Source organism: Akebia trifoliata, chromosome 5 (genome assembly GCF_017979445.1).
Source record: "Akebia trifoliata isolate Shusen 1 chromosome 5, ASM1797944v1, whole genome shotgun sequence".
Lineage (NCBI taxonomy): Eukaryota > Viridiplantae > Streptophyta > Magnoliopsida > Ranunculales > Lardizabalaceae > Akebia > Akebia trifoliata.
Genome location: NC_141379.1, coordinates 21990780 through 22062868, shown reverse-complemented (window position 1 = coordinate 22062868; position 72089 = coordinate 21990780). Strand labels below are relative to the sequence as shown.

Genomic DNA, 72089 nt, shown 5'->3' with positions numbered 1-72089 from the left:
TCTTTGATAAGCTTGCACGTGGTACAATGCTCTTAGTCGTTTTTCTTCGATCAAATTTAACTTTTCATACCGTTGACGAACCCAATCTGCTTCTGACAACTGACTTTCTAACAAAATCCTGAGAGATGGAATCTCCATTTCAACTGGCAAGACTGCTTCCATGCCATATACTAAGGAGTAGGGAGTAGCTCCTGTGGAGGATCGAATTGAGGTTCGATATGCCCAAAATGCAAATGACAGTTTTTCTGACCAATCTCGATGTGATTGACACATTTTCCTGAGGATAGTCTTAATATTCTTATTAGCTGCTACGACTGCTCCGTTAGTCTGAGGTTGGTAAGGAGATGATTTATGGTGTGAGATTTTAAATTTTGAACACAATTTGATAACCTCAGCTTTGAAGTGCGACCCGTTATCGGAGATCAACTCCGAAGGTACCCCATATCGACTGATGATGTTCGTTTGAATAAACTTTGCAACTCAAGACGCAGTGAGGACAGCATAAGAAGCAGCTTCAACCCATTTAGTAAAATAATCGATGGCAACCAAGATGTATTCGTGCCCGTTTGATGCCTTAGGTGATACTTTACCAATAATGTCAATTCCCCAGACTGAGAAAGGCCATGGTGAGGTCAGACCCACTAATTGAGATGGTGGCACATGTATCAGGTTCGCATGTATTTGGCACTTATGACAAGTTTTGACCATGTGATGACAATCTGTTTCCATCGTGGGCCAGTAGTATCCTTGTCTCATAATCTTCTTGGCTAACATTTTCCCACTCATGTGAGGGCCACATTCTCCTGAATGTAGTTCAATCATTATCTGTTCAGCTTGATCTTCATCAACACACGACGAGTGAATCCCATCATAAGACCTTTTGTATAAGCTTCCCGCGTACAGGATAAATTGAGATGCTAATCTTAGTAGGGTCTGTCGTTCTTTCCTCGATGCTTCTTCCGGGAATTCTTGTTTTTCCAACACTTTCTTTATGTCTGTGTACCATGGCTTTCCATCGGGTAATCGAGTAACAATGTTGATCTGATGACAGTATGCGGGTTTGTCTTTGATTTCAACCGTGATCGGCCTTAATTCCATGCCCGGGGGCAAATGGATCATTGAAGATAAAGTTGCTAAGGAGTTAGCAAATCTGTTATCTTCCCTTGACAAGTGCTGGAACAGGATAACTTTAAACTTACTGACTAAGTTTAACAAATACTCATGGTAAGGTTTCAAATTTTCATCCCTAGTCTTCCATTCTTCCAATGATTGATGTATGACCAAGGCTGAATCCCCGAAAATCTCAATTTCTGTAATGCCCAGGTTCAAAGCAGCTTCGAGCCCTGCGATACATGCCTCATATTCAACCGTGTTATTAGTGTTCGAAAAGGCTAACTTAATAGCGATAGGAATATGACACCCTTCTGGAGATAACAAGACTGCCCATATTCCATACCCATTTTGATTGGCTGCTCCATCAAAGTATAACTGCCATGTTTGGTTCTGCGGTTCTTCTTTATCGTGTAAGATGTTCTCATCTGGGAATTGATCGACAGGCCTTATTCCTTCTACTACAGGGTGATCTGCCAAGTATTCTGCTACAGCTCTCCCCTTGATGGATTTCTACGTAACATGCGTGATGTCAAACTCTGATAGTAACAATAACCATCGTGCGGTTTTCCCTGTCAATGCTGGTTTCTCAAAAAGATACTTGAGAGGATCCATCCGAGATAATAGGATAATTGAATGAGACAGCATATAATGCCGGAGTCTCTGAGTAGTCCATACCAATGCTAAGCAGGTTTTCTCCAAGGATGAATATTTTCGTTCATACTCTAACATCTTCTTACTGATGTAGTAGATGGCTCTTTCTTTGCGCGTATCTTTGTCATACTGTGCAAGCATGCATCCCATAGCTTCTTCTGTGACTGATAGATAAAGAAGAAGTGGTTCGTCCGGTGTAGGTGGGACCAAAATAGGTGGGTTTGAAAGATACTCCTTGACTTGGTCGAAAGCCTTTTGACATTGCTCATTCCAAACTGTTGGTTCATTCTTCTTGAGAAGCTTGAAAATAGGTTCGCATACGTTTGTGAGTTGAGCGATGAACCTGCTAACATACTGGATTCTTCCCAGAAAACCTCGAATTTGCTTTTCAGTCTCGGGAGGCGGCATCTCTTGGATAGCTTTAATCTTTACAGGGTCTACTTCGATTCCTCTCTGACTGACTATAAATCCCATCAGCTTTCCAGAAGTTACTCCGAATACACATTTCTATGGGTTGAGGCGGAGTTGGTACTTTTGAATCCTTGTGAGAAATTTTTCTAACGCTGTAACATGCCCTAGTCGTTCTTTGGATTTGACTATCATATCATCTACATAGACTTCGACCTCTTTGTGTATCATGTCATGTAGTAAAGTCGTGGCTGCTCTTTGATAGGTAGCTCCAGCGTTCTTCAAACCAAAAGGCATGACCTTGTAGCAGAAGGTCCCCCACTGTGTGATGAACGACGTCTTTTGCATATCTCGAGGATCCATCTTTATCTGATTGTACCCTGAAAATCCATCCATGAAGGACAACAACGCGTGTCCTGCTGTACTGTCTACTAGAACATCTATGTGTGGTAAAGGGAAACTATATTTTGGGCTTGCTTTGTTTAAGTCTCTAAAATCCACACACATTCTAACTTTTCCATCCTTTTTTGGCACCGGGACGACATTGGCAATCCACTCAGGGTATTCTACTACTTCCAAAAATCCAGCGTTAATCTGCCTCGTAACTTCTTCTTTGATTTTCAAAGTCCATTCCGGCTTCATACGTCGAAGTTTCTGTTTGATTGGTCGAGCATCAGGATATAACGGAATCCGATGTTGGACAATGTCTGTGCTTACCCCCGGCATATCCTCGTAAGACCATGCGAACACGTCTTTGAACTTTCTGAGCATGTCTACTATCCCTTTGCGTTCATCAGGAGATAAAGTGACTCCTATACGAATTTCTTGAGGAATTTCTTTTGTTCCGAGGTTGATAACCTCTACTTCCTCTATTAGAGGTTGAGCCTGACGTTCCTCTTCTTGTTTAAGTAATTTGATTATTTCAGGGGGAGGTTCTTCGTCAGAAGACTCTCCCTCCGAAGTCAGATTATTAGTTGAATTATTATTGCGCTCGGGGTAATCAAAAATTTCTTTCATTTCATTAAAAAGAGATGGGGTAACAGGACTCATTGCAGACTTGACAGACTCACTCGACTCAGTAGGAAAAACAGACTCCCTAGCAGCAACAGACTCAGCAGAAACAACCAACTTACTTGACTCAACAGAAATAAATGACTCAACTGGCATGTCAGACTGAACAAGACTAATGGGACCGACAGACCCAGCCTTGACATGCAACACAGGACTGATTACATGATAATTTGATAGAACCCCAACAACGGGTTTGATTACGGACTGAGGATTCGGGATCCCTTTCTCAACTGACAATACTAAGATACTATGATCTTCAATGAATAGCTGTTCGATGTTGAGGGAGTCCAGATCGAGTTGCCAATCTTCAACCTTCTTTTCCTTAACTTTTATGCTTGCTTCCTTTTCAGGCCATTCCATGCCAAAGAAGATTTCAAACCCCGGCAGACGAGTACCTGTGATGTGATCAATGAACGGCTCTGGGAACCCACAGTAGCGGAAGTCTTCTCCTTCTTTCACAAAGTAACCATTGAGGGTCTTTCGATATGACTTCATTTTAATGAGATCTGTGGTGCGCCTTTGCCTTTTAGCAATGGCCTTATCCCGTTTTATTTTCCAGTATTGGGCCCAATCTTCCTTAGTAGGCTTATATCCTAGTCCGAATGTGCCGATGGCCTCTTTAATCAATGGTGCCTCTTTAATACCTTGCTGCTTGCGACCTAAGCCCATACCAGGAAAGAGTCTCATTTTCTTGAATATATTGGCCATGCAACAATTATAGGTATTTTCCATTGGAAAATACTCTTTCATGGCTTGATCCCATTGGACTGAGCATATCTTTTCAAATTCGAACCCATTGAGCTCTACTCCCTGTTGTTCTGGTTGAATCTCAAGCAACGGTTTATCCTTAGCCTCAGTATTATTTATGATCCCTACAATTTCAGCATCTCCATGAAGAGTAATTACCAGCCCATCCTTGATAAATTTGACCTTCTGGTGTAGTGTAGAAGGGATGGCTTTAATCTGGTGTAACCATGGTCTCTCTAACAGTAGATTGAAAGAGGACTGGATATCAATAACCTGAAATTCCACAAGAAATTCAACTATGCCTGTGGATAGTCGAAGGTGCAAAATTCCCAGTACATCTCTCTTGGTGTTATCATAAGCTCTAACACCTTGATTAGTAGGTTTGAGATCTTCAGCCTTAAATCCGAGACAAGTAGCCGTTTTCAGCGGGCAAACGTTCAGTGCACTCCCGTTATCAATCAAAACCAAAGGTACCCTCATTCCGTTACAGTCAACTGTAATGTGCAACGGCTTAGTATGGCTTGCCCCTTCTTTTAGGAGATCTGAGTCCGAGAAGGATAGGATATTCTCCACGTAAATTGCCCCCACTATACTGGTCAGCTGATCTGGAGAAGTTTCAAGGGAAACTTGGGCTGTGTTAAGTGCTTTGAGAACAGCCTCCCTATGAGCAGTGGAAGCCATGAGTAAACCCCATACTGAGATGTTGGCCCCTGATTTTTTCAACTGTTTGATCACGGAGTTATCCTCTTCGATGCTTTCCTTAGTGGGATCTTCTCCTTCTTTTCTTGCCAGGGTTGCAGGATTTTCAACACAGAGTTCTTGTGGCTGAAAAACTCTTCCCCCTTGAGTCATATGTCTAACTTCATCACAGGAAAGGGGGAAAGGCTCATCTTCCTCAGTTAACAAGCATGGATCTTCGGCTGTCAAAGGTTCATGATTTTTCAGATTCATTTGGGCCAACAGGTAACTAGTGGACACGGAACTATCGTAGCGAGGTGGGGATAAATAATAGGTATCATCCGAGGTTAAATCGAATGGTTCATAATTTGCGGTGAAAACCTCATCAGTGAAAGCTATCCCGACAAGGGGGTAACTGGGCGGTTTGACCTGGATTGGATGGATAAGAGAGATGGGATCGAATGGCAATGAGGTATGAGAAACCATATTTAGGGTTGGTGGAGGTTGATAGGTAGGTAGTGGATTAGTGGTGACATTTGGTGGGCTAGGGATCGTGATCTTCTTGTTATCAATGAGGTTTTGAATGGCATGGCGCAGGGTGATACATCGATCCGTGTAATGGCCAGGATTTTGATGAAATTCACAGAATAAGTTGGGGTTGTGTCCGGCTGGCAAGGGATTTGGTAAAGGTCGGGGTTGAATCGGGGTAAGCAACCCTTTTTTCAACAGTTTGTGCAAAGCTACGGTAAGGGTCATCCCTAAGTTGGTAAATTGACGCGAAGTTCGAGGTTGACTCGGGTGAATTTGGTTATTAACCCGGGCCGGGGGTTGAGCTGGGGTAACCGAGGTATTGGCGATGTAAGTATGGTTGATGTTGGGTTTGGGAACCTATGGTTTCTTAGGCTTGTTATCTGAGGGGTTAGAAAGGATCCTAGAGGCAAACGCATCCTCAAGTTGGCTCCCGGCTTGCAACAAGGACTCAAAGGTAGGGAGGTATTGGGCCACTATGTGTTGAGCATATCCTTGAGAGAGGTTCTTTAGGATAATTGCTACTTGTTCCTTCTCCGAAGGTCTATCCCACATTTGAGAAGCCTTGGCCCTCCAGCGATCAATGAAGTCAGTGAATGTCTCCCCATTTTTCTGTTTAGTTACTTCCAAATCCCTTCTTGAAGTCTCAATCTCGGTACTGTACTTATACTGATGCCAGAAGGCCTTTGACATGTTTTCCCATGTACCCACAGTAACTGGATCTTGAGACATTAACCAACGTAGTGCTGATCCCGATAGAGTTCTTTGGAACAACAATGTCATTTGTTCGTCGCTGAGCCCCATAGTGCGCATGTTGGTAACATACACCTTAAGATGTGTTTTCGCACACCCTGTCCCACTGAACTTGTCCATTTCAAGCATCACACACTTTTCAGGCAAATGGATTATAGGGATGCGATTCAAAGCTTCAATGCCCGCTGCAATTTCATCAATACCCTTTATACTCTTCATTGCTGACTCCAATTGAGACATTCTATTAGATAACGCCGGACTTTCATCAACATACTCTTCATCTCCGTCGAGCTCGAAGAGTTCACGTGGACGTTTCTCTTCAACCTTTTTCCCCTTTGGGTCATCTAGGGGAATTTCCGTTGATTCCGAGGTCTGATCTAACATTTCTACTTTGCCTTTTGTATTGCTGATATCATTGGCAAAGGCTGCCAAGATCTTACGGATCTCTGTGAGCTCAGATTCTGAAGCCATCTCTGCTTGTTGACTTGGTACTGTGGTTCTTTCTAACCGACTGGACTTATGACTCCAACTAGGAGGTGGACGCTTGAGTTTGGGCGCAATGATAATCCTATATGACCCCATCAAAGGTAGATTTAGTCAATTTCAGTATTACCCCCTTGATAACATTTTTAAGAATCATTTTATTGAGGTTTGTGCACCAATCCATTAATTAATCCATTCACACAATGAGTATTTGAAAATGAGATATTTTAAAAAAGAAAGATAATTTTATTGAAAATGATTGACAATATGTTCTTATTAAAACATCTTTCAACAAATTTGATTTGAACTATTTTTACATGGACGCTTGGTTTTGTCTTGATGGTCATCAGGATTGCTGTCAGGCTTGACCCTCTTGGTTCTAACAACTGGCTCTCTGAATTCTGCTGGTCCGTCTGGATACCCTAAGGTGCGCTTGTTCCATTCTTTCTCGATGAGGTGTACTAACTTTTCAGTCAAAGGCTCGGGGAAAAAGAAAGCTTTGGGTTGAGATAAGGATAACTCTATGGGTACATCATACTGTTCTGGGATCAAATTAGGATGGTAAAAAGATGTTTCTTCTAAACCGATCAAACGGACATAGTAGGATCCTTTGGTTCCTAGAATGGGAGGATCAGTCATCCACCAAGGACATCTTAAACCAATATGACGAGCTAAGCGAGAGTCTAACCATTTACTTCAGGCTTTGACTGAGTTGTGACGCACTAACAGGTTTCTCTTGGAAAAGTGTTCTGGCCCATATTCGAGGTTTGAGGGAACATCTACAATCTTAAGACGATCACAAAGCCACATATAGAGTAAGTGGGGGCTTCCTTTGAAGCTTTCCCGCTCACCATTTTTTATGGCATCTAGACCTGAGAAGGTTTCAGCTAAGATGAGGGGTACTGGGTTGGCTTTCCCCGAGAGTTGAGAGGCTATATCTATGAAGGACTCAGGGATAGTTTGGCCATCACTATTAGAGGTCAGTATGTATTGGGCTAGGATTCCTAAGCATAATCGATAGTCTCTAGTGGCTCGCCAGGCTTCGGGTTTTACATTGATAGGATGACTGCGGGAGCGGTACGGGCCCAGTAAAGGTACTAAATCCAGTCTCCCGTTATGGATTAGGGCCTTGGCTTCTTCTTTAGAAATATTCAATCCTGTGGCGAGGGCACCAGAATATCCGATCTTCAATGAGGGCCGGACTAGAGGTCCTGAAGTGGATATCCCCATAATACCACAAAAATCCTCGTGAGTAGGGCACAAGTGTATACACCCAATGTGGAATATGTGAAGGTAGGGGTTCTATCGTTTAGCCATAGCATGTAAGAGGTTCCAGTCTATCTCAAACTCATGGAAGTAAAGAGCACTCCTCAACATGAATCTCCCAAAATTGATCTTCTCTACAGGGTGCATCCCTATGACGGTTGTTTTGACTAACTGATCGATTGGGTTATCGCCGGCGGCTAACATCCTGGTTTGACACAAAAGAGGATTTTAGTACTCTTCCATGGTCCATGTAAAAGACCAATTTTTAATTTTCTTTTGAAAAATCTTGTTCTTATGGAAAATATTTTCTGAAAAATATTTTTTCTTGGAAAACATTTTTTTAGAGAACACTTCTTTTCTGGAAAATATTTTCTTTTTCTTCTTTGAAAGTTCAATTTCCCTTTTGATTTGAATGGCCCGGTCCATCATGATCGTTGGATCGAGGTGGACTGGGTCATTATTGTAAAAGAACGGGTTCTTTATTGGGTTGGTGCACCCATTTTAATTTTCAAAAATAAAATTTTGATCCTTGAGGCCAATCATACACTTTGATCTCAACACTCACATACAATCATCAATCACATGCATTCATTCAATAACAACTCGGGAACACCCACGATAAGTTCGAGTCGTGACCTACTGGGAAGGTTTCTAGACTCTAAGTTTACTACGTGCAATGCATTTTTATCTGGCCACCCTTGCCCAAGCACACCTATATACCTTTCGATACGTGGTGGCTTGGTTTGATATACCGTGTAGGTGATAATCTAAAACCTCAACTCACTTCTCTGAAGCCAAAAATAGCCAGTTTGATCTCCAGTTGAGAGGTGGCACACAATGCAGAGCAAGGGCCTACTTAAATACCTCTCGTCTAGAATAGACGTAGTCTATCCCCCTCGTACAGTAGGGTACAGCGGGGCAAGATCTTGCTTAGGCACCGATTTTGACCAAGAAGTGCAATTGATATACTTAGATTATCTTTTATACCCACGGGTACGAGTCAAGAGTTGTAGCTTTCATAAATGGTTTGGCATCCCACGAGGGGACCGACCACGTACTAGTACTACGTTGGCAATCGGGACATGTGACTGTGTGGCTCACAATAGGTCAAAGGCTCAGGTCGCTCCAGCCTGGGTGCATCAATATACTTCTCAGAATCACCTGATCAGACGATATTGATGCCCCACTTCGATATACCCTAAGGTACGTGACTGGAGTTGTGGGTTTCATGAATGACGTCGCATCTCCGAAGAGACCGGGCCACGCACTAGTGCCACGTTGGCTAAATGGGACGTGTAAGTGAGTAAAGCGGTAAACGTGCATGTGGTGTGTGCAAAGCAGGGTGGGGTGTGCCCGGGGCCTTTTTTCAAAAAAATGGGCCCATGGGTCCAATTAAACCGATCACACATTGGATTTCATGAATATTAAAAAAAATCATTCAAATCATGTGAATATTCAATCAAGATCAATATCATTCCAATCACGTAAGCACATTAAGCATATCAATGTTAGGAGCAAGCAGTATTTCCTTATGTATTCCAATCAAGGGTTATTTTGGAGTGACCTTAGACAAATCGGGATTTCAAAAAGATATTGAATTGAGAATGAGAATGATTATTGGAGGATTTAAGAAACAACCCCTCTTTTTAAAAAAAAAAAACCCAAATAAAAACCTAGAAAAGAAAATCAACCTTAAGAAGAGAAAAAAGTGAAAAAAAAAAAATCGATAACCACACTAGACTTTTCACAATCGAATAAAAGGTTAATAAACACCGATGGGGTGTTATATAAAAATTGGTGTGATAATAGTGACCTCGATAATAAGAAAATCTCATCATCCCATTAGAGAGAGTTGCCACCAAATTTCTTTCCTCATATATGTGGGATCATATGAAGCTACTGCTTAAGCTTTATAAAATAGTGAGTTTACATAATGAAGATTCAAGAAGCATGCCAAAAAATGATTTTAAAAAAAAGGACAATATGGGCCATGTCATTATTGGTAAAATAAAAAATTTTATAACCATTTTTCTTTGCTGCCGGTGCACACATGTACCCCAATTTATAGCACACAGCCAACACACTGTTCTATTTTAGATCGTCATGTTGCTGCCCACACATGTTGCTAATGTAGCATTCAAAAAAAATAAAATTTTATGTGTACATTACTGCCGGCAACGCACATTTCAGATTTTATTTTCTATTTTTTATGTTGCTGTCATACAACTTTTTTTCTTTAAAAATATATGTGTATATGTGTAGACACCCCATTTTTGCATCCGCCTGATTAATCAACTCGTCAACCCGAGCGCAAGGATTCCCAATGATGGATGTGTATTCCATTGCTTTACTTTGTAACCAGATTTGTTTCAGAAATCCAGATGAGGTATCTTGAATTGACAAAACCTTAGAAACCACGCTACGTTAGGAAAATACGACCCCAGAAACATAGAAATCATCATCTTGTAAACCAAAAAGAAGCTCCACGATAAAAATCACTAAAAATTGATCAAATTACCAAAATACCCCTAACCTCAAAACAACCCTAGAGCCTACGTTACGCTTAGGAAAACCCATTCAAACACATAAAATAACAAATCGAAACCAAATAAATCATTTCGCCAATTTTAACAAAATTTGATAAAATTACGAAAATGCCCCTCATAAAGTTCACAACCATTTCACACAAAAAATTTCATAAATGACATAAACTAATATTTCCATTGAATTTCTTACGAAAAATCGATTCTAAAACATCCTAGAACATTAAAAACCGACTTGAAACGTGAAAAGTCCTCTCCGGGGGTAAAACAGTAATTTCACAATTTTCATGATAAAAAATTTTGAAATTAATAAATAAAATATTAAATAATTAAATTTAAACATTAATGAAATTAATTTAAAATTTAGAATTAAGAAAATCGATCAATCGGGCTCTCAGGCAAAATTGTTGAGGGTTCGTGGGATATTTCTTTAAGGACCCCTCCATTTGGGGGTCCAAAGAATTAAAGATATTTTAGAGGGGTGTTCTCCAAAAATTAAAGGTAAATCAAGCAAGACTGAAGTCAAGGTATTAAAGTCAATCAAGTGAGACTGAAGTCAAAATTAAAGTCAATTAAGCAAAACTAAAGTCAAGATACTTAAAGTCAATCAATTAAGACTAAAGTCAAAACATTAAAAGTCAATCAAATAAGACCAAAAGTCATAATAGAGATCTAATTAAATAATAACTCTATCTAATAGAGTTCTAACTTAAAAATAATTCTACCTAAAACAATTTGAATTAAAACACAATTTTACCTAAAACAATTTTAATTAAAACACAATTCTACCTAAAACAAGTCAAACTAAAACATAACTCTAATTAAAAGATCTCTAATTAAACACTAACTCTATCCAAATCAACCCCTAAAAACATCTATAAATAGAGGTGCTCACACCCTATTTTCGTATCAAATCATAAACCCTAAGAGAAGTAGGTCTAAAAGCTCCCCTAGCCTCCCATAAACCCTGGTTTTGGAGCCCCAACTCCTTACCTAACATCCCCCCTTCAATTTTAGTCTAGAAAACGCCTAAAAGCCCTCCAAAAACACCCCCAAATCCGCAACAAACTTGAAGAGTTCAGATCCAAAAGCAAGGAGATACCTCGGTCTAGGAGATCCGAAGTCAAATCCGGAGACAGAACGAAGCAAGGGAGCATGGTACAAGGAGCTCTTTTTGTCAGATCTGAGGGAACAAAGTCCTTGCTATCGGAAAGGTAAATTTTTATTTTTATTTATTTTTATCTAGGTTTTAGCAATGTAATTTACTTGGGAATTTAGTAGAGACCGGCTTTGGCCGGGCGGGGTTGGTGCCTAACACCTTCCAATCCCGTAATATGATCCCCGAATTCGGTTTTTTTGGTTTTAGATTAGTTTTTATCCGTTTAGAGTCATTGATCGGTTCCTAGACCGTAATAACTAGGTGGCGACTCCCAAACCTCAAGGGTCAAAAGCGGATCCGCGCACCCCGCGGATCGAGGGCGCTTTCAATATGTATGCTACTGTCAGTGACATATAAAATTGTTTTATTACACATATTGCTGTCAACAATACAAAACGCATGCACCACTCATATTTTAGAAAAAAAAATCATTATCATGTGGCACTCAATCCCCTTCTAAACCCATTAAGATCCTATCATTTTAGAATCAGTTTCACTTCTAAACTTCCCAAAACCAGCGATTCTCTTTGGACTGAACAAATGGGTAGCTAAGAATCTCCTCAGATTTCTCCAATATTATCCAAATGGTGCAAAACCCATTGCTCGGTGGAACATAAGTTCATAAGCAGATTCCTTGATGGGTTGATCGGCAAAAACTGAGTTGTTTAAATTCTCTTTAGCTGTATCAGGATGACTCGAGATGATGAAACGAGTTAACCTTACAGAGAACACCATTAGAGGAACAGCATTGAAGGCTTTAGAAAGCTTAGCGAGAACTCAATGAGCCGTAGAACCAATAAAAGCGAATAGCAACCCAAAAAGAAAGAACCCAAATGGACCGGGAATGACGGTCTTGGTCTGAACCGGGTTTTGGGTTGTGAGAAAGCTCAAGCCAGACCATTAGGAACCAATCAGAAACCAAAAACAACGACCATAAGAACAACAAACAAGACGACTTCAAAGCTGTGAGAAGTAGAGTGAAAAGCAGTACTTGGCAAGAAGAAAAGGTGGCTTTCATCGGACGTTTTGGTGGCTTTCTAGACCCTAAAATCACTTTGGTTTGAGAGAGAGAGAGAGAGAGAGGGAGAGAGAGAGGACGTTCTCTATCTGGTTTGCTGTTTTTTCTTTTCTCATTGAGGAAGAAGATGGAAAAAATAAAAAACAAACCTACTAATAACACACCACATCTGCACTTTAAAACGTTGAGGGCTTGTCCCTTAAATATAAGTTTCTGCTAGGGGCACCCCACCTCTTCAGTCAACCCAAAACGTTGCTGTTGACAGAACCCCTTTAAATTTTTTTTTTTTTTTTTTAAATCGATTTTTTTTATTTTACACCCCAGCCCCCCCCCCCACATTGTTGTTGACAGCACTTTAAAAAAAAAATTTAAAACTCCCCCAACCCATTATTATTGTTAATAAAACCTAAAAAAAGTTGAAAAATAAAAATAAATATCGAAAGATCCATCGCCTACAAAACTTTATAAAAAAAACGAAAGAAAACCAAACCTACGTGATTGCTTAAACATCATTCCGCCCTCAATTAAACTTCTTGATTCTTTTTTAATTATTTAGGATCACCCTAAACAACCCTCAATCGGATAATAATAAATAATGCTTGATTTGAATCATAATAGTAATATGCCAAAACACCAAATTTTCAAAATCCAAATGCATAATTTGTAATCGAACCAAAATAACGACAAATAAATAAAATAAACAGCTAAACAAACTAAATAAAACAATATAGGTTGATTTAACAATACTCCCATACTTGGGGTTTTTCAAGTTTAATCCTCAATGTCCCCAGTGGAGTCGCTACTGAAAGCGCCCTCGATCCGCGGGGTGCGCGGATCCATTTTTGACCCTTGAGGTTTGGGAGTCGCCACCTAGTTATTATGGTCTAGGAACCAAACTGACTCTAACATGGATAAAAAGAACTAATCTACCATAAAAAATCTGAATTCGGGGATCAAGTTACGGGGTTGGAAGGTGTTAGGCACCAATCCCGCCCGGCCAAAGCCAGTCTCTACTAACTTCCCAAATATCACATTGCTAAAACCTAGATAAAAATAAATAAGAATAAAAATTCACCTTTTCGATGGCAAGGACTTGGTTCCCTCAGATCTGACAAAAGAGCTCCTTATACCGTGCTCCCTTGCTTCGTTCTGTCTCCGAATTTGACTTCGGATCTCCTAGATCAAGGTATCTCCTTGTTTTTGAATCTGAACTCTTCAAGTTTGTTACGGATTTGGGGGTGTTTTTGGAGGGCTTTTAGGCGTTTACTAGACTAAAATTGAATGGGGGAAGTTAGGTAAGGAGTTGGGGCTCCAAAACTAGGGTTTATGGGGGGCTAGGGGAGCTTCTAGACCTACTTCTCTTAGGGTTTATGATTTGATACGAAAATAGGGTGTGAGAACCTCTATTTATAGATGTTTTTAGGGGTTGATTTGGATAGAGTTAGTGTTTAATTAGAGTTGTGTTTTAATTTGACTTGTTTTAGGTAGAATTGTGTTTTAATTAGAATTGTTTTAAGTAGAATTGTGTTTTAATTCAAATTGTTTTAGGTAGAATTGTTTTTAAGTTAGAACTCTATTAGATAAAGTTATTATTTAATTAGATCTCTATTATGACTTTTGGTCTTATTTGATTGACTTTTAATGTTTTGACTTTAGTCTGAATTGATTGACTTTTAATATCTTGACTTCAGTCTTGCTTAATTGACTTTAATTTTGACTTCAGTCTCACTAGATTGACTTTAATACCTTGACTTCAGTCTTGCTTGATTTACTTTTAATTTTTGGAGAACCCCCCTCTAAAATATCTTTAATTCTTTGGACCCCCAAATGGAGGGGTCCTTAAAGAAATATCCCACGAACCCTCAACAATTTTGCCTAAGAGTCCGATTAATCGATTTTTAAGGTTCAAAATTTTAAATTAATTTCATTAATGTTTAAATTTAATTATTTAATATTTTATTTATTAATTTCGGAATTTTTTATCATGAAAATTGTGAAATTACCGTTTTGCCCCCAGAGAGGACTTTTCACGTTTTAAGTCGGTTTTTTATGTTCCAGGATGTTTTAGAATCAATTTTTCATAAGGAATTCAATGGAAATATAAGTTTGTGTCATTTATGAAGTTTTTTTGTGTGAAATGATTGTAAACTTTATGAGGGGCATTTTCGTAATTTTGTCAAATTCTGTTAAAATTGGCGAAATGATTTATTTATTTTTGATTTGTTATTTTATGTGTTTGAGAGAGTTTTCCTAAGCGTAACGTAGGCTCTAGGGTTGTTTTGATGTTAGGGGTATTTTGGTAATTTGGTCAATTTTTAGTGATTTTTATCGTGAAGTTTCTTTTTGGTCTGCAAGATGATGGTTTCTATGTTTCTGGGTCGTATTTTCCTAGCGTAGCGTGGTTTCTAAGGTTTTGTCAGTTCGAGATACCTCATCTGAATTTCTGAAACATATCTGGTAACAAAATAAAGCAATGGAATACACATCCATCATTGGGAATCATTGCAATTGGATTGACGAGTTGATTAATCAGGCGAGTGCAAAAATGGGGTGTCTACACTCGCATTAACAGAAAGTAAATAAATATGCAACCAGTAACATTATCCCTGATATCCGTTCACCAACCTACACACAACAAAACAATGTAAAATGCAGACATCACCACTTAAGTGTGACTTTGACATTTTACCTTTTCATACCTTTTTTTTCTGATTTTTACAGTTTTCAATCTCTCAAATAAAATATCCACTTTCTGATATTCATCAATTCAATATGAGTTCATTGAATATTTAATCATTTTTTCCAACTATGAAATTTATTTTTATCAATAACTTTGAAAAAGTACAAAACTTAGATCAGAACGAGGTCTGAGCGGTGCACAGGACCCAACTTACGAAAATAATACTGTGAAATATCTTACCTACGTATAATTTATGATAAAATACAATTAAACATATTAAATATGGAAGTTCTGACGTGAATTTGAAACAACGAAAAAGAATTCTATATTTTGAAAATATATAATGAATTTTTGATAAAATCCTAAATGCAATTTTCATAAATTTACGATTACCGATAGAAATTGAGAGTCCTTACTATCTCTATGCGAAATGATCGAAGTGCGCGCATGAAAATTGAGACGATTATCATACAAATCGAAGTGGATCGAACTTCAAGGTGGCTGATTTTTTAGTTTTACTCGATGATTTCGAAGATCTAGACGTCGTCGTCCTTTCTCCCTTCTGCGACGTATGACGATTTGACCCCAAAATAGATGAAATCCGAGGTCGAAGTTACGAAACCCTCGTGTATATATATACAACTAATTTTTGATAATACGGGATAAAAAATATGAGAAAATGGAAAGAATTTGGTGGGTTTTGTAGAGAACGAGGCTGTGGACGTTTCTCCCTTCTATAGCGGAAGTCAACGACGGCCCGTTCGCGACGGATCTGAGTTTGAAAATTTGAAAAAAAAAAAAAAAAACAAATTTACAATTCCGTTAACTGTTTTTTGGGTAGTTTAAAATGAAGATGAATAGGAAAAAATTTTAAAAATTTATTTATATAAATGTTTGGGATGAAATCAATATTTTACCTAATATTTTGTTTGACGATAACTTAACCGTCCAGACTCCAAAAGTGACGAATGAATACTCTATTTTGTCTAATTTTTCGTTCTGAATCTAATGGTGTGGTCAATTTTTACAAATTCTGTCTCTTACAAAAATTTACATTTTTTACCCAATGGGACCCTAAAATTGATGTCATTTTCGTTTTTGACGATAATTCAACTTTCTGTGCTCCAAAAATGATAAATAAATGATCTACTTTCTATAATTTTTCATTACGAATATAATGATATGATCAAATTTTAAAAATTCTTACTCTAGCAAAGAGTCATTATTTTAGCCTGGTCTAACTCGAATAATCGAGGATTTTGTAACTTTTTTGTTCGGACTCACATTTGAGCGTACTTATAGGATTTTCTCAAAATTTCATTATTTATTTTTTTCTTGAGATATGAATTGAAAACTCGGGGTTTTACACATATACACCTTTAAAGATCATTTTCATTCGTTAGGGAGAATTCCCAAAATTCTAAGATTTGATAGTATTTATATTAATCAAAGAAAATCATCAAAATTTAAAGATCTGACACCCACTTTGTCAACGAGAGCTCATTCTCAAGGACCTAATTCTCTTTAATTGATTATAATTTATACTTAAGGATCTGATCAATGCTCGAAGCATTATGACATCACACACTGCACTTTGATTTTATTGAAGTTTAGTATGTTTTTTTCATCTTATTGTTAGCGAAAGCTCGCACTCAAAGACCTAACACCATTTAGTTTGGAGAGAGCATGAACCTTAAGAATTTGGATGCCCCGATAGATTGTCGAATCAGACTATAAAATGAAATGTCACTAACTTTGAGAGTTAAATGTCAAATTATCTACATGTCGATACCCCATTTTTTAGACCGTCTAATTTGACAACTCGTCACTCGATTATTGTAGACCCCTAATGAAGAGTGCATGATATATGCAAGAGCTAAAATGTTATTAGAACCCCTCTCCCATTTCCTTTCCCAATTATTTCCTATTCTTTATTCTCAAAAAATAACTTAGAAATTATGCACGCTTATGATTGCCACCATTTATATTTGATGTAGAAAGTACGTACGCTCAGGATTGCACACGTTTCGATGATCTAGAGACCTCGCAATGCAAGAAAATGCAACTTTTAAACTTAGAAATAATCATATTGCAATAAAATGAAATTGTTTGGCAAAATTCATAAAAATTAACAAAATGACGAAAATACTCCTCATAAGTCCCATACCTCCAAAATGTCTGAAAAGTATTTTCATTACTCTCGAAATGTGATTTCTAATCTAATGAGGCTAAAATCAGTGAAAATGAATATTTTAAAAAGAATTATAAAAATGATCAAAATACCCTTAAACGTTCGATTCTTATTTAGATATCTTGATTCCTAGGAAAATGTGACTTTAGGATCGAAAAATAAACCTTTCAAGAATACTTATGCAAATCGTTAAAATTTAAAGACTTTCGCGGCTTAGGGATGTGAAAAAATGAAAAAATTTCATATAAAATAACGATTTCCATTTACGTGGAATGACAACCATCGTCACATGAAATAACAAATTTTCACATAAAATTACGATAAATTTTAATATGAAATGACGAGTTCCAACACAGGGAATGACATTAATCGTCATATGAAAAATGATAGAATCAAAAATTCGAAACTTTAATTTGAAATAAAAAATATTAAAATAAAGTCACCAATCAATAAGTTAATTCGATCAATTCAAAATTATCAGTTAATCCAATCACAAATCCACCTTCGAAAAATCGATTTTAAATTTTCGCCAATCAATTAAACCTCAAATAATTTAATCAAACCAATCGATTAATCAATTTTAACCTTTCAATGAATTGAACTTACTAACCGAATCAATTGATAACTATTAAAATCATCTTATCAACTTAAAACATAGATAAATTAATTTTAACTAATAAAAAAAAGGGGGATGAATAATTTAAGATGGTGCGAGATGTGTGGGATTACTCTCTCAATGTTTCTAATAAATATGTTTCTAAAAGAAAAGAAATTTCTAGATCCATTCGGTCAAAAGCAAAATCGAGAAAGAAAGGGAGTTCCAATGGGACTCCTTTTTACATTGCTCGGCCATGAAAGAAGAACAACACATGATAGAGAGGGAATCTCAATTGAGTATTTACCTGTAATTGTAAAAATTGAATTTTTTGCAATGGATAGTTGTAACTCCGAAAAATTAAATCCAGTAAATATTTTCTGACATAGAGTCATATATGTGTTGATATAGATGACATATGGACTCTATACGAATCTATGGGACTCTACTTCTCATTCTCCTTTCTATAAAATCATTACTCATTCACATTTTGAAGGGGGGGCATCACCAAATGAAAGAGAAATAAAAAATAGCAAAAATTGGTAGCAAATCTAAAGTAAGAAAACCCAACAAGAAAAAAAAGCTAAAGAATCATACCTCTGACTTCATCTTCTTCAGCCCACTCCATTAAAACCTTCATGTCCCCCTTTTCAATTTATTATTTTTAGCAGTCTTTACCCCCATAAAAACTCACGATTTTGACAACCCCTTACCCTTCTTCATCACGTTTTTCAACCACAAACACCTTCCTTTTCACTTCATTTTTATTAGCCTCAATGCCTTATTCTTCACTTCGTTTTTAACAGCCCAAAACCTCTCCTCTTCACTACGTTACATCATCTTCAAACACTATGTTTTCTGTTTTGCCATTAAAATAGCCCTACTCACCCTTTTCTTCCTCATTTTGATTCATCGAACACACTATCCTCACTGTTAGTACCCCCAAAAGCCATTAATTTAGCCATTTTCTAATCCTTATAGGTCTTTCGACTTCGATAGTTAAGAGAACCCATGACCATTAAGCAAGTTTAAACCTCGATTTCCATGTACAAACCCATCAATTTGGCATTAGCTCCACAACTTTTTTGAAAGAACCCTAGTAATCGGTCATCGCATTTTTAATTTTAGTAATTTGTTTTCTAATTTTCATCGAGTCAACTCGAGGAGTCAACACACTTTTAATTCATTTTTATGAAATTTTAAACTCACCAAATCAACTTGCTGACTTCAGTATTTTTTTCAAGATTCTGTGCGTATTTTTCGAACCACGTTTGGTCTGATCCTAAGAACAATCGAGGTATATAGGCAAACTAAGAAGTCACTTCAGGCCCAATCACAATAAAATTTAACTTGAGAGTAAGTGGGATACGTGGGATCACACCTCCCCTCCCCCACACATACATGTGAATGTCAAAAGAAATGGGAACAAAAAAAATGAATATCCATCATTATTTGATTCGGTCAACAAAGCATACAAGAAAGGAGAGAAATTTCTGAAAAGAGAAAAATGAACAAAACAATACTATAAATGGGGGTTTTAATCTCACAAAAAAAGTTCAAAGGATAAGGAGCCAACAAAAGACTACACTTTTCCTCTTAACCATTCTTTCAATGTTTCATACAGTACCAACAGCAAAGATAAAAGGTAGAAGAAGAAAAAGATGAGAAACTAACCTTCATCGTCCCCAAGCAGTCCAACAACAGTTCCAGCCACGTATTTCCTCCCTTTCAGTTTCATTACCTCCATCTCCCTCTTCTCTTTCCACAATCGAACATTCCCAACCTTCTACTTCCTCTTCTCTTTCCATAATCGAATGCCATCAAGCCTCTTCTTGCATGCATAATCTATCCAAAATAATTCTCGGACCATCTCTTTTCTCTTCTTTCACGCATAGAATGAAACTCACATTTGAACACACTCTCTCACTTATTCTTCCTACCTCTCTCTAACAGGAACAATATAAAGAAAAAACAAAAGAAAGAAAGAAAAGAAAAAAGGGAAGAAAGAAGGAAAAAATTAAAGCAAACTTTACCTTCATCTTCATTTTTTCAAGCCGCCCACAACACTCTCTCACAACCTCCATCTCCAATAGGAGCACCATTTTCGGTGGCCTTAACATACTCCCCCTCTCCTTATTACTCTCTCTCAGCCATCTGTATTTATCTCCCTTTCTAAACCCCATACCATCATAGCTATTTTCTCTCTCTCTCAGTCATCTTTATCCATCTTTTAATCTTTTTCTTAAATTCAACCAACTTCAGTGACTTCACTCTCCCAATATTTCTTTTTAGTTAAGCCACCCTCGTAAACCACCATATTCTCTTCTATATACCCCTATCCATATCTCTAAACCTTTCTTGGTTTCATACCCAACATAACCCCATCTCAAAGCCTCACTCACCTCACGACAGTCACATAGCCCCACCTCCTTCCTCGCGACCTCATACACTATTATTTCCATTACAGTACCTTCATCATCATTCCTTCTTGTTTTGACCTCTTAACCCACACAACAAGTCCATGATCTATTTCTCTTCCCTTTCTCGACCCCATACCATCATAGATACTATGTTAGTCGATCTCTATCAGTCTTCCTCATTCAGATCGACTTTCTCTCGATATCTCTCTTTCGAACACTCTGAAGCCCTCTCCATTCATCATCATCACTTACTCGATCTTATTCTTTTGTCGATCCTTCTCTCTATCATATCTTCTGTTAATTTGAAGGAACATATCGCAACAGCCACACAACGTTGTTTTTTTAGTTTTATTTTTATTTTTTCTTTAGGTTATTGCTTAATGATCTAAGGGGTAGATCTCGTCGGCATCATTCCAATTACCTTATCGGACTCAAGGTAAGGATTTCATCGACATTCTTTCTCCTCTTTATGTCATGTTATTTTTAGAGTTGGTAGTTATCGTGATTAAGAATTTTAGCCCTTTCGGTAATTATTTGTACATGTGAAGAATTTTAACCGTGTTTATAATTATTTATGCATGTGAAAATTTTTACTCATCTGACCATTTTGGTAATTGTGTATGCATGTTATGCTATTTATCTTATTTTGTAATTATATATGTATGCGATGATGTTTACATATTTGATAGTTGTAGACACCTCAATTTGAACGGGCCACTACTCGAAAGGGTCCAAAAATACAGATTTTTCAAATAAATGGGCCAACGGGCCTCAAGGGCCCAAGTCATTGAAAAGTGACATTTTGATCGAATCGAGGCCCCTAAGACCTCCTAATGGTCTAAGGGGCCCACCAAAAGGACTCGGCCTACCTTACGCTTTCCCAATATTCACTACTCCGCTTCCAAAACCAAAAATGCCAAATTTTGGATAAAGTTCACCAACGGGCCTAAAAAGCCCGATTTGCCAACACGTGGCATTTTGATTAGTTCAATAATTTTAAAATCTCAAAAAAATTGATAAAACTAAAAATGTGAGACTTAGGAAATCTATCACTTCTTCTACCCTCACCGCTCCATAGCCGAAACCAAAAATACTATAAGTCCATTTACATCCCACTAACCTTCATCTCTCTAAAATCAATCCCTCACCTTACCCCTCCACATAACTTAAACTCCAAAATATCTCCAACATATCTAAATCCAATCCAAAATAAATTCTACCCAATCCAATAACCTAAAAATATTCCATAACCCAAGCCCAATATACTAAAAAGCCCACAAACCTTTATCCATATCTAATTCACATCCAACCCATAACCCTAGCTCCAGGGTTTATTGTGGTAGTCATAGTTTTGTAAAATATTCTAAAGATCAGAGCTAAAGGTTGAGATCCTGATATCATATTATATCCCGAAGTTTGGATGTTTAGGCTTAAAACTTTCATTATTCCTAGATCTGTTAGAGCAACTGTAAAGTTTGGAAAACTATCAAAATATATTGGTCCGTCACAGAGACTTGACTCTACTAATCCTAGCAAAGAATCTATAAAATTCAGGTGTCTCTTGTCTCTTAGACATAATAATACTGAAACTTTTAATCATATTCTTGTTAAGGATTTGATTCCTACTTGTATTAATCCAATATGTAAGAACTTGTGTTTCTGTTTGTGTCTTAATATGGATTCTTTTGAGAATAATTCTATTGTTTGGTGTTCTGCTAATAAGGGTACTGTTTGTTCACAAACTTTTATTGTATAATCTATTTTTGTGAGGAAGTTCCATTTTTTATAGATATTCTTGATGGGGACCATGGGTATATTCCAATTATGTAGGCTAGACTCAATATCTGTTATAGAATTTTCTTCCATATTTAAGACATCTGGGTTTTCTAGATCTGAACTATGTTTTCCAGAAATAAATTTGACTAAAGAATTCATAGTAATCTCAAAGGCTAAATTTTTCGGACTGTCAACTATTTATTCCCGAAAATCGGCTTTTCTGGCCAAAAGGAGGGATACGCGACTTGGGTCAAACGAAAATTTTTCAAATGAGTTTACTACTGATTCTTTATTCAAACCAATCTCTTGAAAGAACACGGCTCTGATATCATTCTGCTCAAGATCTTAAATTCATATTAAATTCTAAGGATAGTTTTGTGGTCTAATGTATCTAAAGCCTACACGATCTTGTTCTGGTAAAAACTTAATCCAAGGATTTCTTTCCTCAAATCTTAATTGAGAAATCTTAAAAAACTCTTCCCTTACTTCTATTAATTTTTTATGGTTTTCCCAATATTCTTCATCTCTAGGTCTACCCTCCCTTGAGTATGATAATTCTTTTATAACTAAATCAGAAAAATAAACTCTTAACAATTCATATCTTTCTTCAATATCGAAATTATAGTGAGGCATGAAAATATAATTATAAGTACTTGTAGAATATACTATTGGAAAATATTGAAAATATTACACTGGATGCAAAAGATAAACAGAACAAACTGATTATTTCAAAATTAGGAAAATTACCTAGAACAGTTCTTTTCTTTAAAACTGGGTGTTTGATGGATTGATTGAGGTATGTTAGGTTGGGGCTTGGTCGTGATTGTGGTAGGATCAAGGGTTGGAAGCTTTAGATGTTGGAGGCTTGATAAATGCTCAGGGGGTTAGAAAATTTGATGCCTTCATCAAGAAGTTTCTTGTTCTTTTATAGAGGGCGGATTTGAAATGAAATTTTTTTAGTCCGCACAGGATTGGACATGTGTTTCCTTTTTTGTGGTCTTGAATATTTTAGTCATTTTCTGGATAAGCATAAGGTAGATGGTTGGACTATTTGATATGATTTTTCTGGGACAGGTGGAGACTGGTGGCATCTTGTCTTTTGATTAAAGGATAAGCTTGGGTTTTTTGGTCATGGATCGAAGGATAGCTGGTTGGGTTGAGAAGCGAAAAGATTTAAAGAAAAGAACTGTTTTAGATAAGAGGATAGTTATCTCTAACAGCACACGGGTGACTGCTTTTGGGTGGTTTCTCACTAGAGATTCCTTCCGATAATTATACAATATTTTATTTTGCAATATTCTAGATATTTCTTGGCTCTTCTTTCTTCTTGACTTGACTATGGTCTTGACTGGATAGATTTTTCATGGCTCTCTTTGACTTGACTTGAGGGAAATGACAGGGAGGAAGAATTCCTTCGCAGTCATCTTCATTGAGAGGGGTAAAGTCTTTAAAGTTTTCTGATTCTTCTTCTTCATCAACTTGGGACAGAGCTTCTAGTAGATGCTTGCGCATCTCTGCCTTGGATGACGCTCCTGCTAGCTTGGACTGAAGCTGTGACTTGAATAATGGAAATTCTGAAGAACTTGGTGCAACTATCTTTGACTGATGAGGATGGCTGTGTAGCCATGCAGTGACTCCAATTTTGGTGGCATTTTCAAAGCGTAAGTTTGCCCACCATTTGACTTTGAATTTTCTTGAAAATGTAGGGATTGGGTGAAATTGAGAAATGGAAACTGTGCAATATTTCCAGCAAGAGATCCATTCTAGAGAAAATTGTGCAAAGAAAATTAACAGATTTGGCATTTGAGTTAGGTGTTCTGGGGCCATGAAGTTCTGGATGAAGTATTGAAATCCTTCTTGAACAGGTGCAGGGAGAATAGCTGGTATTGGTCCATATTGGTTCCACCATTCAGCAAACCAATTTGGAAACTGGATTTTTATTTGGTCATTGAATAGGAAAAACCATGAATGGTTATATTGATCGTTCTGAAAAGTAAAGGTGTTAAACCATGCCTTTTGATAGTCCCAATAATTGTAATACTGCGGATTGAATGGCTGGGATAGTCTTTTCATTGTATTGGGATTTTGTCCCCAAGTGGTGAGAATGAGAACTTTTAATATTTGGCACTTAGAATGGGAAATTCTATCTGGGTCATTTTTGTCTGAAGTATGGGTTATGAGAGTAGAATCTGAATCTACAAGGATAAACTCATAGAATCTTTGTGTTTTTGTATGGACTGATGAAATGAAATGGTTTTGCTTGATGAAAATTGATTGGGCAATTGTTTTTGGACAGGATTTTTCTAGCTCTGGTTCTATTGTCATGATTGGGTTTAGATTGGATTTGTAAATGTATTGGGGTCTTAGAGAAAAAGTAAGTATGGATTATTGTTCTTGGTTTTGTGATGAAGAGGCTGTTACTGTTTGGGAGTAGGATTTTATTGGACTTGTGGTACCTAAAACCTGGAACTTGTTGGAAAGGTTATTTGGGGAACCAAATTGAAGAGGATTCACTGGAGTTACTTTAGAAACTGTGAAAGACATTGCATAAGAACTCTTGATTTTGGGTTTCAATGGGTTTTCACTCATCTTTTTTACCTTGCAAGAATTCTCTGGTAAGAAAATCTGGTATAGAGTTAGTTTCTCCTTTTATATATTCTATTTTGAAATAAAAAATAGATAATATAGCTTGCCATCAAGCAAAAATATGTTTTGAGGCTATATTTTTTACATCTTTTTCTAAAACAAATTTTACTGACTTACAATCTATTCTTAAAAGAAATTCTTGATTGAGTAATCTTCTTGGAATTTTGAAATGCATAAAACAATAGATAAAATCTCTTTCTTTACTGTTGAATATTTCTATTGTGTAGGATTCCAGGCGCCAGAGGTGTACCTTATTAATTGTTCATGATATGAATTGTTAAGAGTTTATTTTTCTGATTTACTTATAAAAGAATTATTATACTCAAGTGAGGGTAGACCTAGAGATGAAGAATATTGGGAAAATCATCAAAAATCAACAGAAGTAAGGGAAGAGTTTTTTAAGATTTCTCAATTAAGATTTGAGGAAAGAAATCCTTGGATTAAGTTTTTACCAGAACAAGATCGTGTAGGCTTTAGATACATTGGACCACAAAACTATCCTTAGAATTTAATATGAATTTAAGATCCTGAGCAGAATGGTATCAGAGCCATGTTCTTTCAAGAGATTAGTTTGAATAAAGAATCAGTAGTAAACTCATTTGAAAAATTTTCTTCTGACCCAAGTCGTGTATCCCTCTTTTTGGCCAGAAAAGCTGATTTTTGGGAATAAATCGTTGACAGTCCGGAAAATTTAGCCTCTGAGATTATTATGAATTCTTTAGTCAAATTTATTTCTGGAAAACATAGTTCAGATCCAGAAAATCCAGATGTCTTAAATATGGAAGAAAATTCTATAACAGATATTGAGTCTAGTCTACATAATTGGAATATACCCATGGTCCCCATCAAGAATATCTATAAAAAATGAAACTTCCTCACAAAAACAGATTATACAATAAAAGTTTGTGAACAAACAGTAGCCTTATTAGCAGAACACCAAACAATAGAATTATTCTCAAAAGAATCAATATTAAGACACCAACAGAAACACAAGTTCTTACATATTGGATTAATACAAGTAGTAGGAATCAAACCCTTAACAAGAATAGGATTAAAAGCTTCAGTATTATTATGTCTAAGAGACAAGAAACACCTGAATTTTACAGATTCTTTGCTAGGATTAGTAGAGTCAAGTCTCTGTGACGGATCAATATATTTTGATAGTTTTCCAAACTTTACAGTTGCTCTAACTGATCTAGGAATAATGAAAGTTTTAAGCCTAGACATCCAAACTTCAGGATATAATATGATACGAGGATCTCAACCTTTAGCTTTGGTCTTTAGAATAGTTTACAAAACTATGACTACCATAATAAACCCTAGAGCCCTGTCAAGACCATCCTTAGAAGAAGAAACTCTTTTATTACAAAGTAATATATACAAGTCAAATAAACTAGTACCCAAAAGGATCTCTTGGAATGACGTCCAGTTGCCAGCAACCTGGAATTTGACAGGAGAAGGCCAATCACAAATATCAGAAAACAAAGAACCTGAATCAATCATACAATATCCAGATGGAAACATAGAAATTAATTTTCCTTCGTTTAAAAAATCAATAATATTAACAGATGAAACAAGTTCTTTAACTACAATACCATTAACAGATAATTTAATCACTAGAAGAATATCTACAATAGAGCTTCTACAAGTTAAGAGTTAAAACTTAAAAGAGTTAAAAATGAAACAATTCCAATTCCATACTATCAAGATCTTAGAAAGATAAGTGTCCAACAATCCCCTAATTTGTTTCCTACACAATCACAAATGCAAGATGACTCACCTCAAATACATATATTAGAAAAATTCAAACCAAACATTCCCTTAATAAAACTAGAATATATTCTTTCAGAAGAAAAAAGAAGAATTTGAAGAAAAGTCCAAAAGTTACCAAGAACAAGTCTGGGAATTTTATTATGAACATTTAGACAAAGTCAAAAAGGAAATCTCCTTTTTTAACTGGTATAAGAAATATTTCAAAAAACCCATTAAAAAAGAAATAGATGTAATAAAATCAAATCTTTGGGATGTCCCTAAAATAGGACAAATAGAATCTGTCCATCCACCACCAATAAATGAAATAGTAATCCCAGTAAATAAAGACACAGTAATAGTATCACCTTACAAATCAATAGAATTTAAAGACCTAGACAGGATCCCAACAACCAGAGATTATATTATGAAACAAAGTAATTATACTAATAGATACCTTAACTCTATAGGAGAACAATTGACCAGACTAGAAGACATTCATTATCTAAAATCAACAACAATAGAAAAAGAGGGAAAAATGAAACTCTACCAAGAAAATAAAATCCCAATTTTTACTTGTTATAAAATACCAGAAAAATTGAGAATGATTGTTCCAGACAAACAAGAAATGTTACAAGAAATAAATGAAAAATTAGCCAAATTAACTTTAGGGAAAGGAAAAGAAATTATAGTAGTAAACAAGTTAGAGGACCCTACCACAACAGACTCAGAGACAAGTTCTATAGAAGAAGAGAACTATAATGAAAAGAAACTACAAAAGCTTACTTCTCAATTCCAAGAAGAAGAACTCAACATGGCAACAACAATACACAAATCAAGGATTAGACCAACCATGCATAATTACTATAGTAGACCTACTCCAATAGATATACAATACGAAGAAAGAAGTATGATGACCCAATCAGTCTATGATGGAAAATCTCTCTATGAATGGAATGTAGATGGATTAACAGAATACAATATTTTATCAATACTACAAGAAATGACTATGGTGTCCACTGCGGCACAACCATATGCCTCAGACCACCAGATAGCCCAAAGACTAGTCTCAGGATTTACAGGTCAACTAAAAGGATGGTGGGGTGAACCGATCTAGATTCGTTTTGGAGTTATTTTTTGTTCCTATATCTTAATTATGTAGCGATTCCTAATTCTCAAAAAATTCTCCCATTTCATCATTAGGTTCTTTTTATTATTTAGTAAAAAGAATTGAGGCGCTTTCAATATTTAATTGGGTGTTTAAGATTTTAGATGAGCCTAATCAGAATTGTAAACAATTCTTGAAATCAAACCTTAATAATGTTTGAAAGGTGTGTTTTAATCTTTAATTGGGGATTGATAAACAATTTAAGAAATTGGGGGGTAATAAGTAAAAGTTGGGGTGTTAATATAAACTCTCTTTGTCTTATTCTAATAAAACTGTTCAATTTGAACAGTAAACAACTCTCTTTGTTTTATGAGAAAATGTTTGAATAATGTGTTTTAATATTTAATTGGGGTGTTTAGAATTTTCGATGAGCTTAGTCATAATTGTAAATACCTCCTTATAACAAACTTTGATAATGTTTGAATAGTGTGTTTTTATCTTTAATTGGGGTGTGATAAATAGTTTAAGAATTTGGGGTGTAATAAGTAAAAGTTGGGGTTGTAATAACAGTTCTCTTTGTCTTATTTTAATAAAATGTTAAAAATGACAATTTGTATGTCACGTCCCAAAATATAACACGAATCCCAAGGATTCATCTGTTAGATATCAATAAATGATTAACCATCCCATCTCATGATAACATATAATAATAAAAGATAGATCATTTGTAACAGTTATAATAACGGGAATAAATAAATAATACCAAAAACTAACAGAGTGTGAAAGCTAATAATAATCAAACTATGATTTAGAATCCTCAAGTTTCATAATAAGAAGTCGTGCTGATTGAAACAAGATATATATTGAATATAAATTGGCACATGGTGTCCTAACATAAAAGTTTCGAATAAAAATATAAAGAGAAACATTACTAAAAAGAAATTTACCGTTCTAACAACTAGTCTGCATGTAACGTATAAACATACTGGAGTTTAGATCATGCATGTCTTTATATAATATAACATTTGAATAAAGACTAATTGAAATAAGGAAATAAAATAGATATAATAAATAACCGTCTATCAATCATATAATTTAAAATGTAATTAACTCATTATGCTTTCAAGTAAAATACTCATCCACCGGCATACAATAAAAAGATACATAACATAAACACGACAGTGTAATTGATAAGAGAGTTGAGGGACACGCCTATATAACCGTCCGACTATGACAAATCGGTATTCCAATACTTAACCTCCAAATTGAGTTTGTGGCCAATCTAGCATATCATATTTGAGTAACCATTTATCTGGCTCAGACTGACCATTGATTAAGAATCCAATAGTGAGTTTAACTAACAATAAGGATGACCATTTAACAATTACAGACTCTTGGTGATTACTAACTAGTCTAGCAAAAACTCCTCGCATCTAAGCCTATCAAAAGACAATACATGTGAACTTCAATTATATTTATACTATATTAGATTTTTTTACGACCATTTTCTAGTAAACAAAATTAATTTTATTTTTTTATACATTTACACACACACACACACACACACATATATATATTTCTTTATATCGAAAATACAAACTAGCTATGATAGCGTCTTCTAGTGACATTCATACGTCAATCAATCTATCCATCAATCATATCTCACATGATCGTGGTAATGTGAGATATCCATCTATTTACCTATTTATCATACACCACATGGCATAACAATTGCATAAGTCTGGGGGTAATGTCTCATTAATTAGTCGAGAACATAAGTTCTCTCAATTTATTCATCGATAAAACATCTATCTTCCTATGTACCTATCAAAGTACATATTTTTTTTAAAATGTAATTTTATAGTATCAACCAATTCCATATGATGGCCTTAGTTGAGTAAAAAAGACTTGGAAGGCGCGATAAAATTATAAAGAGTTCAAGTTATAGAAAATTGTAAAAATTTGACTTATGTTGAGAATGTGATTTTTCAAAGTTCTTCAAACATAAAACGAGCTTTTGAAAATGAAGGTCTTAATCACAAGATTTGACACTATATAATTTTTTAATCTTAATTCGAAAGAACATAGGAGAAAACGTCATTTGAAATTTGACAAAAACGGTGTAATCTGCGTTTTATTTTTGGAACCAAAAATTAGATTTAGATTCGTTAAGATTTGGATCTTTAAACTATTACCATTATTCTAAATGAGGGGTATTCCCTTATTTTCATTAAATGTGACATTTACTGAAATATTTTTAATGAAAAAAAGATGTTGAAAAATGTATGTACTGGTGGGAAAAATTATACTGAAAATATAATAAAACTAGAATTTTTAACATAAGATTAGAAGACAAATTTCGAAAGTTGTTGAGGCTTTCAACATAGGATCAGTCGACTGAACTTGAAAAAAAACACATTTTGCAATTTTTCGTGAGAAGATGGGTGGGTTGATCGAGCGTAATAATTTTTTATCTTTTTCTTTGATTTCATCCTAAACTCATCCACAATCCTTTCATTTTTTTTTAAATGTTCATAATCGTAAAAACTAATAGATCTATTATTTTTCTATCTTTTAACACAAGATTTACTAATTAAAAATAAGATCAAAGATTTAAACTATCTAATCATGTATGATTTTGAAGAATATGCCTTTAGACTGAATTCAAATCTAGTTCTTTGATGTAAACCAATTTTTTAGTGAAAACTTAGGCCTCGTTTGATAACGCTATAAACTTTTTCTATTAGATTCTGCTGTAAGAAGCAGTTATCAAAACAACTGTAAAAATCTGGAACACTGAAAAGTTTGTTTGGTAAAGTCTTGTAAAAGTGTTGTGCTGTTTACCAGAATTTGGTAATTATTGTTTGATACAATTGATAGATTCTACTGTATTGTAGTAAACGACCAGAATACCTTTAATGTTGATAATGCACCCAAAATGTATAAAAAATGACTAGAATACCCTAATAAATATATAATTACACTATATATATATAAAGATATTAAAAAATTATAAAAATAATTATTTTAATTTAAATAAATATATAAATTTTATAATTCTATCAAAATTTTGACAGCATTTCCTCTTAAAAATGAACATATAAAATTTTCTTGATAAAGAAAATACCTTCATAATACACAATCCAACATCTATATAACATCTTATATATTTAAACATCCACATAACATATTATTTATATTCTGACATCATTTAAATATAATAATTATAGCTAATACAATAAATAGAATTGAAATAAATAAAAACATGAAAATATACATCCAACAAATACGTACAAGATATATTTTTCATTGTTCTTATTTGTCTCCATTACTTTATCATGAGTAACATTTTTATCAATAATGTCAACTTCATCTGCCCACACAAAAGACCCTTCGTGTCTCAATAAAATAAGATAACACATGAATTAATATCAATTTAATTATATAAATAGACTCCCAATATTAATATTAATGAGATATTACCTATCAAGATAGACACCTATAAAATATCCTCCCATAATTTTCTTTTGTTTTAATTGTAATTAATGTCATCACTCAACCATATGAATAAAATGGTGGATACGTATAGTTTGCCGTCAATGCTATTCATCATACACAAAAACATCATAAATAAGCATAGAATCTTGAGAATATACTTACACATAGTATAATCTTCATCCTAATATCGAATAATAGTATTTACGCTTACAATACAAAGTAATAAACATAATATGAAAACTTATCAATGATTGGTAGTATAAATGGCATCGATTATAGAATCCTTATGTATTTTTATTGTTTATCGGCTTTAACGACCTACTGATGGGGGAATTGGATATTCTTGATCAGTAATGCCCTTTTCTTTCTCTTCTATTGAAAGTGCCCTTGATCTGCGAGGTGTACGGATCCGCTTTTGACCTTTGAGGTTTGGGAGTCGCCACCTAGTTATTACGGTTTAGGAACCGAACATTGACTCTAAAAGGTAAAAAAAACTAATATACGAAAAATAAGAAACTAAGTCGGTCTCTACTAATTTTCAAATAGAACTACATTACTAAAAATTCCTAATCAATAATTTTTTTTTAAATCTTTTACTTTTACGAAGACAACGGTCTTGTTTCCTCAGATCTGGTAGAATAGTTCTTCGTATAGCACTCATCGCTTCGTTCTGTCACCGGATTCGTTTCGGATCTTCAAAATAAAGTATTTTCTTTTGAATTTTTTTAATTTTATATGGAGTTTCGAGGTGTTTTTGAAGAGTTTCTAGGTGTTTTTTGAGTTAAAGTTAGGGTATGGATGTTAGGTAAGGAGTTGAGGCTTCAAAATCAAGGTTTATGGGAAGCTAGAAAAGCTTTTTGACCTACTTTTTCTAAGGTTTATTTTTTTATGCGAAAATAAGTTGTATGGATCCCTATTTATAGATTTTTTAAAGTGCTTATTTTGATAGAGTTAGTGTTTAATTATAATTCTTTTAGAAAGAGTTATTGTTTAATTATAATTGTTTTAGGTAGAGTTATATTTTAATTAGAATTGTTTTAGATAGAGTTATTATTTAATTAGAATTATTTTAAATAAAGTTATTATTTAATTAGAATTCTATTAAGGTTTTGACTTTTAATCTCACTTGATTGACTTTAAGATTTTGACTTTAGTCTTACTTGATTTGACTTTAATATCTTGACTTTGGTCTTACTTGATTGACTTTAATATCTTGACTTTGGTCTTACTTGATTGACTTTAAGATATTGACTTTAGTCTTACTTAATTGACTTTAAGATTGATTTTAGTCTTACTTGATTGACTTTTAAGATTTTGATTTTAGTCTTACTTGATTGACTTTAATTTTAATTAGAATTTCACTTTATATTAATTAATATTTTAATATTTTAATTATTATCGTTTTACCCTTGGAGAGGACTCTTTGCGTTTTAAGTCGATTTTTGATGTTCTAGGATATTTTAGAATCGATTTTTCGTAAAGAATTCAATGGGAATATTGATTTGTGTCATTTATTAAAATTTTTGTACGAAATGATCGTGAACTTTATGAAGGGCATTTTCGTAATTTTGTCAAATTTTGTGAAAATTGGCGAAATGATTTATTTAGTTTTGATTTGTTGTTTTATGTGTTTGAAAGGGTATTCCTAAGCGTAATGTAAGCTCTAGAGATATTTTGATGTTAGGGGTATTTTGGTAATTTGATCATTTTTTAGTGATTTTTACCGTGAAGCTTCTTTTTGTCGACAAAATGATAATTTCTAAGCGTAATGTAAGCTCTAGAGATATTTTGATGTTAGGGGTATTTTGGTAATTTGATAATTTTTTAGTGATTTTTACCATGAAGCTTCTTTTTGTCAACAAAATGATAATTTCTTTTTGAAACATATCTAGTAACAAATAAAATATTGGAATGATCGTCCATCATTGAGAACTATTGCAATTGGGTTGACGAGTTAATTAATCAGGAGAGTGCAAAAATGGGGTGTCTACATCTATTGATTATTCTTCCTCAAATCGAACAAATTCTTCATCAACAATATTATGTTTTTTAATTAAATTATGCAATGCCTTGCAGGCAATAATAACATTTCATTGTTTGTCCAAATTATATGAAGGCATTAATTTTAATATTGACAATTTTATCTTTAAAACCTCGATAAGGTGCGAGATAACCATCCATAAGTGGGTACCCAGTATCTACTAGATAATATTTACCTATTATCGAAAAAAATTTATATTATAAATAAACATATATAATTGATAAGATTTTTGAAAGCGCCCTCGATCCGAGGGTTGTAGAACCATTTTTTAGGGTTTGAGAGTTGCCACTTAGTTTTACAGTCTAGGAACCGAATCATGACTCTAAATAGATAAATAACACTAATTTACGGAAAAGAAACTACGGATCCGAGGATCATGTTACGGGATTAGAAGGTGTTAGGTGTCAATCTCGCCCAACAAATGTTGGTCTCTACTTTTTTCAAAAATTATATTGCTAAAAAATAACCTAAACAATAAAATAAATAAAAAACTAGTTTACTTGATGATTGCGACGGTTGATACCCTCAGAACTAACGGAGTGCGTTCCTCGTATGAGTTTTCCTGCTTGTGTCTCCGTTACCAGATTCGCTTCTGATATTCGAGATAAGATATTTTCCTCCTAGATCTGAATGCTTTCTAAATGTTCTGGGTGTTTTGAAGGTTTCTAGGTGTTTTTTGAGTAAACAAAGGGTTTGGGTGTTAGATAGGGACTTATGACTTTAGATTTAAGATTTTGGGAAAGCTGGGGAGAATTTTTGGCATCTCTTTCCTAAGATTTTTTTTATCTGCGAGATTAGGTTGTGGAGGCTCCTCTTTATAGAGTTTTTTTTTTAAAGTCTTTCAGTGTGATTAAGTCTCTTTAAGATTATGGTTAATTATGGTTTTGAATTAGGGTTTCCATTCTTACGTACAATGAAAGAATATTTTTTAGTTTTTTTTAGAGAACCCCCTTGATTATATTTTAATTCTTTGGGACTCCAAATGGAGGGATTTTTTATAAATATCAAGTGGGCTCCACTTGAATAAGTGAGTCACCTTTTAAAATTTGGCCCGTATGCTTGATTGATTGATTGATTTTATTTATTCAAAATTTTAATTTAATTTATTAATATTTTACTTTACATTAATTAATGTTTTAATTATTAATTTCAAAATTTTGAATTTTTAGGATTAGAAAATTATCATTTTGCCCTCAAGAAGGTTTTTGCGTTTCAAGGTCGTTTTTTGATGTTTTGGGATATTTTAAAATCAATTTTTGTAAGAAATTCAATGGGAGTATCGATTTGTGTCATTTATGGGTTTTTGGTCTAAAATGGTCGTGGACCCTATGAAGGGTATTTTCATAATTTTATTAAATTTGGTGAAAATTGATGAAACAGTTTATTTGATTTTAATTTGTTGTTTTATATGCTCGAAATGGTTTTCTTAAGTATAACGTAGGCTCTAGGGATGTTTTGATGTTATGGGTATTTTAGTAATTTGATCATTTTTTTAGCGATTTCTCTCGTAAAATTTCTTTTTATTTGAAAATTATGATTTCTATGTTTTTCGATCATATTTTCCTAACGTAGTATGATTTCTAAAGTTTTGTTTACTTGAGATACCTCATCCGAATTTCTAAAACATATTTAGTAACAAATAAAAAAAACATTGAAACATTCATTCATAATTGGGAATCGTCATAATCTGGTTGACAAGTTGATTAATCAGATGAGGGCAAAAATGCGGTGTCTACAATTTTACATACAGACCTGATGGAGGATATAAAAAATTTAAATTAAGACTATTTAATGTATCAATGAAGACATGTGAATTATTAGCAGACCTTTCCCAACCAACCACCAGATAAGTGAATAACTTGTCAAACGAACATGTTGTCATTATATTTTGTGAGGCCCTTGTGTCCTCGATATCACACTTGTTCTTCTATTGGTATAAATACACCAAAGTGTGTCCCATCTATCGTTCTAATACAATCTTATATATATTTCAATACATTAATTTATAAAAATTTATAAAATAAATATTTTTAAAGTATATATATATATATTAGAAATTATCTTAAAATAAGACAAAAAATAAGGATTATTATGGATGTGTGGGGAGACTTCATTAAGGTTGGGAGGTATAATTACAAATATTAACAAGTTCTCAATAGAGCCAAAAGAACTATATTGAAATACTTGGTAACTGTTTGAATTGAGTGAATGAAATTATTTACAATTATTTATTGCCCTTGATTATGTCATATTATCAATAAGAACATCGTTACTTGTTCTTGAATAATAATATATCATTATATTTTTAGTAGAGATCGTTTATCAAAAATGGTACACAGATACAAAAAGACGTATTTTTCCATTCTAAATAATGCGTGGTACGTCATAGGATTACCATTTAGTGTATCCCGCACAAAGTCAATCCCCGTGTATCGACCATTACTATATGACTTCCTACCTAAGAAATTCTCGTAATAAAATAAGGAACTTATGACTACTCCTGTCGTGACTATATTTAAAATACTTGGATCGACAATAGTAGTGGTATCACCATCTGAATTAATGGTATCAGTCGTATCATCTTCTACATTAATAGTATTTGTGATATCACCATCTCAATTTATATGACTTGTATTTGAATTCATATTAAATTAAATACAAATCAACTTACAATACACCATATAGAAAACACAATTAAATGATATCCACCATATACAACAGAAATTACCATCCATAATATTAATCACAATATCAATCCAACATAAAATAAAATATTCATCAAACATAAAATAAACAAAGTATATTGCACCATATTAGTGCAAAAAGTAACCAAAATATATTGCATCCTATAGGTGCATCATAAAACCAACATAAAAATAAAGAGACAAAAAAAAACCTAAAAAATCCTTTCCAGCTAGAAAATCAACCGTTTCGCCCTCCAACTATCCAAGATGAATAATTGTTGATCATAACCTATAGAAAACCTTTCTGAATTGCTTGCTCTTCATTAATATCTTTATTGCAAAACAATATTCCTATAGTGGCCACACACTGGCTTAGACCAAGCAGGCACTAGCCATAGCCTGGGTGTGGGGCGTAGGGACTAGTCAAGATGCATGCAAGCTGGCTCGAATACCCTTCATTATCAACAAAAATAAATAGAGATCACCGTTGGGAATTATATTTATTAGCTGGTCTAAGAGATCAATGGACTTTTGAATACTGACTTTTTTGACAAGAATGAGATTAGTAGAAGCAGTTGCTTGGGTGTGAATTACATTTACGAGTTTGTTTGGCCAATTCGCATAATAGTAGTCATCTTTTGTCTACAACCTCGAGGTTTTAGAATATCGTCACCTTTATATCGAACGGGGTTTGTGGGTGGGGTTATAGTTGGAGAAACATCATCCTTAAACTCATCGACATTATCAAGAATCAGGTCTAGAGGTGTTTGAGACTCCGGAGGTTGGGTCTCCATGACATCATCTAGATCATCCGCCCTAATGTCCTTTTCTTGAGTTTCTGATGCAAATGACTTTGTTCTAGATGCAAGCGACCATATCCGTCCACTAGTAGCATATGTGCCTTCAAAGATGAAATTCAATTGCTTCACAAACTTTAGAGGTTTCGTTCGAAATATTGCATCTTTTGGATGATGTTATAAAAAATAAAAATCCTAAATTAAATAAAAGACAAAATTCATAAAATAAATAGAAGAAAAAATTAACAAAAAATATACCTCTCACCACTCCTCACTTGCATCTAATATGTCAGTGTCAACATCATAAGAGACGTCACTATTTGTGCAAATCTTATTCCAACATTTCCAAATGCCTTTTTGCTTATCCCACTTGTTATTCATTTGCCCTTTATCATGGTAAATCTTAGTTTTTTTTGAAACTCCATCACTAAGATTCCATATGCAATCTTGTCAAACATTTTATGTGGTCTCCCCCCCTTCTTAATTAATTCATAGCATATCTCGACCCAAACTTCATGTTGTTTAAGTGTCTAATATGCTTTCGTACCTTTTGAATTCTTATCCTCAATCTGACAATAATAAAAAAAATAAATTACTTTCCTTTATGTTTACAAGCCAAAATAAATATACAATTACTAAAAAACCTATGAAAATTTCTAACATCTAGAACTATATAAATACAAAACCCATGAAAATCTCATCCTCCAATTGACAATGATAAAAAAAATTACATCAAAATGGTTTCGGTTGATGGTTTAACACAATATTATATGCACCAATGAAATATTTAACACAAAATTCAAGAAATGGTTCCTATTTCATTTCTGATTTTGATTATGGGGGAATCCCTTTTATAATCCAAACTAAATGTAACATTGGAATCTAGAATCTAGACCAAATGCCATAAGAAGGGAAGCTCAAATAATCTAATTTGTGTCACTTTTTGAAGCAAGACTATCAAATTTAGATTTATAAAGAAACATGTCCATTAAAATCTTCATTTGTAGTCTTGTAAACCAGCAATAGAAAGCAAATATTGGAATAACTTGGGTTTATAAAGATAGACATGGATAATTCTTTTGTAAAATTCATAGTTTTATTTCATATAATGTTGAGGATAAGATTTGAATTCAAGACCTCTTGAGTATTACTTGTAAAAAGTAGTTTTTCCTTTTTTGGTGAAAAATAAAAGAATTTTTTCCTTTTTCCTTTTTTGTATTAGTTGAAAGTCAAAGTTTTTTTTTTTTTTGCTTTTTAGGTTATGAGAGTTGTAAAGACAACTCTTATTTCTTTAGTCCCACATCGGGTAAATACAAGGATAGTTCTCAACTTATATATGACCCCTCTCTCTTTATTGCTTAAGTGTGAGAGAGATAGAGACTGTGCCTCATGCGCACATGAGGGCCCAAGGCACCATGGGACTGTAGCCTATTGTATTTGGGGTCAACTTGTCGAAAAACCTTAGTACGCGTGTGCACATACGATGTACCCGTAGGGGGGTGCAAATCTCAAAATTTAAGCTTCCCGTGGGTGTGCGTGATAGGCCCGCTTTTTGCTAAATTTTTATTAAATCTCAATCGTTGGTTTGTGTTTTTATCTTAACCATTGATATACGAATTAATATTTTTACTGTTTGGGCTTCTTAAGGCCCAAATGACGTGTCTACATTACAATTGTGAACCATTGGGCCTGTTGTGAACCGATGACTTACTACTTATAAAATAAGATTGTTCCCTTTTGTTAAAAAAAAACACAGAATATACACAAAACATAACTTTCTAATTTTTCTTGTCTTTTCGATACAAAGTCTTGCTGCTTGTACACAGTTCGATCTAATCAAGTTCGTCGTAGATCTGTTATTTCCGAATGCATGGTTAGTAGACAATGACTATTGAATCTTGGAAACTAGACGCCTGAAACCCAACTACATTGGGGATTCATTCATAAGGAGGCAAAATTGGTTTTAAAGACAACGACTTCTCCGTGCCTCAGTCATCGATAAGTTCTTCCAATTTCTACGAGTCGTTTGCATTATACTATTGCTTATAATTTATTATTTCAACAAACCAGATTCAAAATTTACAACATTCTACACATTTTCTTGTTGGTGACAACCAAATAGATAATCTCCAAAAGCACACAAAGCATTTCTGGTTTTCAGTCTTCAACACTAGATTGTTACAAACTACATCAAATTAATTAGAGATAAATAAAATTAAACCAAACTACATTAGATGTTGATTTTTTTCCCAATTTGAATTTGAAATCCAACGAATGTTACAAACTACATCAAAATTTGAATTCGATTAGATTATCAAATACCCGATAATATTCGATTCGATTATGAGTTTTTTATAAACTTGAACTCATCTTCCCTGTTCAAGGTGTATAAAAAAATAAATAAAAACCTCAACCAAAACCCTTGATTTTGAAGATGAAAAACCAGTCATTTTTACAAATCGAAGGTTTCTTTGGCTCAGATTGAAGAGAGAGAGAGGATACCTAAACGATCATCACAGGAGAAGATTGTGTCGTGATCGGCTCAAGCAGGAGAAGATGGTGTCGAGATCGGCTACTGTTGAATGTGGGTTGTCTGAGGGTTAGGGATGTGTGAGGTTCTGTTGAAAACAAGAGAGTAAAAATTAGATCTGAGGGTTAGGGCTATGTGAGGTTTTGTCTACAAGAAGATTAAGGATGTGTGAGCTTCTATCAAGAAGAAGAGCTGCGCGCTGTGTGAGGTTATGTCAAGAAAAATGGTACGGTTGTATGAGGTTCTGTCAAGAAGAAGAGACGTGATGCTGTGTGAGGTTCTATCGAGAAGAAGAGTAGTTGTGTGAGTTCTGGTGAGAAGAAGAAAGGAAGAGAGGTTCGGTTGAGAAGAAGAGAATAACTCTGCGAGGTTTTGTCGAGAAGAACAAAGGAAGAGAGTAAAAATTAGATAGGGACATTTCAGAAATTTTGCACGAACCGTTTTTTCGGTGATAGCTTTTCCTACAAACTCGAATAGTAAAAGCAACTTGCATCCATTTTTCATATTTGCTTTTAAAAACGCAAATTTTTAACACAAATTTTTTTATCAAACGACAATCACTGATGAAAAAGCGATTTCAAAACGCAAAAGTTAAAAAAAAGTGCTTTTAAAAATGTTATCAAACACCACCTTAACAACTAAATGGTAGAAGAGAAGAGTTCGTACATGTTTTGTGTGTTTCTATGATGTAGTGGTTCCGAGATCAATTTCCAGTATTCCTTTTTGTTTATTTTTCATTTTTCCTCTCTGACGAAATCACGATTTCTTTTGATACACACAATGCCTTTGATGAGACGAAACTTTTATTCTCTTTCGTCGAGTCTCGAATCTCGCTTTACAATCCTCAAATCGATTCTTTTAATTTTAGGGAGGCTAGGATTAAGGTTTGCTTTTGAAGAAGAGAATGAAAAATTTGTAAATTTCTAAAAAGTTTAGTATTTATAGCGACCGAAGAACGTAAATGTTAATTTTGAATTTGTTTAAAAAATTTATGTCTCGAGTTTTGATTTTTACAAATTTATAGTCTATTTTGGATAATTTTTCGATACGAACCTAATAGTGTTATCAGATTTTTAAGAATTATTTTCTAATTTTATTTATTTATTTCCAAGTAATCAAACTTATTCATCAATTAGAATTTTTCGAGATTTGTAATAAAATTTCAAGACATAACATGTAAATCATGAGTATTTTAATCATAATTTTTAGTATAGGCAATTAAATAATTTTATACATCCTTTATAAAAGAAGAGAGTCGAGAGAGGTTAAAATGGATAATTTCACCATTAAAAAATTCACTGTGGAAGTGGAGGATATAGATAAAAATTTAAAAGAGAATGGGTAACACAGTATAGCATTAGAAGTGGTTTCTTCATAACTTTGAAGGTCCTGGCTTCTAAGTCGGACTCAATTTCTATACTTACAGGATGTCGGGAACATTATTGAATGGAATTAAATGTTTTCACTGTTGAAACATGTTTCTTAAATAAAAAAAAGACGCGAAGATGAATTAAAAAAGAGTGATTTTATTGCCACACTAAGACGTGGGATTACATATGAATTGGGGTGGTGTTAACAAAAGAGAGATCCAAAAATAGAAAGGATGAATTAAAAAAGGTTTGTTACCCACTCAACCTTTGCTATATTTGAGTCAGATTCTCGAACACTAGAAAATGCCAGAGATCTAAACCCAAAGAAAGATCCAAAGAGAGAGAGAGAGAGAGAGGATGAGTTCATCTTCGTCGTCATCACCAACATCAAGTGAGAAAGAGAAAGAGAAAGAGAAAGAGAAAGAGAAGAAGGGGTTAGGATGGATGGAATGGTTAAGAGGTTGGTTCAATTTGATATATGAGATGTTTTTCCAGAGAATCATGGCCAGTCATTTGGAGAATCCATTGCCTTTGCCTCCTCTCAATGATCTCACTTGCATTATTACCGGATCCACCAGTGGAATTGGCCTTCAAATCGCTAGGTAAGAGTCTGTTTTACAGATTGCATTATTAAGATACTCACGATGTATGTATCTCTTCTATCCACTGAAATAGTCTGTTCAGTTCTAATTCAAACGAGAAGCAATTCGTTTCCTGAATGAAAGTGTTTTTTTTTTTTCTATATATTATTTGTGAAGACTGATGTTGATCTTTGATCCAATGTTTATTGTTTAGTTACCTATGATCTGATTGGTGCATGAGGAATTTGACACACTGGATGTCAATCCTCCTACACCCGGACTTGGTACTGGCAATCCAAGCCGAAGGCACTTACATACAACAATTATGATTCTTTATCTGCAAAATACCTTATTGCATCGGAATGTATTGGTCTATAAGTATCGGTATCGGCTAATACCGATACGAAACATTGAATGTTTCAGGAATGTATTGGTGGTTCCTCGTATAGGAATGTATCAGTCAAGATATAATTGTTTTTTCTCTTGACCAGAGCATTGCCTTGAAACTAGATTTTAAACCTTTTGCTTGGACATATGTTGGTTCTGTAGATGAATTCTAATGGGTATTTAAAAAAAAAATATTCCTATGAATCCTCTTTCTGAATGGTAGCTATTTGATTTTCCATTTGTCATCATCATTCATGATCGTCTATGCCTTCTCCCATAGATTGGGCATTGGCATCATGAATATTATTTCCCATTCCACAGCATCTGGACCCATTTCTTCACTCAATCACATGTCTACATACTACGTCTATCCACATCCTTTTTGATCTTCTCCTCACCTTTCCAGATTCATCAACGTATCATTTTTTTTATGCATCACAATCATCGAGATATGTGTTTTGGAGAGATCTGGTCTTTTCTGATGACTGTTCCTTCTTGTTACCCGGTTTGTTGACATCACCCCGACTTTGGTGTGGTGGCTACCAAAAGCTTTCTGATAATTAAGTTAGTCTGTGAACCATAAGGTTGCAAAGTAATTGTAACTGCTTTCCCATCATGTCAACTAACACTTATTGGTTTGAAATCTAATGATTGTCCATCTTAACCATTGTGAAATGGTGAGCTGAATTTTAATGGGCCAGAACGGTCCGTGCTGCTTGGATGGCCATCCTACTTGCCCAAGGGCAAGTAAGGTGGATGTTCTTGTTGCTAAAGGGAAAGTATGGTAGTTGTCCTCCTCCCAGTTTTGGCTTCCTTACTTGGATGGCCGTACTTGCCTAATTAGCAAATACCTAGCTATTCTCCTTTGATGGTAGAGATTTAGAAAAAGGAGGAACTAGAGATTTGTTCTTAGAAACAGAGAATAGAAAAGGAGAGATTAGAAAGTAAGAAAATGGGATAAAAGAAAATCGGTTCACTCGTTGGCTCCTAATTTAATCGAGTTAGATTGAATTACAAATGAAGAACAAGAGATCATGAATTTATCAAGAAAAGGTAGATTTTGGATTTTTGAGCTCTATCAAATCTCTATTTTCCATAGGAGAGAACTCCCTTTTCTCTTCAAATCTCTATTTAAAGAGGGAAACTTTTTATTATTTACTCCCTCCATTACATAAAAGAATACAGAATGTTTCCTCAACCTTCTAAGTTTACAAACAAACCCTAAAAATGGTAAAAAATTTTCGTTTAAACTACCCAAAAACACAAAAACGTCCCGAGTCACATTTACCCTGTAACAATTCCATGCCTCTTCCTTGTCTCAGTCAAAGAAGGGTGCTTGTTTGTTCTGATTTCGAGCACTCTCTGAAAGGAATCTTTATTGGGCAAGAGCTGGAGAGTAGGTAGAGTTATCATTTAGGTGGGTTAAAATTCGGAAGTGTTATTGGCGTCATGTTACTATCAAGCTTAGTTTATGGAGGTCATACATTTATAAACTGAGTCCGTTCTGTCGTAGGTGACTTTTATGTGTTTAGGAAACAAATAGTTGCACTTCAAATTCAATTTTAGGAGTTTTAAATCAAAATCTTTGTGTGTGTGTGGGTTGCAGGACACTTCTTATGTTTTGAAAACTTGAACAAAATTATTTTATTAGTGCTAGAAGTTTCTTCTACAAGGTTGGTGCCATTGTATTGGACATCCTGCTGTTGTTTTGTTGGCATTCTGCTTGATTTGATCAACTTTTGAAGGACTTTTGTTGCTGGCCTAGACTGTGACCTAATGTCTGAGTATGGCTCTATATTAGAATAGATCATAGGTTACTTATCATTCCATTAGTCACTCGCCTAGACTGTGAAAATGATTATCTGATTCACGCTCACATGCACCATGCACAAGTTTGGAAAACTAATATCATTCTAATTTAATGACAGTATCTCTTTTTTGCTATAGGCAAGATGTTGCACTATTCTGCTTATTATAGTTTGCATTTTTTCTCTACTAAACAGGCAACTAGCAGAATCAGGAGCACATGTGGTTATGGCAGTGAGAAACCCAAAGGCAGCTCAGGAATTGATCCAGAAGTGGCAGAGCGAATGGTCCGGAATGGGGCTCCCTCTCAATATTGAGGTATCCACTAACTGCAGACACACTATAGATGAGGTCTAAGTTAGCATTTGATAGGCCATAATGTTGGTTTATATATTGCATACCTAACAAGTAGGGAGGTGGCTCCACCATTCAGTATTGTACCTAGGATATCTACTTGGATGATCATATTTATATATATTCTTTTGACTCTTTCTCAGACCATTTGCAATATGTTCTTACTTCTGATCATTCAAGTCATTATCATTATTATTTTTTTTCGGACAATATTTCACTTAACATTGGAAGACAACTTTTAATAGTTGTCTAATATCGGGCGCTCCTGTGCACTTGAGGCTCTTGGGTATCCACTTTGCACATCTAAGTTCTCCGTGCCTTGGGGAATGTTGTATGGTATCCACTAACCACAAGCACACAATAGATGAGAAGATTTAAGGAACCATTTGACAGACCATAAGGCGGCTGGTTTATAAATTGCATACCTACACGGCTTATTTGCAGGGTGGTGGATCCAACCATTTGATATATCCTACCTTGGAGATCATATTTGCCTATCTTTTTGGCTCCTTTTCAGGCCATTTTTCATATTTCTGATCATTCAAGCCATCAAGAAAATTTTCAGAGAATATTTGTCTCCATTGAAAAACTCCTTTATAACAGCTGAATATGAGGTGTTTCTAAGACTCACTGTGTACTTGTGGCTCCTGGGTATCCACCTTGCACATCTAAGGTGTCATTGCCTAGGGAATTGTGTTCCCACTCATACGTGAGTGTCAGATTCCTGTGAACCTCAAGCATAACAGCCCTTTTATAGTTTATGTAGGGGCACCGTTGGGGTTATCCCATCACTATCTATTATTTGAAAGCACCTACCTGCAGATGTTCTTAAACCAATTTAAAAGTGATAGACCGAACATTTAGGGGGCGTTTGGTTTGGATTCTAGAATCTGATTCTGGCTCATATGGATTCTAGAATCCGATGCAACGTTTGGTTCAGATTATTGACCTGATTTTTTCATAATTAGGAACCAAAATCATGGAGAATCTCAGACTGTTTCTGCTGATTCTCACACACTATCCACTTATGACGATATGGAAATAATAATAATAATAAATTAATAACAATAATAATCAATATTAATATAATTATAATTAATAACAATAGTAGTAATAATGACGTCAACAACAATCATAATTATAATAATTGTGGAGAGCTTTTTAGGCTTCCACTCCTCAAGATGAACCTTGATGCTGATGATGGTGATTAAGAGGCTTAAATCCAAAATTTCTTCTACTCTCAGATGGTAGAAGGCAGAAGTAGGAAGGAATGAGGCCTTGGTGGGGTGCCTGCCAATGATCCTCCGATGATTTTGTTAGAAAACAAAGGAACTCAAAGAAAAATGAAAGTTGAAGAATGGAGAAGAAGATTAATAGTAGGTTTGTAGAGAAATTGTTTTCATAGCCATATTCCCCCCCCTTTTTCTCTAATTTTTGAGGGAGGTTTTATAGATGAAATCTAGAGGCAGGTGTCACCACACTGCTGGTCTAGATGTGAGGTGAGCTGGACAGTTGAGTTGCACTTGAGTGCTTTGGGAAATGGATCTATCACTTGTCAGAAGAGACTTGGATCTGATGTGTAATTGTTACAAGTCATCAATGCGAAGTAAAAAAATCTTTGATGCGTGGTGTCCCATCAGTCTGACAAGGTCTTGCTTACGTTTATCTATGTGAAAGGACATGCTCGGATTCAAATGCTTGCTCGGGGTTGCCTATGTACTAAGGACTAGGTCGGATATGTTACGCCCCAAAATCTTAACACGTATCCCCATGATTAAGTGTTAGAATCTCGAGGTGTGAGATATTTTTTATACAATGATAAATACATATAACTCAATAATTTCAAACAATGATACTAAATATTGTAGCGGAAGCATATAGTTATGCGATATATAAACAAAACAACAATCTTATCTCACAACTTCCTTATTTATGTATAATAGAAGGAAATATTGGCACATATTGCCAAGAATATACTAACCTGCTCTCTCAACATAAACTGATGTACTATCTATTAATGCTCACAACACACAAACCTATTGATCTCGAAACTGTAATGATCATTAAGCTGGTCATCAATCATTGGAACTTCTTGAAATTGATGAGATGATTGGTAGCATGAGTAACAGGGAGTTACTCAGCAAGAAACATATATTTCTAAATCATGGTCCTAATATGCTAATTAGTCACACAAATTCATTTGCAAACAATGCTGATTTATTAAAACATAAATTTATCAAAAATATTTCAATAACTGTGAAATAAAACATTTTCATAAGCCTGAAATATGAAACATACAACATCAACTTATAATATAACATACAATGACAGCGTACTATAATAGAGAGTGAGGGTCAGGATTGATGTGAACATCTCAGTCAAGATATGATTGATCCAATACTTCACCGGCATGGAACTCCACCGTTAGTTCCTGATTCTATTGTCAACCTCTACCATACTTAGGTGACTGATTTTCCGGCTCAAGTTGGCCATTGACCAAGGCCTTAAGAAATGGGCCAAATAAGTGGGTCATTCTTTCCTGACTAATCTAAATTGTTAATGATCATTGACTAGTTATCTTCGTCTATGCCAATCTGGTGTGCATGTGATCCTCAGTAAAACTCTATCATTTATACAACTATCTTTACATTTTATTTTCCATTAAAGATAGAAAGGAAATTCCCAGATTCTTGATGTGATGTTAATTTCTTATGCCCATACTACATAAGAAATCAGACATCTCAATGTTATCCTAAAATAACGTGTCGCTTTGGAAGTGACACGACATGTTATACTTTGTAGGATTTCACGACACGACACATTATAAATTACTAAAATAATATATAAGTAAACATTTTCATTTTTTCAAAACATGAAACTTTTCTCTTTTTCAAAAATATGAAACAAAAATCAATAGCCTAGTATATGAGTTGAATACCCAGTCTATCACTCAATATAAATGCACCCTTTTTTTTCTATTTCATTTTATTTTTATTTTTATTCCTTATGTCTTACACGGCGATAAGTCGAAACAATTCCACTTTTTTCCCTCGTGTTTTACATGATCTTCGGATCGAAGCATGTCTCACATATCTCTCTTTTGTTACTTATACGACGTATGCTGACGCATTTTACCACTGGGTACTCACTCCACATACACACTCAATTGAGAATCACGTTCTCAATAACATTACAAGTTATCACAACTCCAGTGTGACTTTAATATAAAATAATCATAATCTCCTTTGAAAAATATTTTTTTTCCATCAATCCAAAACTTGAATTTTCCTTTACAAAATGAATAAAACTATTTTTGAAATCACAATGAAATACACAAACATCAAATATCTAAGTTTGCATAAAATAACTCTCCTGCTCAGTTAATTAAAATCATAGAAAAACTTATTATAATTTCTCATTCTAAAATTCTTTCAAAAATCCTTTTTTTTTTTTCAAAACAATATTTCTATTTCTAAACTAAATGGTTAATCAAACAGTCTCTGATTAATCATAGACTATACTCAATTAGCTCAGAACTATGCTTTATTATTCCAATTAGTTTAATAATAATAAACATTAGTGGTTTTTATTCAAAGCCAATTTTACGAGGAACACTTTTACAATTAAAACATTTTACAAGATTGTTTTGGTGCATCAACAAAATCTACTATAACATAAATACAATAACGAAATATCAAAATTCTCATCTAACATGCATGAATTTGTTTTTGCAAAATACATATATTAAACATAGACTTTGAAATAACTAATTTACTATGAAACAAAAACATTTTTTAAAACAAATCTATGACTACAATTAAGAAATTGGAAGTTCCCTATCTCATTGGATTCAATTCTTAACATCAGACCTCGATGTCTTGAATCTTTATTCAACTAGTCCAGCTTTTTATTCACTTTCACTTCTTAACAAGATCAACACCTAAATTGAAAGTCAAAAGACAAATAACTTTAAGAGTCAACTTCTCTTAATAGGTTTAACAAAAATAACTATGAATTTGCTCTTTATATTCATAACTATTCTTCTAAAATATCATTTTGGATCAATTAATTTAAATCATCAAATCAAACTCACTCAAAATTATGTTTTTCGACAGTTTTAAACCAACTAACAAATACATGGTTGACTATAAAAAACTATCCCATCACAATTATGATAATAATCAACAAATTTCATAAATTTATTCTTCGAGATACGTAATAAAATTTCAAGGTATTATAGGATATGCGTTGAGGGTCAGATCAAGAATGAGCTAGGAGTCATGTATGATCTCGGGTTTAGGTCTGGCGTTTAGCTAGGGATCAGGTACGTGATGTCACCGAGATGTGACTTGATTTTAAGAGAGCCCAAAAGCTTGAGGTCTCCCTTCTTGTGAGAATAACTTCGTATTTTGGAGACAAGTCAGGAAATGCTGCATCCACATGTCTTGATAAGTTCTGCGGTCACTATCACAAATAAGGAGACTTGGTGTATGAGGGAGCTCGTCTCCTTTAAGTCTGTTTTAATATGTTACAGACTTTGAATCTGAGTTGAGGTCAGACCGAACTGATTGGTTTCCTTTAAACTAGCACTGTTTATCGTCCTACTCTTATCGACCTAAGGTCTTAACCATACTTTATTTTTTGGGGATCTTGATTTGTACCGAACTTACGCCCGACTTAGGTGATTTAGGCTTAATTCCTTCCTCGTTGTCCTTGGTCCTATTAAGGTGCTAAATTGCGCACCTTCAACTCTCACCTCGGGTTGTAATAGTCTTGTGGCACTGGTATGAGTACTTTGGTATAAGAGCATTGGTCCTCTAATACCTCGGTTGCAACCGTGCTTCGACTTCTTTTTGGCAGGGACACAAATTACTATTTTTCTTCTTACTGTAGCACACTTGGTTCAAGGCATAGAGCTCGGTACCTTCTTGCTTACTGACTTGATTTAAAACTGACTCATAAGTGGGCCCCCTTTTGTTTCTTTGTGGCACATGTCCTTATTGTGTTGTGTGACAAAAATGGTCTCCACAATAACAATGTTGATGATAATAATAACAATATCGATCAAACAATAATAATAATAATGATAATGATAATTTATAATTTTTTGGGCGACCTTAACATGCTCTTTAATATACATTTCACTTGAAAACTAATAGAAAATGACCTAAATGCCCTCTTTTTTAATCTCTTTCCAAAAATCTTTGGTTTTTTTTCTCTCATTATTATTATTATTATTTGATCGATATTGTTATTATTATCATCAACATTGTTATTGTGGAGACCATTTTTATTGTGGAGACCATTATTATCATCAAAATTATATTTGGGATACGTAGTTTTACTCTCATTTTCAATCTCAAGATGTGTAATTTAGTATTTTTTTTTCACAAAATCAGTTTTCAAAAACAATGTAGTCAAATGAGAGTTTGGGTTCTGGAAATCAGTTTCTATAATCTGATTTTGACAAATGCATAATCAGAATCGAGAATCAGGTTCTACAATCCAAACCAAATGCCCCCTTAGGTTTTACTTTTTGTGATTAATGAAAAACAGGCTGATTGTTGCATTTGTCCGATTTAATTCTTGCATATGGTAAATGGTGAGACTTGTAGGACTTAAAATGAGTCGGGTTCGGGCTGGATATGAGTATGTCCATATCTATATCCGATTTTTTATTCGGATCTAAATCAGACTTGGATCCTACTAGCTAAAACCATATCCAAACCATTTTACTTTCATTAAATCCATATCCATATCCGGATCCAATCTGATCGAATTAATTAATTCAGGTCGAGTTGGGTCGGATATTGTTTCAAGGTTATTTCAAATTAAATTGCTAAAATGTGGCCAATTGGTGACTTGAATTCAAGACCTCTCCATTTTGAAGAGAGGCCTTGACTACTACACCCAACCGTTGTTGGTTGATAAAAGATAATTTGAAAAATATAAAAATATAAAAATATAACTTGCAGAGTAATATATCATTTGGATCTTGGCGGATATAGGGATGAATCCGTATTCGTCCTAGATCCAACTCAGGTCAAGGGACATCAACCCATATCCGAACCATATGTTAATTTGGATTTACTTGAAGGAACCAAACTTGTTAAATTTGGATTCGGATTACTCAGATTTCGGATAAATCCGTTTCATTTTAAGCCCTAGAGACTTGTAGGAGTAGAAGATGCTCACGACCAGGGTTGATGTCATGACGAATATGATCTTTAATAGAGATCCATATTTTCATTTTTGGATACATTAGTTCATGCTAGGTATGAATGTAGAAATAATGCATTTCATCAAGTTGATATATGATGAAAATCAAATAAACCTATCAAAAAAAAAAAAAAAAAATGAAAAAAAAAAAGCAATATGTAAATAATAGCTAAAAAACACTTTGAAATCTATTATTATTATTATTCTTTTTTAATGAAATTAAAGATATCTTCAGTAAAAATGAGATGGCCCTAAAATTCGATACATCGCATCATTAGTGAGTATTCATGATGCTCAACCTATAACTCCTTGAATGATCTTTGATTCTTGATTCAAGTTTAAGTAATGTATATCAATCCAATTTTACTTTTTCTGAACAAAAAGAGATTACAAGTCGAGTCTTTGCTTAGCAAATTGATGTCATGCAATAATTTTTTCTAAGAAATTTGACACTGCCTATTATCATAAATGATAGACTTCACCCACATTAATTTGAAAATAAAATTCTATAAAGAAAACAAAGCCCACTCAAATGAACATATTTTTAATGATCCTAACTGATTTGAAGACATGATCTTATTAGGAAACTAATACCAAGTCTGCGCATAGCGAATTTACCACATTCGTTTCTGAACAAGTTGATACGTGCCATTACCTTCAATAATAAGCAATTTTTACCCACTTCCGTAATTTGAATGTGACATTCAATTGAAAGAAAATGAAATGTACTTAAACACGTCTTAAAGATCCAAATTGACTTGAAGACATAAATTGTTAGGAAACTAGTTTTTTAACTCAATACAATCCAAACTACTGATTACAGATCATGATAAGAAACAAAAATCATCCTTCCTCTATAAACTTGTGGACCCACTGCTATAGGAAACTTCTTATTTCAGTTTGTCAAATTGAATAAGATTAAACACAATTTGGAAAATCTCGACCAAGTATTTCTAATAAAATAGACCAAGCTGCATGCGTGTTAACAATCAGCATTATATATTGTCAATGGAATTCCCAACACATGGTGTTGTATAAGGATCCTCAGTGGAGATTCTATTAGGTCTGAAATCAACCTGATCAGGCTATTCAGTCATCCAATTTCTTGACCTCTGCTCATCTATAGAATGCCATAGCTCAAAGTTGCAATTTCCTTATTATGTTGACTTTTGACTTAGCCCATATCTACATATTAAAAAGTAATCATGATCTTTAATAGTTTGACTCTTGCCATGCTAGTTAAGAATCCTTGCGTTTGTCTTTTGTATTAGTAACATTCTCTATTTAACTCAAGCTTTTATTTTTAGGGATGTTAACATTCTCTAAATTGTGGCTTCTTCTCAAGGTGATGGAGCTTAATCTTCTTTCGTTGGAATCCGTCAAGAGATTTGCTGAAATGTGGAACGCACGTTTAGGACCTTTGCATGTTTTGATCAATAATGCGGGTATCTTTTCAATTGGAGGTTGGTGTTGTTTGGCCATAATATTTTGATTTTTCATTCTTTATAAGCTGCACTGCCTAGGCACTCCCAAGCAGCCTCGTCTTGATGGGCACCTGTATCAGGCACTAGGGGTCCTAGCCAAGCTATAACTTTCAGTAGGAGAATCTGTGGCTACATTGATGAAAATCTTACTGGATGTACAGAAACGTATTGTAAAATTTGATAAGAGGAAACCTGAGGTGTTGATCATGCCAAATATTGCCATGTGGCACACTTTCTTTTGGATCTTTTGATCCCATGAGCGTTTAGGTGATTTCTAGCAATTGTATTTGAGCATTTTTTTTTATCAAGGTTGAAATCCTGATGTTCTTTAATCACGTCTCTGGTTCATGATGTAAAATGCTCAAATCCAATAGCTAGAAATCCTCAAATCGATTGATTATTTGTGTGTAGATCTATCAAGTGTTGGGCTGAACATATGGGGTCAATGGGGCCAACATGGTGTTCGACCTGGAATGCTACCAACATGAATGGCAAGTATTTATGACCACCACCTCAGGTTTCCTCATTTGATAATTTCATAAATATGCAATTGATGTGATCCTTGGAATACAAATTATAATATTTGACGACAAGTTTGCCCCAAAAAAAAATCTTTTTTTTTTTGTGGTTCTTTTTATATTTCCTTAAGATCTTCTTGTTGATTGTTGTGTTATCCTCCTCCGCTCCCAAGTATCACATGCTCATGTATTGTGCCCCAATTCAACCCATGACCCTCTTATTTTCATAGTTGCACCTTCTCCATCAGATCGGTCTTTTGGGGTAAATGGTTGTCAACATGGTATTCGAGTGGCACGGCCCGTATAAGTCACGGGTTCAATTCTCCTCGAAGGAATTTTCCACTCTTATAGGTGAGGGGGAGTGTTGAGTGTTGTGTTATCCACCTCCGCTCTTGGGTGTCACGTGCTCACGTATCGTACCCCAGTTTGACCCGTGACCCTCTTATATACATAGTTATGTCTTCACTTAACACCAATTGGTTTTTGGTAGAGTGGTTTGCAACATTTCTATCCAATCTTATAGTTAAAACTTTTTTTTTTTCTCTTGGGAAGTGTGGATAAAGAAGTTTCAACTTCAGAGTTTTTGAGTCTTTTGACTGAAATGATCATGTTTGGTATTTTTGGCCATGATTTCTTAATCCTTTTATAATGAATCTTTTTTCTTCTGTTACACTAATATTGTTTATCTTCCTTGTTTCAGAGCCACAACGGTTCTCAAAGGATGGGTATGAAGAACACATGCAAGTGAATCATCTGGCTCCAGCATTACTCTCAATATTGCTTTTGCCATCTCTTATTAGAGGTTCTCCAAGCCGAATTGTGAATGTGAACTCCATTGTAAGTTTTTTGTCTAGCAATATATCCATGTTGATGTTTTTAGTACTTATTTCTCATATTCTTTGTTTTTTTTATTATAAGTACTAACTGTACTATTTTCTCATATAGTGTTAGAACATTAAAAAATTCTCTTGATATAGATAACAAGTTTATGGTGTACAATCCATTTCTCGTAAATCAAAAAGCTTTTCTGGTATCGATATTAACTATAATAGCCCAAAGTTTTTGTTTATGACTTCGATGATGGTGAAGATGATGATGAGGGTCACCAGTTTGTTCAGCTGACCCCGGAATTGGCCAAAACCCTTTAATCATCTAGTGAATAGCTAAATATGAGTTTTTGTAAGAATTGATGTATGCGATCATAAGATATTCTACCCTTATTTAAGGTATTAGTAACCATTCTAACAAGCAATATGGATCCTGTTCCGCCATTCAATTCTAACAAGCAAAGATATTTTCTATTTTATGGTCTATTAACATCTTTTTTTGCTCATATTCTCAAACTTTCTTCCAAAAATCATTTTATTAGGAGTTTTATTGTTTGAGCATTTTTTGGACCGCATCATTTCATTTTCTTTTGTTTAATTGTTACATTAAAAAATCATAAACGTAAAAGTTTCAAGTTTAATGTTGATATTCAAAGGTTTACAGTCTCTTTCCACGATGGATTAAATACCTAGTAACTAGAGATGAACTGATGATGACCTTTTGTTACATTTGACGTGAAAGCTGCTGCCGTCCTCCATGAACATTCCAGTGTTACCCTGATCATTATTTGAATGATAGTTGATTTCTTCTTGAAGATTTGCTGATTCATCTGATATAGGTACTGTCTTAGAGAAGAATTCTGATTGCAGCTTACTCACTTTTTTTGTGTGTAGATGCATTATGTGGGCTTTGTTGACACTGAAGACATGAATGTTGTTTCTGGAAAACGAAAATATTCGAGTTTGGTGGGATACTCAAGTAGCAAACTTGCACAGGTGCACCCAGAGCTTACTTTTGCTGAATTTATTTTGTTTAGGGATGGATATTACTCCAAGGACTTTTCACATAGGGATATTATACTTCCTTTTTCTGGGGAAGAATGATACACCTATCACGTTGTTCATAAGAGTAGTCTACAAAGAGTCCAGTCTTAAGTCCACGCATGAATGATGGGAAGAGATGTTAAGACCCACCATTTGAGGGGTCTGTCCTAGATCTCCTGCTCCTAAAATAATCAAATTGGATGCCACATTTATCCGTTCTATTACATTCTTTAGGTGATAAGATAAAGATCTCGTCAGTGTTCTTGAACAATGTTTACGTTTGTGCCACTAGGCTATTAATAGATCACCCTCTTAGTCTACCTGATGAATAAATTGGATGTTCTATTGTCCTTTGACCACTTTTATTTAAAAGTTCATCAATTGATACGTAGTTCCAATGAGAAAAAGAAAGTAAAGATGTGAAGATGTTACATTGTGCGGGTACCATTCCCCCTCCCCCCTCCCAACAACAACACACAAAATGAAGGACCACACAAACACAGAATTTGTTCAGATCTATGTTGTCACCAGTTTGTAACATCAGATTACTGCCAATAATGATTGGAGTTGATTCACCAAAACTCCAAGGCATTGCATTATAAATCATGAAAAAAAGAACATTTTTGTCACCTCCATGACAGTTATAATTAATGAGTTTGGAATGGTCTTTGGATTGCAGGTCATGTTTAGCAGCATCCTCCATAAACGCCTACCTGCGGAAGCTGGCATTAATGTTGTGTGTGTATCACCTGGAATTGTCCATACAAATGTTGTAAGTCTCTTAGAAGTATTTGAAATTCCTTCTATCTTACAAGATATTGTACTTGTTTTGTTTTTCGTGGATAATGAATCTTCTTTATTATTAATAAAAAAGTACTTTTGTTGAATTGGATGTATTACAGAGATTTCAGCTCCATTGTACAAAGGAGAAACTATGTAAAAAAAAGTAACTCGTAGGGACAGTTCAAAGTTTCTTTTCATTTCTGAAGGTTTCAGTGGAACATTCAGGTTTTTTTGACATACTGGAATGAAACATTGCAAAATTTTGACATGTTTCGCTAAACATATTGATATGTACAAAAACATCTTCATGGAAGTCAAATGTTTCAGAATTTTTGCTACAACATATTGAAACATCAAATGCAATATAACCTCTAAATTTTTTTGTTACATTTAAAATTTATTTAATCAAATTAAAAAGACTTCTACAACATTTTATATACATAACATGCAGTCTTTCAAGGTTCCTCTTTTTGTTTCGGAATGTTTCGAAAAGCATGATTAATGTTTATCGTTGTGAAAGGATGGGATTTTTAATTCTAACTTGGATTTTTTATATAGGTTTAACTGTGAAGGCAGTTTTTATTTTTTATTTTTTATTTTTATCCCAGGTCAATTGTTATTACCACAAGCAAATTTTATCGTGTTGGCTTCAATTCTAACTTCCATTCCAAATAGTCAAAAAATAATTTTCTATATTTATTTATGATAAAGTGAATGCTTTGGAATGTTTCGTTCTGTTTTGCTATTTTCTATAATTTTATTTGTCCTAGATTGTAATAATATGTTATTCATCATGTAATGAATTATATAATTTTTTCCATGATAGGCAACTGATGACAGATGCCAATTTACTAAAGGAAATTTTGTCATTGTTTCATGTGGTGCATCAACACAACTTATTCATGCGGTTTTGATACTGTTGTTAAAATGCAGGCAAGGGATCTTCCTAAAATTGTTCAAGCTGGTTACCATCTGATACCCTATTTTATATTTAGTGCTCAAGAAGGTAAATCTTTTCAAATGTTCTTGTATTTGCACAATTGTTTCTTTTTAGGTCTCCATAGTGACTAGTCCCATTCCAAAAGGGTTGTGGGATACCCTATGTTTAAAAAAAAATGAGCTGTATTTTTTTTCCGCACAAGAAGTAAATTTGCTTGCACTTTTTCTATTCTATCTAGAAGATAAAAGTGGGAGGAAGTAGACGTGGAAACAATGATAAAAGAAATAAATCAAAACTGTAACTCACCAATACTAGAACAAGGAAGCCTAGTTTAGTCTAGAACTAGAAGCCCTTGGATCCACAAGGGAAAAAAAAATCACTACACTATCATCTTGTGCGAGACATACAAAGGGTTATGTATCAACATGGGCACGAAAAATTATCCTTGAAAATATTAAGACCTAGAATGGGATCTTAATTGACCATGCCAATTATCTCTCCTTGTACACTTATGTTTCCATCAAACTTGGATTGCCACAGGAGTTCCCATCAAAATTGAGTTTTACTCAATCCCAAAAAGGCTGCTTATTGTTTTAAAGACCTTTTTTTCCCTTCAAAATTGAGTTTTATCTCTCTTTGTTCATTTCTAACGACACTTATGTTTCCATCAAACTTGGATTGCCAAAGGAGTTCCCATCAAAATTGAGTTTTAGTCAATCCCAAAAGGCTGCTTAATGTTTTAAAGACCTTTTTTTCCCTTCAAGATATAGAGGACGAAAGGAATCTATTAAGTATCGGTTGTCCAAGTACTTGTTGGTTACCTTTTTGTTTTTTAATAGTCAGATATGCATCCTTTAGGTTGCAAAAATATACAATCTTAGATCCATGATCTTTTTTTTTTTTCTTGATAAGTATATTTTTTGGAAAGGGACAAAAACCACAAAAAAAGAAAAAGAAAAAATACATACCAAGATGGACAAAAGGGCTTATGGGGACTAAAACAATTATGTCAAGGAAGTGGCTATTGCCATTGCCATTGGGATTATTTTCCACCAAAGTACAAGATCATTGGAGAAAATAGCTTTACATTCTTTAAATGGAGATGACCTGATGTGGGATGATGATGCCTAACCTAAAATGATGAGTATGATACCAGGATTAAATCAAATAAACAATTTCCAACACAAATCTAACAAGCAATTGGATTTCAAATCCTAAAAGCAATCACAGTCTCACAAACAAAATTCCTTGAGTGATCAAATGAAAGGCAGCCAATGGAAGATTGAACTTCCGCTAGCTTAGGGCTTCAATCCAATACTCAAGTACGATTTGATTGAACTCCATTTCAAGATGGATCTAAGTTCAAAAGTACCCAAGTTATGATAACGTCATAGGGAATCTAATAAGTGCAGAAATATAAATAACCAAAGAAATTCAGCAACCTTCAAGTTCAAAATTCATGTAAAATTAATGAAACAAGGCTTAGTAGGATGAGAATGGGCTAGGGTTAGGTTTACTAGTTTAGTAGCGTTAATTTAGGTTAATTGGACAGCAAGACATTTTTTTAGCTAGGTGTCTGAAGTTAAAAATGGGTTTGGTTGGGTAAATGGGGATTAAGTTGTGTTTTAGTTGGGTTAGGGTTGGTATAAATAAATAAACAGCAGGGGGTTTTTGGTGTTTTGGTTGACTTGATTAGGGTTTTTGAAGGTTAAATGAAGAGTTGCTATAAATGAAGGTAGGGTTAGGGTTTTCGAAGGTTAAATGAAGGTATTTTGGTTGACAACAAAAATTAATGAAGGTGTTTTGGTTGACAACAGTGTAGGACTTCTAAAAAGGGGCAGCAATGATGCAATGCATAAGTTTGTTGTCTTCTACACTTAGTGTTGTGTATTAGTTTCCATTTGTTTGTTATTTTTGTTATAGTTAGTTGTTTGTTGGAGTGAGTTAGTTATTGTTGAAGTTAGTTAGTTGTTTGTTGGAGTTAGTTTCTCTTTAGTTTTCTTTTGTTGCTTTAAGTGTTCTGTAAGGGTAGTGTAATCATTTCACTTGAGTTGTTATGTTTCTGTTTTACCTATAAATAGGCCATCGAATGTAGTTGTAAATAAGTTTAGTTGAATGAAATAGATTCAAGAGAGAGTTTTCTCTTCCCTCTTAACTTCTCAACTTCTTTTGAAGTTTTTGCACAAATTAGTCTATATTCCAAATCTGTTCGCTTCATTGGGTATCAAAGAACAGGAATGTGATCTAATTTGGAGAGAAGTTGATCTAATTTTAGATCTGTGAAAAATTGTAGGTTTTTCAGATTTGTTTTAAATTTCAGATCTGGTGAATATTGCAGATTTTTATATCTGTTTTGGATTTCAGATCTATTGAAGTTGCAGATTTTTCAGATGTTTTTTAAATTTCAGATCTATTGAAGTTGTTGCAGATTTTTCAGATCTGTTTTAAATTTCAGATCTATTGAAGTTGCAGATTTTCAGATCTGTTTTTCAATTTCAGATCTGAAAATTTTGGTGTTCGACTATTGACGTTGTGTCATCAGGTATTCGAAATGAATTGACAACAACGAGGATGGAATCAACGTGGTCGTAGACATGCCAATGTCGTTATTAATCTGGGAGGAAATGGGGCAGCACAACATTCTAATCCGCAAGATGAGATGGAATACCTTCGAAGAAAAGTTGAGTCTTTAATTGAAATGGTTCAACGCTTCAACCTCCAATGGAGCAACTTCGAAGGCCTCAAACTCCTCGTTCTATGTTCGAAAATCCTTTTGGGATGAATCAGAATAGTGATTTCCGATTAGAGAATAGTATCAAGTTAGATCTATTAGAATTCAAGGTAGTCTCAATCTGGAAGAATTTTTTGATTGGCTTAATATTCTTGAACGAGTTTTCAAGTATTATGAGATTTCTGAGAGCGGAAGTGGAGATTAGTTTCCATCAAGCTCAAGGGATGAGTCTCCGCTTGGTGAGAACGATTGCAAATGTGTCGAGTTCAAAGAGGCAAAAAAGAAGATCAAGGATTGGTGCAAGATAAAGAAGAATCTGAAAGAGTAATTTATTCTTTTCAATTACATGCAAACCATGTATAAAACCTTGCACAATCTTCGACAACATGGGAGTGTGGCTGAATACACCGAGGAGTTCTATCAATTTGTAGCAAGAGTTGATTTGAATGAAATCGGATAACAAATGGTAGCAAGGTATCTTAGTGGCTTGAAGCCTTTTATTCAAGATATCCTTAGTCTACAAAATTTGTGAACTATTTCGGAGGCCTATAATTGAGCCTTGTTGGTGGAAAAACAACAAAGTAAGAGTATATCAAGGTATGGACAACAATCCCAATGTAACTCTAGGGCCAGACAATCATCCCAAGTTGATACTAAGGATGATAATTCGTAAAGTATGAGTTAGAGTGATGCTGTCAGGGTTGGACAGCAAGCAAAGTCTATTCCTAATGCTCTTAATTAGTCCCATACAAATCGATTTGGGACTTGAAATCAGTTCCAAGGTGGCAACTTCAAGTGCTATAAATGTGGTGAGCCCAGACACAAGTCTTCGGACTGTAGGAAGGCAAATGGTCCTCGTAATAAAGCACTTTTATTGGAGGAAATGGTGGACTCGGAATCAAATGAAGAGTTACCCATCTATGATCAACCTTCCAATGAGGACATTGGTGTAGATCTTAATGAAGAAGAATGGCTAGCATTCATGATGAGGAAAACTTTCCTTGTTCCTAAGCATCAAAGTGAGGAAATTGGAGAAACAAAACCAGTAGAAGAGCTGCCCATCTATGACCAACCCCTAAATGAAGAGATTGGTGGAGATTTTGAAGAAGAAGCGCTAAAGGCACTTTTGGACAGAGATTATATTCAGCCTAGTCTTAGCCCTTGTGCGGTTCTAACCCATTTAACTCCCAAGAAGGATAGTTCTTGGAGAAAGTTTTGGATTTGGCTCTTTTACCAATTTCGAAGAAGATATACAACATGGAAAGGGTTATGACAACATATATGAAGGCTCTTCATGCCCAAGTGAGGGCCAAATTGAGAAGTTTGGCACCAAATACAAGGCAACTGCTGATGTGCACAGATGGAGACTTGTTTTCAAAGAAAGAGATCTTGTATGGGCGGTTTTGAACAAAGAAAGACAACCTCAAGGATCTTATATGAAACTGAATGATAGAAAACTGGGTCATTGCAAGGTTTTAAGCAAGATTAATGTCCATGCTTATAAAGTGCAGCTTCCTCCACATTTCAATATTTCTAATTTCTTCAATGTGAAGCATCTTGTACCTTATCATGCCGCTGTCGTGGGTAATACTGAGTTTACTTCAACTTGATGACAAGTTTTTCTTTAGAGTGGGAGTCCGATGCAGTGCATAAGTTTGTTCCCTTCTACACTTAGTGTTGTGTGTTAGTTTCCATTTGTTTGTTATTTTTATTATAGTTAGTTGTTTGTTGGAGTTAATTAGTTAGTTAGTTAGGTTTTTGTTAGAATTAGTTTCTCTTTAGTTTTCTTTTGTTGCTTTAAGTGTTCATATAAGGGTAGTGTAGTCATTTCACTTGGGCTGTTATGTTTCTGTTTTACCTATAAATAGGCCATCAAATGTAGTTGTAAATAAGTTAGTTCAATGAAATAGATTCAAGAGAGAGAGTTTTCTCTTCCTACTTAATTTCTCAACTTCTTTTGAAGTTTTTACATAAATTAGTCTAAATTCCATATCTGATTGCATCAAGCAACAGTATGGAGCAGCTATGATGATTTGGTGAGGGCTGGATAGCCGTAGGGTGAGTTTTAGAAGGGGTTTGGTTGCTGATTTTAGGACTGCAAGCGATACTGCAGTTGGGGTGATTTGGAATCTGTTGAAAACTATGGTGGTCTGCTTGGGGTGCATCTTTCTCGTCTTCTAAATGGATTCTCTGGTTCTTAACTCCTTTTGCAATTTGTTGGGGTATCTGGAAGGACCGTAATCGTTGCACTTTTGAGGGTAGAGTTTCTACAATAGAAGAATTAGTTCTTTCTATTCTTGAGATCTTGTTCTCTTGGAGTAAACTTCACAAATAATTCAAGGGGGTTTTCTTTGAAGATTTTCTCGTGCGATGGGATAGGGTTTGTTCGTTGCCGCGAGTTTAACTCGCCGGTCCCGTTTTGTTTGTTTTTTTTCTTTTGTTGTGTTGTTTTCTTTTCTCCTTTGTTTCTCTTTGTGTTCAGGTTGGTCACCTCGATCCCCTCGCTCTCTTTTTTAATAAGTTTATCTTTATCGATCAAAAAAAAAAAAATTGTGGTGGTAATCATGGTTTAAAATTGTCTCTTTTTGTAATATTTTGTATGACATTTCGGATTTTCAACTTTCCGAGATGAAAGAATCAAGAGTAATTCATTATTGCAATTTTTGTCCTGTATTGTGATGTTTCGCCCAAAACAAATCGATACAAACCGAAATTAATCGAAATGAACCAAAGCAAACTGAAACTCAAAGATAATACATCATTTTTATCTCATTCAGAGAGAGAGACTTCTTGAAGACCTTTTGTTTTAGGACATGCCCTTGACCTCGGTATTCTTTGCAATAGACTAGTCCCTCCATGTATTGATAAATATTTGAGACATTCTTGTGTCTTTAAATTGATGACATATCCCTTGACCTCAGTCCCCTCTTGAAGACTTCTCTTTTTTAAGTTGATGGCATGTCCTTGACTAGAGAAGACCAACTCCTCAATGTTTTGCAAAATATTTGAGACATCCCTATGCATTCAAACTGATGACATACCCCTTTAAATACCATTTTATGTATTTATTTGTGAAAAATGAATGTTGGTGACTTTCTATGAATGTCTTGGAATATTTCGGATTGTTTCGGTTTCATTTTGGTTTTTGAGGAGATCGAAATATTGGATCGAAAATAAATTTTAAACCATGGTTCTAATAGTGTTTTTTCAAGTTTGAAAGTGCTGAAATAAATTTGGCAGGTTTCAGGATTTGGAAACAGGCTTTCAACAGGATTATAAGGGACTGAGACAGGTTCAGTGGTGATTAGAAGGGGCTAGAATCAATTTCAGTTTATGAATCTAGGCCTAGGATAAGTTCGGCTAATGTATTGGATGCTAGGGTTTGATTGAAAACGAAAAAAAGAAAGAAAGAAGAAGAAAATGATGAGATAGAGAAAAGATAGGTGATCTCTCGTTGATCGAGTTCTTGGCTTCACACCAAGCCAATCATGGCTTCACACCATGGACTCTATCCACAAAAGCTTTAGAACCCGTAATTTCTATAATCTCATTCATTCATTCATTAGCGACAAATTACAACACTAAACATCTGTTATATATTTATAAAGTTCTCTCAAAGCAAAATAAAATCCCAGCCATCCAACTCATATAACAAGATATAATAGTTGTGAATAAAGTAAGTTTATTTATCTTGAATTTTCAGCTTATGGAAACTCACTAGACATGATAAACTTACCAAACTACCCTCAAAACTTTTATACTAAGATCATGTACTAATAAAACATAAAAATATACCCAAATACTAATCCTAATCACTGAAATAGACCCTCTTAAACATAAACTAAATAAAATCTAATGTCTAACTAATGGCCCAATGGAAAAGGCCCATGATCTCGGATATCCTCTTCATGAGCCCTTGGACATGAGAGCTTTAATCTTCAAAATTAACTTTTGCAAGTTATCATTAATCCTTTCAAAGTGCATCTCTTCCCCATTTTCCTGATTCTCCTACAAACAACAAGTGTTCAACTACCCAATTTCTTGCCTTTGGAAGAATTTTTGGACAATTTTTTGGAAAAAGCTCCCACACCTTTTGGACATGGTCTAACATAAAAGCCAAAAAGATGAGGTACTCCACACCCTCCTTAGCAGTAGGGCAATGGAGAAGTAGGCGATCAATGGATTCTCCACTCCTCTCTTACACATCATGCAAAATTTACCAATGGTTTATTGTTTAGGTTCTTATCTTTTGACTACACAAAAAATGTTACCTCATAAGGAATTGTACCCCCCTACGAGGAGGATCCAAGGGTGTGGGAGAGTAAACCGTGTAGATTACCTAATGGGTTCTGTGTATGGAGAAATATATTGTAACTAAGTTCAACCTTGGGGGAAGATGTTTGTCATGAAGTTGGGAGAGGAAATAGGATTCGTTTTTGGGAGGATAGTTGGTGCAGTGAGACTTCTTTGCAGAATCTCTTTCCGAGTTTGTACTGTCTATCTATCTCTGCTTTTCTGATTCCCAGCGAAAGTGGTGTATCCTGGGACCTTGGTCTCAGAAGAAGACTTAATGATTGGGGGATTAATGACATAACTTCTATCTTAAGTGTGTTATCCTTTTTTGTCCCTTCCCTGGATAAAGATGATTGCAAGGTCGGGAAAGGTAATAGTGATGGTCGATTTTCGATTAAGTTGCTCTACTTGCTCCTTGAAAATAACCAGGACATCAACTTTCCATAATCCTTCATTTTTTTTTTTTTTTGGATCATTAAAGATATATTTATTAAAAAAGCCAAACTAGGGGGGTCGAGGAGACCAACCCAAAACAAAGAAAAGAAACAAAGCAAAAAGAGTTACAACTGCCAAACGAGACCAACAAATTACACTCGCGACAAAGAGCACACCCTATCCCACCTCACCACAAAATATTCAAAGAAAACCCCTTTAAATTCCTTATAAAATTTGCTCCAAGAAAACATGAGCTCCAAAATAGAGAGAATTAGTCCATCCAAAGAGTGCCAAAAAAAAAAAAAAAAAAAATTTTCATGTGGTTGGCTATGTTGAACAAACTCTCTATGATAGATCTTCTTAGGAGCAAATGGTTTTATTTGGTGGATTTTTGTTGCTTGTGCAAGGAAAACGGGGAATCTGTGGATCATCTTCTATTACATTGTGAGTTGACTTTTGGTCTTTGGTCTCATTTCCTTTCCTTACTCAGGGTCTCTTGGTTTCTCCCCCGTTCTTTCAATTCCCTCTTGTTTGGGTGGAATTCCCCATCCTTTTTTGGCAGGTAAAATATTCTATGGAAGTTCATTCCCTTTGTTGTTAGTTGGGGCCTATGGAAAGAAAGCTCTTTGCATGTTTTAATGGTTAGCACCCTTGGTTTGTTATCTTTTTGGTTTAAACAATTTAAGGAGTTTAGAGATTTTTTTTTGAAGATTTTATGTTTAGGTGGGTGAATGTTATTGAAGAGAGAAGTTAGCTTGTATCTTGTTCCGTTTCTTGAGGATGCCTTGTCCTCTTTTCAATAAAATTTTACTTATAAAAAAAAAAAAAAAATTTGCACCCCCAACCTACACACACACACACAACCCCCGAAAAAAAAAAAAAACAGGGAACAACGAAAAAGAAAACGGATACTCCCAAGGGGAAGCTTGGTTAAGTGTTGAATGAGAGGATCAAAATTCTTATCCTCTTGTGAGAGTTATTGGATTGCCCTAGAAATGATGAGATGAGTGATTGAATTTATTCCCAATCATTTAGTTTCTTATAAAATCCATATTCCATTTGAGGTTCTCGTGACCCCCTTCAAGGCAACAATTAAAAAATACCAATTTTTATATGAGATTAGGGGTGTTAGTGGTTACCCCATTTACTGGAACCAAAAACTTTGGTTTTGGACCCAATAGTAATCAATTCTTCTTAGATCCGAACCAGCAGAATCCGGAAGCAATTGGGTTTAACCAAAAACTGAATTTTAACCTTCTTTTTAAAGCCTGGGAGAATTTCCAGAATTTAATGATAAGTTTTCATTCCCACTTATTGATTTTTAATTTACTATGTTGTATTAATTTTATGTTTAATTTACTAGAAGATTTCTTCATTCCTTCCGTATAGATTTTTTATTAGGTATAAGCCACTATAAAGTTTAGCCTCATGTTAATAATCCCATAGTTGAATGAAGGAGAATTTTGTCAACACATGCTCCATTGAAAAGAGTATTGAAATAAAATTTCCATCCACCATGGTGATCGGGGTGTAGCGTCATAATAGTCCCTTGGGCCTTCATCAGGAGCACCTCGCATCTGCACACAGCTTTCCAAGAAGATTCAAAAACCATCACGTGAAATAATTCTCTATTGGCACTAGAGATAGCATCCGAGAGTCTGTTACTGTGTCCAACCTCCCATGCAAAGCGATATCGACACACCATAGTAAATGATCTGGCAACTTGGGGGCTATAGGACCCATTATCATCTGGGGCACCTCAACACTCTTTTGACCATAATGTCTGCTACCATGTTCTCCGTATCTCCTGGTCTAAACCATATCCCCCAACCCTCTCTGACACAGACAACTGTAACTTAAGAGATCTAAAAGCAAGGAAAATTAGTTTTCTTGGAAAAATATTGTGTCGCTTTCATAAAATTTGTGAGATTGTGTGTTTACTTGATGTTTCACTACTGCAGGTTCTAGAAGTGCGCTTTTTGCAGCTACAGACCCTCAGGTTCCCGAGTACTGTGGTTTGTTGAAGTCTGATGAGTGGCCTGTTTGTGCTTTCATCTCATGTGATTGCCGTCCAATGAGTCCTTCAGAAGAAGCACATAATGTAACAACTTCCAACAAGGTGTGGGAAAAGACATTGGACATGATTGGGCTTCCTCCGGATGCTGTAGAGAAGCTTCTAGAAGGGGAAGAAGTGCAGTGTCGATATGGGCTCAAGCAAGAGTAGAGTAGGGTTTCATCGTCTGTCCGACCGACTGCTTACATGGGTTGAGTAAAACCTCAAGAAATCTGAATGGCAAAGCTGTACTATTACCTAGTGCAACTGCGTCACAGATGAGGTAATTTTGAATCCTCCATTCACTGTAACGGTTCTTGAGACCATTTTTGCCATAGCCCCTTTTTTTTTTTTTTGATTCTGATAGGTACAAGTTTTGCTATTGTTATTATCTACCACTAATTATTATGTTAATAAGAACAGTTAATTTTCAATACTGATAGATCTGATCGTGTGAAAGGTTTTCTGCCAAGGCTGCGTTTAAAGGCATCCCACAAATTATGATCATGTGGGATGCCCTCCACCCTCTCTCTCTCTCTTTCTCACACACACACACACACGGAACGATGGGGGTAGTGTAAGGCGAAGATTGTGGTGGCTGGAAAAGGAGAAAAAGAAGAGAGAGAGAGAGAGAGAGAGAGAGGGTAATGACGGTGGTGAAGAAGAAGAGATGAGAATAGGGTGCTCAAATCATGTGGGATGTCAAAATCCAGGATTAAATATATTGGGTGCCTTAGAAAAATGGGCGCCCTTATCAATTGGTAGGGGCGCCTTCTGCCAATGCTATGCAAAGCTCATCACTAATGTTTTAGAAACTGGACCGGTCTGGTGGTCCAACCGGATATTATTATAGATTTATAGTAAAGCCAATTTGGTTAAAAAATAACAAGAAAATCATCTGTTTTATGAAATGGATGGGGGTTCATTTCAACAGTTTAATTAAATTGGATCTCGCTAAGTTTGGAAAACTGTTATTAAATATAAAATTTTGAAATTTTAGTTTTTGAGATGAGACCATTTTTGGTAAAAACATAAGATAATTCTTTTAGTAAATCCAAATTGAACCAGGTTCCATTTTGGCTCCTATCGTATCATCAGTTCACTTCTTAAAACATATTTACTTATAGGGTCCCGTTCAGTACCAAATATTTTGGCCAACATTTTAGCTAATCATTTTTGTCCTACATGGGTTAGAAGTTTTGGAATGAGCTGATTTTTGGTGAGGATGATCTCTACGGTGAAGAGATCATCCTCACCAAAAATCAACCTATTCCAAAACTTCTAGCCCCATGTTTACAAGTTGAAAAATCGTGGATCGTCCATTTTTTGTAAATCATTTTTGATGGGGTTAGAAGTTTTGGAATGGGCTGATTTCTGGTGATGATGATCTCCTCACCGTAGAGATCATCCTCACCAAAAATCAACCCATTCCAAAACTTCTAACCCATGTTTTGAAAAATGTTTTGCCAAAATGTTTGGTGTTGAACATTTCCCTTACTCATATATCTCATCATCCAGACTGGTGCGGTGGTGGTGGAGTTTTGTTGGAAATTTCGCCAATCAAAATTGTTGTCTTCGCACGCAGTTATTGTACTTGGCACTATTAAAAAAAAAAAAAAAAACTTTAATTGGCTAAACAAGCTACAATTATATCTTTGGGAAAATTACTTAAAGTACCCTTGTGGAAGGGTTTCTTTCTAAACAGGCCCTAAGTTTTGCACGATAGCTTGACATGATATTTTAGTAAATTTTTTCTTTCTTAATGATCCTTCATATTGTCGAACTCGATACTTTTTTATTTATTGTCAAGTTCACATTTTTTTACTGTTGAAGTCAACATTATTTACTGTTGAGTTCATCACTTTTTATTTAATGTCGAACTCGACACTTTTTTAATTACTGTCGAGTTCACCATTTCTTTAAAATAAAAAATGGTGATGACACAGATGTAAAATCCACCTATGTACAATTTTTGAGTTTTTCTGATTAAAATACATGGAAAGATAGACTAAAAACTTGAGATAACAACTTGTTTAAATGATTTCAACCCAAGAAAACCATTATTGATTGATTTTCATTTAAAAATTAAGAAAGCAAAAAGTGAAAAAACTCTAATTTTTACATACATCTTCAAAATATTTGAAAAAACCCTTGAAAATGACTTCTTTCTTGAAATCTTTTTGATGGAATAAAGTCTTTGAAACTCGATTGAGATGTCAAAAATCCAATTTTTAGATGAAAATGATGAGTTCGAATGATTAGGGGCATTCAATCGTGAGAAATGTGGGAGATGAGGTCAGGGACCATTTAGAAAGAAAAAGAAAGTTTACTCAATGCACTGTCAAGCAACCGCTGAAGACTTGGGGACTATTTAAAAAGAAGTTTGTTGTAAAGGACTCTTACAATAATAATATGAAAGATGTCTTAAGAACAATAGCAAGTAAAATATGTTTGAGAGAAATTAATGGAGGCAAGAAAAAATTAGGAAAAACAACCATAACACAAAGAGTTATGTGGTTCACCCAATAAGGTTTACATCCACGGGCGGCAAGGAAACTATCACCATTAATCTTGGAGAAAATTACAAGGTTGAGTTTATAGAGAATGCCTTACAATGGAGAGAAAATCAACAAGAACCTCTCATACCAACACATGCCATCAAACCCAACTACCTCCTTGCTCCAACTTTGTTCTCGCAAGCTTGTAGATCAAAACACTTTCAAAAAGTTCCAACAATGGTCATGTATTTGACACAAAAAAAATCCCAACCAAGAAAACCCTCTTTCATTTTAAACCCTCTCTAAGAAAACTCTCTTTACAAAATACACTTTTTGAGATCAAACCCATAAAAGGCTCCATCTAGAAAAATTACAAAAAAGATCAAAATGCCCTTAAAAAAAGTGATTTTGGGTCACTATCCCAACAATCTCCACTTTGATAAGAAATCACAACCTTGCCTTGCCAAACTTTTGCTTTTACTTTTTCTTGAAACCTAAAGAAGTTAAGCTCCACTTTAACTTTTCGTCTTGGATAGGCTTTGTAAACATATCCACAAGATTTTCCTCGGTCTTCACCTTAACCAATAGAATTCTACCATTTTCAACAACTTGTCGAATGTAGTGATATTGAATCAATATGCGTCTTGACCTCTTGTGATGAACCGGATTCTTGGCCAAGTGAGTAGCACCCATATTGTCACAAAATAGTTCCATGGGTTTGCAAACAATACCTATCTCCTCCATCAATCCTAGGAGTTATACCACTTCCTTTGATGCTTCTGTTGTCGCAATGTATTCCGCCTTGGTAGTGGAAAGAACAACCATATCTTGAAGTCTTGACACCCAACTTATTGGTCTATTTGCAAAACGAAACACAAATGCCGATGTTGATCTTCTTCTATCGAGATCACCGGCAAAGTTAGCATCTATAAAGCCTTGCATTGAACTTGAACCCTTGCTATATGTGATAACATAATTACTAGTGCCTCTCAAATACCAAAGTGCCTATTTTGTAGCTTCCCAATGAATCTTCCTAGGATTTGCCACAAATCGACTTAGTACACCAATCGCATGTGCAATATCTGGTCTAGCGTACACCATGGCAAACATTTAACTCCCAATAGCACTTGCATATGGAACATTCTTCATACTTTCTTTTCTTCTTTGCTTTAAATATAACTTTTAATGAGATGCTAAAAGTGTCTTCATTGGCTTTGCCTTACTCATGCTAAAATTTTCAAGCACCCTTTCAATGTATGCCCTTTGATAAAGTGATAAATCCTATTTTGCTTATTTCGAACAATTTCAATTTCGAGAATTTGCTTTGCCAGTCCGAGATCTTTCATTTCAAATCCTCTACTCAAGCTTGCCTTGCCTTACTCATGCTAAAATTTTCAAGCACCCTTTCAATGTATGCCCTTTGATAAAGTGATAAATCCTATTTTGCTTATTTCGAACAATTTCAATTTCGAGAATTTGCTTTGCCAGTCCGAGATCTTTCATTTCAAATCCTCTACTCAAGCTTGCCTTGAATTCATCAATCTTAGTCTTATCCTTACATACCAAAAGCATGTCATCTACTTACAAGACAAATATCAAATATGAGCCATCATCAAAGAACTTCAAATATATGCAATGATCATACATACTCCTTGTATAACCAATGCCTACCATAAATGTGTCAAACATCTTATATCATTGCCTTGATACTTGCTTCAACCTATACAAAGACCTCTTCAATTTGCATACTAGCCTTTCTTTGTTTTTATCAATGAAGCTTTCCGGTTGTTGCATATAAATTTCTTCTTAGAGTTCCTCGTGTAAAAAAATCGTCTTCACATCCATTTGCTTGAGTTCTAAATCATACATTGCAACCAACTCGAGAATCAAATGAATGGAAACCAATTTGACTACCGGTGCAAAAATTTCATTAAAATCAATACCTTGTTTTTATGAAAATCCCTTTACAACTAGCCTTGCTTTGTACTTTTCAAGCTTTCCATCAGGTCATTTCTTTATCTTGAACACTCATTTTCAACCAATCGCCTTCCTACCTTCTGGTAATTCTACCAAATCTCAAGTCTTGTTTCTTTGAAGAGTTGACATCTCTTCTTCCAGAGCCTTCTTCCGATGACTTGAATCATTCCTTTCAACGACTTCATAAAAAGAAGTGGATTCCTCATTGACTACAATCAATACATGCACAGTATTAGGATCCATATAATGTTTATGCCACATAGGTAGATGAGTTTGTCTTGTAGAGCACTTGGGTTCGAGAGACATATCTTCTTCTTGATGGTGATGTGATTCCTAATTCAGTACAATGAAAGCATGCAAAGTATTAGGATCCTCATAAAAAGAAGTCAATTCCTCATTCACTACAATCAAAGCATACAAATTATTAGGATCCACATAATCTTTGTGCCACATAGGTGGATGAATTTTTCTTGTAGAGCGCTTGGATTCGAGAGACATATCTTCTTCTTGATGGTGATGTGGTTCCTCATCTTCGCTTATCGATTCAACATGTTCCTCACCATTATCAATGGGAACATTATCAAAAGACATCAATGCACCTATTCAACAATTGCATATGCCAATGAAAATAGACCACCATTGGGATCGTATCCAATCATTGCAAACATAATACATTGATATTTATCTTTTAAAAATATACCATCTAATTCTACCACAAGTAAACAACCATTTTTAAATCCATCTATACATGATTTAAAAAAATAAATAAAAACTCTTTAATTTTTTCCTTAGGACTAATTTTTAAAAATATAAAACTGTCTGGATTTGTTTCTAAAATGACAATAGTGATCAAGGTTCATATATCCTTCAACTTCACAATCATGTATTTCACAGTTAGCCTTTTCTTTAGTTTTTCAAGCTTTTACATATAAAATTCTTATATTATGTTCATGTAAAATATCATTTATTATTACACGAGGAGTATAAAATTGATCATTTTTTTTAATCTATTTATAATTTTATCTTTGATGCAATTACTAGTTGCTTGAGGATGTGGTCCTGAGTCCATCCCACCATTACATGTGTGCACAATATTTAAGGTAGAAATAATAAAAAGATCACCATTGATGATCTTCCTATCATATACATGACATGTGTAATTTTCAGAATCACAATTTACTATTACTTTTTCTTTATTATTCAATACATAATTTACTGAAGATTATTTTTTATTACTAAATCAAGAATATGAAATCGAATTTTTTTGATATTTTTGTAAATCTTACCTACATAAATCTCAGGCATATTCTTATCATCGTCTGATGGTGAACTTGATATATTAGTTATTAGATCACCACTATCACTATCGGAGTTATTTTCAACAGAATTATGTATAGTCAGATTATAGGCACTTTTACATATTCGATTGGAGGAACTAGGCTCACGTCGTAAATTTATGTGATTACGATTGTAAATAGATTGTCTCATTTTAATTTTTTTTGAATTATATGAATTTTCGGCATGAACTACATAAATAAATATACTTTGACCGTTTTCATTCACTTCTAATATATACTCCCAAGTAGATTGATTATAAATATCAATTAAAATTAAATGAGAATCTATTGTAACAACTTACCTAAATATAAAAGTTGTTTTAATCTCGCAATTTGATGCAATCATCATATGTAGCTTGGACAATGTAGTCCCTAACGTTACCATTAAAATTCAAGTATTACCACCAATGTATGTTAGACTTAGATCTTCACAAGAACCTCCATACTGACATACAATCATTCTTCGAGTAGCCATCTAAAAAATATAAAACATTTCTTACAAAAAAATTGAAAATAATATAAAACCAATTAAGAGAAATTAGAGAGTAAGAAAGCATAAAGACTAATCAATAGAATTACTTGTAAGAAAAATTAGGGAGTATGAATGTGATTATTTATAATGAGATGTTTTATGACCGTTGGAGTGGAGATGTTACCGTTGGAGCGCATGTAACCATTAGAGCATAAATTTGACCGTTATAGTGAAAACTGACGATCCAAACGTTGATTTTCAAGGGGATAATTTTGTCTACTTGAAAATCAACGATCAGACCACCGGTTTATTACTTTTTTGATAATTTGATAATTTTTTTTTAATAATTAATAATTATTTGTTTTTTTATAAATAATTTTCCCTATACATCTTATACAAGATAATCAAGCTGACTAAAAAGATTGGAAGTACAGAAGAACAAACCTCTGGTTTTTTAAGGAAATGTACGTATAGGAATTAAGAAAAAGAATCAATTTGAAAGGATTGGATTTCTCTATTTTTTAATAGAGGATCGAGTACCAGGAATCGTTCAATGTAAAGAAGACAACTTTCATTCTGGAAATCGGTGACCCAGCATTTCTATCACAAGATTGCTCCATTTTCTAATAAGTTAGCAAATTTGCATCAAGTCTTTGTTGGAACCTAAATCGTTGATCACACTCTTAGTTATTGGATGGATGTGATTCTCGGTCTGATCCATTAACAGCCAAACAAACAAATTGCTTTTAATAGAATTGATATGTTTGAAAATGCAATTTTTATAAGTACATCAAAATCACGTATTAAAAGCAAAGTAGATTACCAAATCAACACAACATTGGAATTG

The 72089-nt window shown here is 34.6% G+C and overlaps 1 protein-coding gene across 1 annotated transcript; it reads left to right on the top strand.

The window, feature by feature from the left end:
* Positions 1-40788: 40788 nt before the first annotated feature.
* On the top strand, positions 40789-65400 carry LOC147401652 (dehydrogenase/reductase SDR family member FEY-like). Its single transcript, XM_086443003.1, has 8 exons — positions 40789-41105; positions 43475-43595; positions 51196-51313; positions 52553-52689; positions 53574-53675; positions 54403-54495; positions 55440-55512; positions 64867-65400. Exons 1-8 carry the CDS (start codon positions 40861-40863, stop codon positions 65127-65129), a joined length of 1152 nt encoding a protein of 383 aa, XP_086299129.1. The 5' UTR covers positions 40789-40860; the 3' UTR covers positions 65130-65400.
* The last annotated feature ends 6689 nt before the right edge of the window (positions 65401-72089 follow it).

Coding starts and splice junctions, on each gene's coding strand:
- LOC147401652 (XM_086443003.1), top strand. CDS start 40,861: ATGAGTTCATCTTCGTCGTCATCACCAACATCAAGTGAGAAAGAGAAA. Junction 41,106..43,474: donor ATTGGCCTTCAAATCGCTAG/GTAAGAGTCTGT, acceptor TCTACTAAACAG/GCAACTAGCAGAATCAGGAG. Junction 55,513..64,866: donor TATATTTAGTGCTCAAGAAG/GTAAATCTTTTC, acceptor TCACTACTGCAG/GTTCTAGAAGTGCGCTTTTT.